Source organism: Etheostoma spectabile, chromosome 7 (genome assembly GCF_008692095.1).
Source record: "Etheostoma spectabile isolate EspeVRDwgs_2016 chromosome 7, UIUC_Espe_1.0, whole genome shotgun sequence".
In the NCBI taxonomy this organism is placed as follows: Eukaryota; Metazoa; Chordata; class Actinopteri; order Perciformes; family Percidae; genus Etheostoma; species Etheostoma spectabile.
In genome coordinates, this window is record NC_045739.1 from 22,997,501 (window position 1) to 23,051,845 (window position 54,345).

General features: G+C 38.9%; 2 protein-coding genes, 1 long non-coding RNA gene and 1 pseudogene across 3 annotated transcripts; 3 read left to right on the forward strand and 1 right to left on the reverse strand.

Annotated features, from left to right (window-relative positions):
* The first annotated feature begins 1,877 nt into the window (after positions 1-1,877).
* On the forward strand, positions 1,878-16,834 carry LOC116693188 (tumor necrosis factor receptor superfamily member 5-like; annotated as a pseudogene).
* On the forward strand, positions 9,802-53,643 carry LOC116693190 (tumor necrosis factor receptor superfamily member 14). Its single transcript, XM_032521983.1, has 8 exons — positions 9,802-9,911; positions 12,725-12,856; positions 13,967-14,060; positions 14,214-14,339; positions 15,050-15,205; positions 15,552-15,642; positions 38,042-38,103; positions 53,618-53,643. The coding sequence occupies exons 2-8, from the start codon at positions 12,818-12,820 to the stop codon at positions 53,626-53,628; spliced, it is 579 nt and encodes a 192-aa protein (XP_032377874.1). The 5' UTR covers positions 9,802-9,911; positions 12,725-12,817; the 3' UTR covers positions 53,629-53,643.
* LOC116693191 (uncharacterized) lies at positions 13,657-33,929 on the reverse strand. Its single transcript, XR_004332863.1, has 3 exons — positions 33,919-33,929; positions 21,809-21,814; positions 13,657-13,764 (listed from the first exon to the last, which is right to left on the reverse strand). It is a non-coding gene; the product is annotated as an uncharacterized LOC116693191 (long non-coding RNA).
* LOC116693189 (tumor necrosis factor receptor superfamily member 5) lies at positions 36,387-44,490 on the forward strand. Its single transcript, XM_032521982.1, has 6 exons — positions 36,387-36,453; positions 36,592-36,605; positions 43,282-43,423; positions 43,905-43,995; positions 44,097-44,257; positions 44,367-44,490. Exons 1-6 carry the CDS (start codon positions 36,402-36,404, stop codon positions 44,477-44,479), a joined length of 573 nt encoding a protein of 190 aa, XP_032377873.1. The 5' UTR covers positions 36,387-36,401; the 3' UTR covers positions 44,480-44,490.
* Positions 53,644-54,345: the final 702 nt, after the last annotated feature.

Here is a 54,345-nt window from a genome sequence, read left to right on the forward strand (position 1 = left end):
GTATTGTTTGACATGTGACTGTATTTTGCAATTCCTTCAATTAAAAAAAAAAAAAGAGGCATTAAGAACAAGAAGACAATTAAAACTGGAATTGTGTTTGACACATTTTTCATGTACCGGTGATACATTTGACTTTATTTGCACTACACTTTTCTTTTCTACTTTCATGTATTTTCTACGTGTTTATGTATATTTGTATACGGATATATATGTATGGATATATGTGTATATGTATTATGTATTTGTGTACATATGTGTATGTGTGTACATGTCATCACCAAAAAGAGTTTAATAGACTTGACAGCCTCCACCCAGAACAACGGGATCTGTTGGTCCATTTCTGTAACTGTCTGTGGTGACCACGGTCTGGGATCTGGTCTGAGTCTGCGGGTCGGACTGTCTCTCTGCTCTCTCCGCCCATTGAGTTGACTTGTGGTGTTGTTGTTTCCTACTAGATTATAAGTTATAAAGCTTTTTTGACAGGTTTAGTGACAGAGGTGCTGTTGATGGGAGGAGCACAAAGAGTTTTTAAAATGCTGACACGTTTCTTGATGGACACATCATATGATGATTCACATGATAACCTTGTGATTAATAACTGGCCATCACAACTCAACCGATGACTGCTGGAGTCTGTAGTTTCAACAGGAGGAGACTGACCGGTGTCAGGTAAAGAAGGCGCGTCGATCAGCTACTTCACTAGTTAAGACTGGTTGTTTAAGTCTGAATAGCAGCTCTTCATTGTATATATATATAACATTATATAGGCCTATATATATATTTTGCTCGGATGTCTCCTCTTTATGCACTTTATTTTGCTACTTCAACCTGTATTTTTTATATGGTTATTATTCACTGACGTGTTATTTTCTATAGTGGTCATATATGAATATTTTTTAAATGATAATTTTAAAATATAATGTTTAGGAGGTGTGAAATATTTTAATTTGAATTATCCAACATTGAGTAGCCTAGATTGTCACTGTAATATTCTTTACATGTTTTAAATGATGATATAAAAAAATAAATGTACCGGCCTGTGGCTGCTGACTGGGTTGAAAGGATTTGGCAGGTTGCCAGAGGGAAGAATCAAACCAGACAGGTGTTCCTTGTTAACAAGGCTCGAGGCAGACATGGGGAAGTAACGAAGTAGCCTACAAATACTTTGTAGATTTTTCAGATATTTTACTTTACCATATATTTTCAAAATAGGAAAGACATTCATTCATATCTTGCTAGTAAGAATCTTATTAACCTGGAGTCCCAGTCTCTGTCACAATAATCATATATTATGTGATGGTGCAGGCCTATTGGCAGACATGTTTTTAACTTTTTATAACTCCATAAACTTTTATAACTTTATAATGTTTCAAACCAAAAACAAATAAACGGTAAAAACGAAACAAACCATACTTGGTTTGTTTCTGAATCCAAAAACGCCTGAACCACATTAAAATCAAAGCTGCATGCAGCGTTGGACGGGTCCTCGCCTCCTCGCAGGTCAGGGGTACTGGCAGAGCCCTCTTTGTGGCAGGCCATTTGCGCGACAGTCAGACACTGTGAAGCCAAATATTGATTTTGCTGCAGCTATCTGTGTGTGTGCTTCTGTCTGCGTGTGACCCAACCTGCTCCTTCATTAAAAAGCTTCCATATGTAGCCTATCTATATTATTCTGCGTTTTTGTCAAATAAAAAGGATAGAACATGAGGTGTAAAGTCTGCTGAAGGCTCGAGCTGCATTAAAGCATGTCCCTGCTGTGTGTAGTGTAATCTCTGTATGGTTGTCTTCTTTTTGTTTCCAGGTGGTGTTCCTGTTTTGGATTTTAAGTCTCGCTTCCTCCTAAATCTGAGTGAGACGTCTTCAGCCCAGAAACTGGGATCCTGCTGTACACAATGATGTTAAGAATACGTTTGAGAACTGCACCATTATTGGTAAAATAATCTAATTCAGCAGCTTTTATTATGATTTATACATCATATTGCTTCTCTCCCAAATTTCCTTCTTTCTTTGAACCCCTTAGCTGTAAGCAGTCCAACAAAGTGCTGCCACGAGGGACTAAACACTTAGAGATGCATAAAGGCAATGTATGATGAAAATTGGCCAAGTAAATACCAAGAAATAGGTCACAGCAGTTTGTCTTTTGACTACACTTCTAAAATCTTTAATGTAACTCAGCTCGAATAGCTTCGGCGACTTTTTATAGTACAAAATTTGCTGTCAATCAAAAGGAGATGCAGCCTTTCGACAGACCCTCCAACCATCATGCAGTAGCTCGGCGTCCAGGCCAGCCCACTGCTCCATTCACCCCCCAGAGACGCTGAGCGTCCATAGGCGGGACACAATCGCAGCATTTATCCAATGGCCGTCTAGTTTCGAAACACTGAAAAAAACTTTTGAACTTGTTATTGATGAGTTTGTGTAACTCTAGCCACTTCCGACCGGAGGGATTTTTGCAGTTCCTAGAACATGATGTTCTCATAACCCATTTTTTCTTGTGTTCTGACTGGAACAACTTTGGGATTATGAAGTGTGGGAACTGAACAAAGTTATACTCTAAAATAGTTATCATTTAAATATGTGAAACCTTGAGAAATGAAGAAAAGCTTTGAGACGAGAAAAGCTAGACACAGGAGTGTCGAGCTAGCAGAGTACGATAAGATAAACTTGCAGCTGTGACTGTGTGAAAGAGGGATATTGTTCCTTTATTCAACTTTGGTGAACAATGTTAAACCCTAAACTTGCCTAATACCCCCACCTACAGCTCAACCAATAGTAAAGCAAAGAATTTGATATACCAACACCCATTTATGTAAAACAATGATATATTAACCCACATTTATGTAAAACAACTATATACTACACTGATTTATGTAAAACAACTTTGTGTTCACACCCATTCAATAAAACGGCAGAGCAAGGAAATGAGTGCTTTGGAAGACTGCTGAATGATTTTAGTACTCCTTCCCCTTTGCAAAGAAAAAAAAGCAAGTCTGTGAGTTATTTTTTACTTGAGGCTTTGAACCTAACAGAAGTTCCTCTGACTGCGTTCCTGTAACTCTTTTAGTTCCTACTTCAGGGCTAGGTCTTTTCCCTTTTCCGAATAGTGGCAAAGTTTGCCATCTGTAAGTGCCTTGCCGTCTGTGTTAGCAAAAAAATACTTGAATACTTCTAATAACTATGAGAATGGACAGAATGCTGAACTCTAAAAAGTTGAATAGTGGACTGATGCAGCGATGCAGGCGCTGCGGGTACCACCAAGGAGTTGCAGAGGGACCTGGAAGGATCCACAAGAAATATTTAAATTAATGACCCTCCTGCCAGTTCCTATGGCCACTTGGCCAGTGCTAATGCAGACGACAAAACCGGTTTTGGGGGACAGTAGTTAGTAGAACTGTTTAGAAGGGGACTGTTCCTATAACTGCAGTATGTGTTGTATGTTTTAACCAGTCTTCTCTCCACAGGTACTTGTGCTGAGTGTCTTCAGAGGACATTCCTCACATGTCGTAGATCAGAGTATCAGATTTGGGATAAATGCTGTCCTAAGTGTTCTGCTGGTAAGATCTGATTGGATGTCCTCTAGCACCATGGAGGGAGGCCAAACACCTGCCCCCACACTGCCATGACACAGAGCTACATTTACACAGGCAAAGTTTCCCTTTCTTTAGAAACATTATATTACATGAACATGTTGGTTTTCTTTTCAACAGGAAGTCGAGTTAGAAAAGATTGCACGGACTTTAGAAGTACTTTCTGTCTGGATTGCGATGAGGGAACATTCATGGATCGTCCTACAGGGCGTACAGCATGTTTTCCCTGTACACGCTGTGATTCAGGTAGACTTCTGTTTATATGTTCTAATATTAACTAAGCCTAGATTTAGTAGTTTTATGACTGCTGGTCCCACTGTTAATGCTGTGAAAGAACTGAGAAAACTAAAGACTGGGTTAACAGTGTCATTGTGAAGATGCAGAGAGTCATTTTGAAGAGTTTACTGCACTGCAGAATTACAGACTGCTCATAGAAACAAAGACCTCATGGTCTCTGGAGTACTGTGAGACCAGTGAAGAATGTTTTGTCATAAAAAAGCAATAGGAAGATCAGATAGTTCTTGACCAAATACCTCAATATCGTAATTGCAGCGATATTCTAAGGTTGACAGTTGGTGCTTTAACAAAATATCTTCACACTTAGATTTTAGATAAATAATCATCTGTAATGTGAATCAAACAACTAAATAAAAGTGGGTAAAGGCAAATAATAGAACAGTTACAACAGGCTGGTAAGTTTAGAAAATGACATCACTTTACTGTAATGCAGCCTTTAAAACCAGGAACACTTATGTCATATCACGATATTACGATATCCAAAATCTAAGACAATATCTAGTCTTATATCACGATAATGACATAATATCGATACATTGCCCAGCTCTAGTTTTCACATGAGTAAATAGCAGTCAACATGATCAAAAGTCTTTTTGCGGTTAAGATATTAGATCTTGGTATCAGCTTAGACTTTTATCCTCTGTTTTTATAAATGAGACTATTTTAGCATGCAGCTATATAGTAGGAGAGACAAAGTACATATATGTAACATATTTATGTGTTGACAGGTTCTGTTGTAAAGATAAAGACGGCATGTACGGCTACATCAGATACAGTCTGTGAACTACTGGAGGGATTCTACTGTACGGACTCTTCAAAATACGGCTGTGTGAAAGCAGAGAAACACAGCAGCTGTCAACCAGGACAATATATCAGGCAAAAAGGTTAGTTTATAGTGTTGACTTTGAGATTATAGTTATAGCTTTCTTTTAAATGAGAACACTAAAGTTCATGGGAAATAACCTTAGTGAACTTAAGAAGAGTGAGAAGAGAAGAGACTGGAATTAGTACTTTTTCCTGAAATATGAAAGCTTGTACATGTTGTATGTTGTACACAATACAATTATTGTATACAATAATAACAATGTATTTTTAACTGTCTGCTTCAAAAATGTCAATCAAATATTGTTTAAATCCACTGAAAGGAAATCAGACAGATCTGCTGAAATGTAAAGATATCATATACCACTTTGTTCTCTCCACATTATGTAAACTGAACTGTATCATCTGTAGGAACAGCTGTCAGGGACACTGAGTGCTCTGACTGCAGCGATGGAACATTTTCTGATGGGACATTATTTACATCGTGTCAGCCACACACACAGTAAGTGAAGCTTCAGATCAGACATGGACACACCTGAACTCTTAGAGCAGCAGTATGGTTCCTACACATGTTCCTGTCTAAATGTCCCTCTATCATTCCAGATGTGAGACATTGAATCTTCAGCTGATAAAACCAGGAAATGCTTCAACGGATGCTGAATGTGGAGAACCAGGTTCAATGTTCAGATCAGGAGCTGTGATTGGCCTCGTTGTGTTGCTTGTAATCTATTTAGTCATCGAACTCACTTTGTTTTATGTGATGTGTCTCAAGAAGAAGAAAGACACAGGTATGATTGGCATTTAGACAATTAAAACATTTGTGTTTTGAAACATAATTGTATAATTGTCAGATCATTATGTTGATTGAGGTGTTTTTCATTGGTAATGTTTTATTACAGGAAAATGGATTCCAAACAATATCCGACAGGTATGTTCTTTACTGTTATTACTCAGTCCATTTTACTATAGTACAGTAGAACCTAGAAATGATTTTATACGTAGTAATTAAATGATTTTACTCTTTTATCAGTGCTTCAATAAGAATAAACGACCACCTTAAAGAAGAAGAACAGCTGCAGGTAAGACAGTAGTGGATTCTTCATTTAAATGTTCATGTCTTTACCAATGTATAAAATGTTTCTGTTTAAACTCAGTGTATTTCTCTCCTCAGGGTGTGGCTTTGATAAATAAACACAGAGACAGCTAGCACCTCGTAAGTTGTACATAAATGAATCAGTCCAAGGTGAATTCTGGGCACTGTGCTGCAAAGTGACCCCCTGCTGGTCTGCAGCCTGCTTCACTATCTTACAGAGATGTTACTGGACAGAGACTAGTCGGTCTGGACTAACAGCTTGGAGTAAGTCACAGACTAAATCCTGGACTAAGTATGTGACGGCTCCAGGCTCTTCACTCATAACATCTGCTCAACATAACAACATAAGATCTTCTTATGCCTCGTCTCTACTGAAGCCACTCCAGACCAAGCTTCTGTCAGGACGGCTCTGCTCAACGCTCGCTCCCTTACCAACAACACATTTCTTCTCAAAGATGTGTATTTTAAGGACAATTTGGATTTTCGCATCCTTACTCAGTCCTGGTAGAGGAATACCACTGAATAAACCGGGTGGTAGTAGCTCAGTCCTGAGGTAGATGGGTTGGGAACTAGGGGGTTGCTTGTTCAAGTCCAAAATAAAGAATGTGGATTGGTAGCTGGATAGGTTCCGGTTCACCTTGGCACTACCAAGGTGCCGTTGAGCAAGGCTCTGAACCTCCAACTGTCCTGACTCTAACATCTCTCAATTAGTGTGTATGGCATGTATAGGTCCTGAGCATTGGTGTAATTCAGGCCAGTATTTAATCAACAGAGTGAAAATAGTGAATTTCCCCACACGGGATAAATAAAGGCATTAGAAAAAATAAAAGACAAAAAGATGGGATAATTTAATATTCTGCCACTAATTATGACACCAGTTCAGGTCATGTTGTTGGATGAAATCAAACCATTTTAAAACTGAGCACTCCTGACCTCTAGTGATTAAAGTCAGTGTAACATGCTGTCATACAACACACCTAATACACAAAATACATGTTTTAACTCACTCAGGGCATGAAGTACTGGCTCAAAATAAAAAAAATATGTGTCCAGATTAGTGTGAAGGGATGAAATATAAATATTTACTAGTTTGACTCCGTTATGAAGCAGTTACAGTGGGGTCACACATTCTGACGGCTGCTACTTGTCATATGTGGTGACCTCTGAGGTACTGGCTCTGTGATGACTCAAAATAAAAATATGTGTTCAGATTATTGAGAAGGAATGGAATAACTCCTTTTGACTCCTTTATTTATCATTTCAGACATTTGTCAATGGAGAGTGGCCAGACTCCCTGAACAAATGAAATGTACAGGGAACTGTTTTTTCTTATCTGTCTTATCTACATGTTCAGTCCACTTTCTCAGCGTGTTTATCTGATTCTGTATTTATATATAATATATAATATATTACCATTTTCATCCATCAGATGCACAATTGACCATTTATGTTTCACTATCCAGTCTTCCATGAAAATAGATTTTCAGCCACACTGGGACATTGTAGGGCAGACATTATGTTTATAAATGATTTCCAGTAGAATAGGACCTGTTGGTGAAAGGCAGATTGTTGTGGTTTGGGCTTTTTGTTTGGGTTTGTGTTCCCGTTTTCACCTCCCTGTGTTTATGTCTCGGTTTTCTCCCCAGTCTCGTGTTGTTGGTCCTGTCTTGTGTTCCCCTGTGTCTGTTTGTTCTGTTTCCTGTTTTATTTTGGTAGTATGGTTTCCTGTCTTGTGTAGCTTTACTTTTGCCTGTCTGATTGTCCAGCCCCGCCCTAATGTGATTCACCTGATGTCTCACCTGTTCCCCGTTACCTCATTACCTCTTGTATTTACCCCAGTGTTTCCTTTGTCTAGTACTTCATTGTGTGTGTGTGTGTGTGTCCCCGTGTGATTCCCCGTGTGTGTCCCCGCCCGTGTCCCCGCACCGCCCCGCCTTGCGAGTAGTCCCCTGTTGTTGCCTTGCCGGGACCTTTTTTGTGCCTTTGGATTCCCTGTGTTTTCCTCGTGGACTGTAATAAAGTGTTTTTGTTTAAGCTCCAGCCGCCTGCTCTGACTCTGCTTTTGGGTCCTCCTCCCTTCACCTCCCCTAACACAGATAGCTCAGCAGGCCGGTCAGATATTTCAAAATCATATTTGAACAGAAAGTCCACGCCTCCTACTTTACTGAACACTAGAGACGTTAATGGAAAAACAATAAAGATTTAAACTACTTCATTTTTAATACACCGTTCATGACTTTAAAATCTAATTATTTAATCCCACCTTCCTCATAGCGTTTGAGTTGATCTCCTGTTTTGATGTAATGATGTGTGTTTTCCCAAATAAAGCTGAGTGAGTGTGTTGGTGCTGGTGGAGGTGGGTGGAGGAAGTGGGTCTGTAAAGCGTTCCCAGAGATGATGTTTCTACTTTGAACAATGTTCTTGCTGGTTTTATTTCCACTTCATTAGCTATTTGTAGCGTCTATAGTTTAAAATGTGGCACATTGTAGTATGTCTTATTATTGGCAAATCCTTTTTTAGGCAATAATCTAAAGTAGCCTTCTTGTTTTAATGTTAAGAGTTTTTCTCAGGTTTTATTGTGAAAGCACTCATTCTGTAAGCTGAAATCTCCCTCTGGGCGTGAAGACAGCTCTTGCTTTACTTCCACTTTTTGTATTTCTTAGTTTCCAGATCCATAAGCCCCACATTGGTCCTTGTTCCTGAATCTGCACATGATGCATGCATACATCCCCTTCTCTGGCAAAATGGAGACAACAACCAAAAGAACAATGAAGAAGCCAAGAGGAAAAGTGAAAATGAAAGCATTTATTTTCAGGTCACTACATGTGAACTACTATGTGAACTTGAGTTCCCTTTCTGTTTTTTTTGTTACTTATTAACAGTCTGACCCTTGATACATGCTCAGCCCCCCCCCCCCCCACCTCCGACCACTATGGCTGCAGTAACTTATCTGACTGAGTGGTTGAGTCTGTTAATAAGATCACTATGTTGGTGTGAAGCGGAGCTGTGGAAGTCAACAGGAAGTCAAGTCATTGCATGCACAGACTGCGGTCTGTAGTTTCAGGACTGTGAAATGGTTGCTTTCTTCTCTTTTGCTCGTTACCCAATGTTAGCAAGTTTCTTACCTCAAAGTCTCTGTGATCAGTGTAAGTGACGTTGAACTTAAATTGAATATGCAATTAAAGTAATAAAGCAAAAGTAGGTAACCATAATATAAGTATATTTACCTATGACAATAAATAATATTGGGGGGGGGGGGTATCAGTCTGCTGCTGAAGGAGCTGCTCAGTGTAAGGGGTCGAGAGGTGTTGTCCATGATGGATGTCAGCTTAGCTAACATCCTTCTCTCCCCATCTTGCACTACATTTGTCTTACATCCTTATCTTTTGGGGTTCTTTTGTTGTTCGAATATTAAAGTTTTGAAATGCCATCAAGTTTTGCCTGTTCATTCATTCCTACTAATATAACTAATTTATGTATGTGTATATACATATGATCGGCTCCTTGCGCAAGTAAACTTAAAAGTCAACAATATGATAGTCTGTATTTATCTGGTAGACATATTTTTTAAGTGTCTCTTTTTATTTGTATGATTACCGTAATTGTTTAGTTAAAAAAAACATATTTCCAGTACAAAAAACACACACACACATATATATAAGTATTATATTCATAGCATGATAGTCGAAGCAAGCTTATTTTATTCCAGATGTGAGCTTTCATTTTGAAAAGTAGAAGCTCGGTGGCACCAGGCAAGACGGCATGACATGGGACGCTCCAGGCTGCAGCCATACACTCTTGAGCTCTTCCTGGTCTGAGTCTCCGGGTCGGACTGTCTCTGTGCTCTCTCCGCCTCTTGAGTTGATTTGTGGCGTTGTTGTTTCCTACTAGACAGGAAGTTATGAAGCTTTAACAGGTTGAGTATCAGGGGTGATGTTAATAGGAGGAGCACAAAGAGTTTTTGAAATGCTGAAATGTCTGGTGATGGATCTTAATGGACACATGGATTCCTGCACGTTATGAAGATCTTGTGATTAATAAATCTCCATCACAACTCAACCGATGACTGCTGGAGTCTGTAGTTTCAACAGGAGGAGGCTGACCGGGGTCAGGTAAAGAGAGCGCGTCGATCCGCTTCTTTACTAGTTATAGATGTTTGTTTAAGTCGGAATAGCTGCGCTTCAATGTATAATATATATATATATATATATATATTATATATATATATATATAAAATATGAATATGAATATATATATATAAAACTGAAATATTCTTTAATGTAGCTACTTTATTTAGCTATTTCAACCCGTATTTTTTATATGGTTATTATTCACTGACGTGTTATTTTCTATATATTATGAATATTTTAAAAATAATTTTAAAATAATGTTTAGGAGGTGTAACTGTATATGTGAATATTTCAACTTGAATTGTCCAACACTGAGTAGCCTAGGTTGTCGTATGGTAGATTACACAAATAAGGGTCAAGTCCTCGAGCGGGAGCGCGCATAAGCGAAACTAGACACGTCTACTGTAATGAAGGAAAAGTATTGTTTAATAACCCTATATGGCTGGGTCCTATCAGTGGGATTAATTGTGGTCAAATTGATTCAGGAATAGTTAGTACCAGGGGAGTGAACACATTTGAAACAGCGGATGAGCCCATTAAAGGAAGGAACCACGTGCCAGATTACTAAATTAATTAAGGGGTCCAGGGACATGGCATCTCCAGAAGAAATGTTATTTTAATACACAAATGAAGCGTTTTGGAGCATTTTGAGATCAGAATACAATGAGAAAACATTTTGTATTGATGATCAGTTTAGCTGTGTTGTACACCACAGCTTCTCAAACTGTGGCACAGGTAGATTGATACTGTAGATGGATTTTATTAATCCCAAATTAGGAAATTACTCTGGTACAAGCAGCAATGTACAAGGACACACCACACACACAGAAAAACAAGAAGTGTAGAATAAATTGTACAACCTACATACATAGTTCTATAACAAACTAACACATGTCTTAAATATGAACTAACCAGTGTGCAAGAAGCTGGTCAGGTGCTCCCTCTAGTGTTACACAGGGGCAACATCTGCCCCAGATCAGCTGGAGACCAGAGCCCTGTAGCCCTCCATGGTCATGACATCAAGCAGGTGTCCTCTCTTAAATATCTAGGAGTGTATATTGATAATGACCTGAGTTGGTGCTCACCATAGACTGTATATATATATTGAATATTAACGGTCTATGGTGCACACGTGTAACATGTGTCTGTGCCAGAACTCATCAGCGTCTCCACTTTTTCCTCAGACTTAGAGTGTTTAGGGTCTGTAAAAAATATCATGTTAATCTTAACCGGCATGGTTTTACCAGCTGGTTTGGGAATTTGACAGTAAGGCAAAAATGATGGGAACACCTGCACCTCTCAACCTGCTGGAGCTTTTTGATCAGGCAACAATCAGACCGGCTAAGACCGGTCTGTCTAACGCTCACGTTTTGTTTTCACAGTTTGAGCTGTTGAACTCAGGAAAGAGGTACAGGGTCCTCTGTGTAAATATAACAGGTGAAAGCACTCATGTGTCCCTCTCACAATTAAGCTCATCAGCCATGAACATAGGACTATGAATTTTTTAATGTGTATCTGTGACTGAATGTATGTATTGATATGAATGGAGGAATGAATGAATGAATGAATGAATGAATGCGCATGGAAGATAGAGTGGTTGTAAGGCATGTATGGGTAAACATAAGAATGTAGGAAGGATGGCTTTTATCTTATTTTATTATAGAAAATGGTCATTTGTACTCATTTTACTCAGTGTCCAAAACTAATTTCTCCTTAGGGAGATTAATAAAGATACTTTACCACTATTCCAGTTTTATTGGCAATATAGACACACAATAGTGAAAATGTAGTGTGCAAGATGCATACTGGAATGATAAAGTACCGTATTTTAACATATATACGTTACACTGGACTATGGTTGCATTTAATGAGAAATGTATTTCACAAATCCAAGTAATCCGTTAACGGTAACACATTAACAGTTGTTCAACTAGCTATACGATAGCACACAGAACAACAAGCTGAATATCACTAGGTGTGTTGTGGTTTGTGTTTTTTGTGTGGGTTTATGTTTTCCCGTTCTTTGACCTCCCTGTGTTTTTGTCTTAGTTTTCTCCCTTGTCTTGTGTGGCTGGTCCTGTCTTGTGTTCCCTGATAAGTGTTTGTTCTGTTTCCTGTTTTTAGTTGATAGTCTGGTTTCCTGTTCTGTCTCGTCTTGCCCATCTGGGGCAGATGGGCACAGTAACGCTGCACAGTAACACCTAGCCATCACCGGAAAAGTGCTTCTATTTTCCATCACTGGTGTCCGTCCAGAACAACGGGATCTGTAACATGAAATGTAACGTTAGCTACATCCACGTAACAGGCTTTACATCGTAGTCCTACATATATACATCCATACATCCCTCAGATGTATTAGATCATACCATGAATGTATTATTAGAACATATGGTAAATTACAATCATTAGCTATATCCATTACAGCTACAGAGTAACTCATTTGATTGGTTTTTAGCGCTCGTCCATGACATAAAGCTGAGGTGAGGTACAGACGAAAGGAAGGGTATCGTTAAAAAAAGTGGTGACTTTGGATATTATGACTGTAAGATGATTACAGAAATGACACTGATCTGTGTTTTTGTTTATTATTTTTTAAAGGAATGGCAGAGCATGCTGCTGAAAACAAAGCCAGTGTGGCAGGGTTTCCATTTTTATGATATATTTTAAGGGAGAAAAAGTAGTATTGGCTCCAAATATCAGCTCAAGATAATCGGGCAGCCCGTATCAGTAAAAAAAAAAAAATCTCTGCTGTGTGTAGTGTAATCTCTGTATGTTTGTCTTCTTTTTGTTTCCAGATGGTGTTCCTGTTTTGGATTTTAAGTCTCACTTCCTCTTAAATCTGAGTGAGACGTCTTCAGCCCGTAGAAACTGGGATCCTGCCGAATGCAATGATGTTAAGAAAATGTTTGACAGTTGCACCATTGCTGGTAAAATAATCTTCTTACAGCAAGCTTTTATTATGATTCATACATCATATTGCTCCTCTCCAACATTTCTTTCTTTCTTTCTTTCTTTCTTTCTTTTTAACCCCTTTGTTGCAGCTGTAAGCAGTCCAACAAAGTGCTGCCGCGAGGGACTAAACACTTAGAGATGCATAAAACACACTGGGATGTATGATGAACGTATGATAAAAGTTGTCTAGCAATTTCACCAAGCACTTAACCTGCAGTTTCTCCAGAGGCGTACAAGCTCTGACATACATAGCAATTATAAATTGCTTTGGATAAAAGCATCAGCTAAATGACATTTAATGTAAAAAGGGCTCCGGGGGAAAAACACAAGTAAAAAGCTAATATATAAATAAACAATAACACGAGTAGAGCTTTACAAGAAAGCTTGTTGAAAGTCAGTGGTTTTGGGAGCCCTCAGGTGGTCTGGGAGAAAGGAAAGGCGAAGGAGGTTTGTGTGTGAGTAGCTCTTTAAGTAGGGAGGGGTGTTACCATGGATACACTGATGGGTGTGTAGGGAGATTTCAAACTCAATCCTGTACGAGACAGGAAGCCATTGGACTGAATGAAAAATGGGTGTGATATGGCGTACTTTTGTATCTTCATTAGGATCCTCACTGCACTGGTTAGATATATATAATGCAGCCAATAAGCGATGTTGGATGAGGCTTGCGCTACCAAGGCGATGTAGAGGGACCTGCAGATCCACAGGAAACATAAAAAATCTTCAGGAAGATCTAGCACAAATGGGGCTAAGGTGAAGTGACTTGACTTGACTCTCTCTTACCCCACCTACCAGTTCCTATGGCTACCAGTAGTTAGTAGAACTGTTTAGAAGTGGACTCTTCCTATAACTACGTTCCTGTAACTACTTGGTCAGAAAGCGGCTAATAGGCGACTGTGTCCTGCAACAACAAAGCAAAGTCCCTCCAACTCTTACTTCATCTCTTTCCTTTTTCTCTTCCGTGCTGCCTTAACGTGCAGTCGGGAATTTAGAAAGATTTCTATTAGAGTTCATTTTAACAGCTCCTATCAATGAATTTGATTTGCAGTATGTGTTGTATGTTTTAACCAGTCTTCTCTCCACAGATACTTGTGCTGAGTGTCTTCAGAGGACATACCCTCACATGTCGTAGATCAGAGTATCAGATTGGGGATCAATGCTGTCCTAAGTGTTCTGCTGGTAAGATCTGATTGAATGTCCTCTAGCACCATGGAGGGAGGCCAAACACCTGCCCCCACACTGCCATGACACAGAGCTGCATTTACACAGGCAAAGAATCCCATTTATTAGAAACATTATATTACATGAACATGTTGGTTTTCTTTACAACAGGAAGTCGAGTTGAAAAAGACTGCACAGATTTCGGATTTACTTCCTGTCTGGATTGCGATGAGGGAACATTCATGGATCGTCCTACAGGGCGTAGACAATGTTTTCCCTGTGCACGCTGTGATGCAGGTAGACTTATCTTAATATTTTCTAATATTAACTAAGCCTAGATTTAGTAGTTTTATCACTGCTGGTCCCACTGTTAATGCTGTGAAAGAACTGAGAAAACTAAAGACTGGGTTAACAGTGTCATTGTGAAGATGCAGAGAGTCATTTTGAAGAGTTTACTGCCTCTACCTCTTTTCACTAGGGCTGGGTGATAGGAAGATCAGATATGATGATACTCTTGACCTAATACCTCAATATCAATATTGCAGCGATATTCTAGGGTCAATTGGTGCTTTAACAAAATATCTTCACACTTAGATTTTAGATAAATAATCATCAGTAATGTGGATATAATGACTAAGTGGGTAAAGGCAAATAATAGAACAGTTACAACAGTCTGGTAAGTTCAGCAAAGTACATCACTTTACTGTAATGCAGCCTTTAAAACCAGGAACACTTATGTCATATCACAATACTACGATATCCAAAATCAAAGACAATATCTAGTCTCATATCATGATATTGATATAATATCGATATATTGCCCAGCTCTAGTTTTGACGTGAGTTAATAGCAGTCAACATGATCAAGTGTTTTTGCAGTTAAGATATTAGATCTTGGTATCAGCTTAGACTTTTGTTCTCTGTTTTTATAAATGGGACTATTTCATCAAGTAGCTCTATAGTAGAAGAGACAAAGTAAATATATGTGACATATTTATGTGTTGACAGGTTCTGGTGTAAAGATAAAGACGGCATGTACGACTATATCAGATACAGTCTGTGAACCTCTGGAGGGATTCTACTGTACGGACTCTTCAAAAAACGGCTGTGTGGCAGCAGAGAAACACAGCAGCTGTCAACCAGGACAATATATCAGGCAACAAGGTTAGTTCATAGTGTTGACTTTGAGATTATAGTTATAGCTTTATTTTAAATGAGAACACCAAGTTCATGGGAAATAACCTTAATGAACTTAAGAAGAGTGAGAAGAGAAGAGACTGGAATTAGTCATTTTTCCTGAAATATGAAAGCTTGTACATGTTGTATTGTGTATAAAAATAATAATAATAATATAGTAGTAATAATGTATTTTTAACTGTGTGCTTCAAAAATGTCAATCAAATATTGTTTAAATCCACTGAAAGGAAATCAGACAGATCTGCTGAAAAGTAAATATCATATACCACTTTGTTGTCTTCACATTATGTAAACTGAACTGTATCATTTGTAGGAACAGCTCTCAGGGACACTGAGTGCTCTGCCTGCAGCGATGGAACATTTTCTGATGGGACATTATTTCCATCGTGTCAGCCACACACACAGTAAGTGAAGCTTCAGATCAGACATGGACACACCTGAACTCTTAGAGCAGCAGTATGGTTCCTACACATGTTCCTGTCTAAATGTCCCTCTATCATTCCAGATGTGAGGCATTGAATCTTCAGCTGATAAAACCAGGAAATGCTTCATCGGATGCTGAATGTGGAGAACAAGGTTCATGGTTAAGATCAGGAGCTGTGATTGGCATCGTTTCGGGGCTTGTGATCTGTTTATTCATCGAACTCACTTTGTTTTCCGTGCAGTGTCTTAAGAAGAAGAGAATCACAGGTGTGATTGGCATTTAGACAATTAAAACATTTATGTTTTTGATACATAGTATAATTGTCAGATCATTATGTTGATTTAGGTGTTTTTCATTGGTAATGTTTTATTACAGGAAGAAAAATAATTCCAGACAATCTCCAACAGGTATGTTCTTTACTGTTATTACTCAGTCCATGTTACTGTAGTACAGTAGAACGTAGGAATGATTTTATACGTAGTAATTAAATGATATCACTCTTTTATCAGTGCTTCAATAAGAATAAACATCCACGTAAAGAAGAAGAACAGCTGCAGGTAAGACAGTAGTGAATTCTTCATTTAAATGTTCATGTCTTACCAATGTATAAAATGTTTCTGTTTAAACTCAATGTATTTCTCTCCTCAGGGTGTGGATGTGATAAATAAACACAAAGACAGCTAGCACATTGTGCGTTGAACAGAAATGAGAACTGTGCTCCAAAGTGACCCCCTGCTGGTCTGCATTCTGCATCACTATCTTACAGAAATGTTACTGGACAGAGACTAGTCGGTCTGGACTTACAGCTTGGAGCAAGTCACAGACTAAATCCTGGACTAAGTATGTGACGGCTCCAGGCTCTTCACCCATAACGTCTGCTCCATCTCTCTCACCTGTACATTCTGCTGCTTGTACAGAGAGCTGCCGTTGTGTGGAACTCCTTAAAGGCCGACATTCTCCCCTCCCTGTCATTACAAGCCCCAGATCACACAGACATCATGTGTCTGAAGGCAGGTATCGTCAGAGAGAAAACACCTGGCCCCTGCAGCCTCTTGTCTCTACTGAAGCCACTCCAGACCAAGCTTCTGTCAGGACGGCTCTGCTCAACGCTCGCTCCCTTACCAACAAGACATTTCTTCTTCTTTTTACTGAAACCTGGCAGAGGAATACCGAGTATTCATCCATCAATGAAGTTTGTCCTGCAGACTGTAGCTTCATCAGGACACCGAGGCTGTCAGGCCGTGGTGGGGGTCTGGCAGGGATTTTTAGAAATAGCTTTAACTGGCGATTGGTTTGCACAGACTGTCCACTCAGTTGTACTTGATGTGACTCGGAAAAAAGAAAAATCCCACATTCTGCTCTTGAGTAAGGTCCAGAGGGACCGAAACGTTAGTAGCAAGAGCAGAATGTGGGATTTTTCCAAAGTGACTTTTTTCAAGTTTGTGATATTTTCTACTGCTTCTATACAGAATCATTGTTTTACGTGTAAATAGTTTATATGAATAAACTCAGTATGACTAAAATTGGTCAAAGCCTTTTTGCGGTATTTTGATTTACTGAACTCACGGCCCAGCTGGCCTTTTCCCATCTAATTATACTGAGTCTTTTTCCTGAGTTATAAAGTTGGACGTAGATTTAATTATTGATAATAATTATTTTCATCACCACTTGGCTTAAGAAAGTCGGCGTGTATGTTTACACGAAGTCATGAAGGCGAGGAAGCTTTATCTCTAAGCACATTTCAGCAAAAGGGTAATTCAAAGATCCCCGCTGACTTGAAAAGATATAAGATAATTTGTTTATTAGTCCCCAATGGGGAAATTACTGCACTACACTCTGTGTACACACTTTTTGTTAGTACTCACACACAGGCCTGGAATACACACACATGCTCAGGACCTATACATGCACTATACATGGAGAGATGTCAGAGTGAGTGGGCTGCCAGCTGAACCAGCGCCCTGAGCGGTCGGGGGGGTATGGTGCCTTGCTCAAGGGCACCTAGCAGTGCCCAGGAGGTGAACTGGCATCTCTCCAGCCACCAATCCACGCTCCCAACTTTTTGGGTCCATACGGGGAACCAGTGACTCTCCGGTTCCCAACCCAACTCCCTATGGACTGAGCTACTGCCACCCCAAACTTGGGTGTCAGTTTTTGGAACTGACCCATTTTCATCTGAGGAGGATAGATGTCATGCAGAACAAGACTTTGCAGAAAACTACCCAGACATCTCTCTTCTTTTTAATCATGTGGTAAACAATGACCATACACCTTTCCAAGATGCCTTGTTGTACCTCAAAAATATTACCCAAAGATATGTCTGAAAAAAGTAACTGAATTGCAATGGTGTTAGGGCTGGGCAATATGAAGAAAATCAGATATCGCGATATTCTTGTACTAATACCTCAATGACAATGGGTGCTTTAACAAAATATCTTTACAATAAGATTTAAGATAAATAATCTTCAGTAATGTAGATGTGACTAAGTGAGTAAAGGCAAAAAATGATAACCTTGCCCTTAAAAAAAAAAAAAAAACCTGGGCATACAGATTTAATTAAAAATCATATGTAGCTGCCACTGTACCTACAACTTGTCAGTTGAATAATTTGACAATAAACCTTTGCTTTAAACTTTGTTGTATTGAACTTTTGTAGGTGAAATAATACATCGCATTCAATGAAAGTATTGTAGCAGTATTGCCAAAAGGGCAGACTTTTTATGCTTAATTTAAACTATGGTAACTTAAATTCTGAAAAATAAACAAGTGCAAATTTGAGATTGTAACTTAGCTTTCACATCATGAAACATGGGTATGAAAACTAAAATAACCTTATAGAAGTAAATGCATGAAAGTGCCTTAACTGTAGACTCAACATATCTACAACATTCAAGGAGAAATAGAACACAAGTGACAAAACTACACTATTGAATCGCCTACTTAATGTACAATATTTCAAGAGTTTCCAAATGCAAACAATTTAAGAAAATATACAACATGAAATAGTACAAATCTGAGATTCTACTTTAGCTTTCACACTATTGAAATATGAGCAAAAAAGGTTTGCTTAAGCTGTGGAATTGACATGTTACACAACTGAATTGAAATTGAACACAAAGAACAGTGCAATTATTCATGATTGCACAGTATTACTCCCACAGTATGCTTCCCAATGCATCCAATGCATCAGAAAGTCCAGTTAGTTTTTGAATGTTGTCACCAAAATCATCAGCTCCACATTTTGGGCAAAAGGTAGAATTCTTCTGCCACTCTTCAATGCAGCTCCTACAGCCAACAAGGCTTTGGCAGCACGGTGAAACCATGGGCTCAACCACTGGACCTGCCCATTTAAATCAGAAAACTCTTTTAAAAACTACAGTATTTGATTGAAATGAATTGCTATATTTGGTCTATGTTCTTCATGGAAAGAGTTAATTTGTTGTACTTATATATGTGTAGATAGACTAAACTTTGTCTATGGTATCATCTGTTTAATTACTGTATCCACATTTGTGGTTTTAGAACACCTGACCTGGGATTTTCCATATTCATCTCATTTTCAATTGTCATTTGTTGCTAAATAAGACAATGCAAAGTGTATGTTTTTTTTTTAACAACTTCTGAACTATGGGTAATACAGTTTTCTAAAGAAAACAACATAAATAAAATGTTACTTTTGCAGACAATAAAGGCAAAGGCATCTCTAACAGTCAATGCTTGGGCCTCAGTCAGGGACAGTTTTGTTCTGCGGTTGGAATTTGCAAACTCCATCAGCTCCTTCATTGTAGTGGACACTTCTTGCGGTCCCTGTGCTGCCAGGACCACCTCTTCAGTTCTATCAAAGACGCCATCGAGGCCTGTACCTTCTTGTCGACTGCAAAATGTGCACAACATACAAAAAGCAAATTATATCCAATAAATGCAACAATTTTAACCCTGTCAATAGCTACTATGGTCATTATAGACCTTGTATTTAATAGCCAGATGCTGACCTGCTGTTACTTCCATTAATCTGGGATTCTAACTTGTTATTCAGAATTATTTTTGATTAACACATTAAACAAAATCAAATTACTTAAATAATATCGACCCTAAATCTCATGCAGTCCTAGAAACTTGACAGTCGAATTGCAACATCTACACCAAAATCAGTCAAGTAAATTGTTGTGTATGAGATTCTCTTTAAAGTCTTTCCCTGGAACAATTTGTGTGTATTGGCAAAACATCTTACAGTTACTCCTCACCTATGAATTTATGAGAACATACAAATATGCAACCATAATAATGTGCATTTTCCAAATTAGGTACCTCAGTCCCTCAGTTCATCAAGGTCTCTGCAGCAGCTCAGAGGGCCCTGTATTGAATTTCGATGTAGATCTTTTTTTGTGTGGAGATGTCTGGATGCTGACAGGTCCTTCCCTGGTGGGCCAGCGTAGACCGATGGATACGCTAGAGGCACGTTCCCCTCAAAGGTGTTTGTGCGAAACACTGTGAACGACAAGACTATAACCATGTACCTCCCAGGGCATAGCATCCTGCTGGGACCAACCAGCAGATTACCAGGGGCCTCTACAGCCTGCAGAGTGATGCTGACAGGTACGCTTGTTTCATTTAACCTGAACTACTTTATAGATCCCTGGAAGGAAATGTTTTTCTCACTTTCATTATTTCACAGGTCTGGTCAAAGGAAGTGTCTTTGCTATTATAGCCATATTAAAATAGGACTTTTAATAATTATTCAACCATGCTAACATATAGACCAAACAGTGTGCTATGGCACTGCTTCCTAACCTGGGGGGTCGCAAGGAATATAAGGTCTCACAAAATGATTATTGGTACAGAAGAATAAAAAATAAAAGAAATATTGCTACTCAATTAGAGATGTCTCTACTTCTGACATTTCAATGATATTTGTTTTTTTCTTGTGAAATACTGGAATTTTTTGACCTTTCAGGCCTTAGGATTTCAATTAAAAAAGGTTTAAAGGGGGTTAAGAGGAAAAATCTCTCTTTGGTTCCTCTGCAAACCTCATGGACTGTAAAGGGGCCCCCGGTGTGGGCTTGCTTTTTTTGGGGTTTCCCAAAAAAAGAGAACAAAAAAAAACGATTATCACATCAGCACTTTATCATTTTCCCCTGGGGCCAAAAGAAATTTTTGTCATCCATGAATGTTTCAATAATTGTTTGAAAGATTTTCCCCACCGTTGTCTCTCGGTGCGACCCTCCCCATCAAACACCGGTGCAGCAGCATTACTGACAAAGGAAATCAGCTGCTGAGGGGCCTGTATCAATTTTTTTTGGTTTTCAGAAATCTTTTTTTTTTTTATTAAGTTTTCTATTCAAGGGTTTTTTTTTAGCTTTTAATGTATTATGGCCTTAGAGGCTATACCCTTTTTTATTTTGGGTTTCCTAAAAAAAGAAATAGGATAATTGTTTAATATTATTTTGTAATATGGGAAAATTTTCCCCGGTGTGTGTGGTGTGGGGGTTGTGGTGTGTGTTTTTGGGTGTGTGTGTGTGGGGTGGTGTGGGGGGTTGTGGTATTCATTCTATACTGACGAAAAAAGGTTCCCTCTTTCATTCTACAGTTCTTGGGGGTTCAAGAAAGCGAACGCGCAGTTGGTTTGGGGGGTTCTTTGTACATTTCATTTGGGCTACCTGATTTCTAAGTGAACACCCCCCGAAAAACTACCTTTAAAGGGACAAATCGATTTGGTCACGCCACGACATGCGATAAAGTGAATAATAAGTACGGGGTTTTCTGCTAGGGCATTTTCAGATGTGTGGCCTAATGTTCAAACCCACATTTGGGGAGTTATAACCCGCTGGTAGTTGTTGTTTTTAATAATGTTGCCAAGTAAAATTTTTGACATACTTTTAAGAAATGTAATCCTCATGGTTTTTTTCAAAGTCCTACTATCCCAGTTTTTAATTTTACAAAAAAACCTCCCCAAAACTTTGCGACATTTAAATTTTTCTATGTCTGTTTTGAAGACTATATTCACAAAAAAGAGTAAAGGTTTTAAAAAACTTTTCCCCAAAAAAAGGTCTCTGTTTTCTCTCTTCGGGGGTGATGACTTTTTTGGGAAAAAGGGCCCCCCCTTTGGGAAACCCTTTTTTTTATGACAGGAGGGGGCTCAAACAGACTTTTGACTTCCGATTTTACACCATCAAAAAAACTTGAAAAGCTTTTTTTTTTTTCCCCCCCAAGCTAATATATATTTATAAGTTACTTTTTTCTGTCCTTATTGAACTCTATATCGCTTATTTTCGTTTTTGCCATAACTCACTCTCCTCATTTCCCCACGTTCCTCATGTTTTTAGGATCTAAAAAAAGGGTTTTTCCCCCATGTCAAAAAGCAATCGAGACCAACTGGGGCAAACCTGACTAACTTTTCTTACACTTTAAGGGCCTGGGCCCCTGGCAGACGGGAAAAAGGGCAGGAGGGGTAGACAGGGCCCAACATCTGGGGGCAGAGACAGAATATGATTTTTTGGAAATTTTAAACAGATTCCAAACCCCCGGGAAATAGGTTTAATTTAACCTTGTTTTGTGGGGAATTTTTTTCATAAAAATAAATCATAAATAATAAGTCCTAAAATACCAGCAAGTGTTTTTTTTATTTGTAAGTGGGTGGTGAATGTGATAGCCACTCCAATGGCGGGTTGGACCTTGTGCAGGGGAGGACGGGGGGGTTGATGCTAGGAGGAAGTATGGCGTACTGTGAAGGTTCACCATACTTGCTTCCAGTGAATATTTCCTCCCTGCAAGGTGAAAAGAAGAGATGGTGGTTTGTCTACATCACTTGGCCATTTGCGGGTATTTTCGGGCACTTTTTACTTTACTTTATTTTAACTTTCACATTTGATGGATTTCCTCATAGGGATCTTTAAGAGCATGTCTTCTTTCTCCTTCTAAATTCCACAACACAACGTCTACGAAATTCACAGACGGTTTCAGTCTGAGGGCCTGCCGGTGGCACAGTGGTGAGCACTGTAGCCGCACAGAGAAAGAACTTGTAGGTTTGGATCTGTGCAGAGATTGCTATTCTCTCTGTGTACGCGTGGGTTTACTCCGGGTCCTCTCCGGTTCCCTCCCACATTAAAAAGCAAAGTTTAGGTAATTATTGCATACATTTGGATGATATAATCATAACAATAAAAAATCCAAGAAAAATAATTTTTTGCTTTGTTTTGTCTTTTATTTTATTATTTTACTTTCAACAGGGGCAATTCAAAGTGCTTTACTCAGAATCAGTTTAAAAAATAAAAACAGAAAAAAACACAGAATAAAAATTACCGTGGGAGTATAAGAAATTAAAAATTAAAGGAATGAACATTCATTTAAAGAACAAAGAACGGCACATCAAAAAGAAAGGTCTTCATCCTTGATTAAAAAACTGAGAGTAGCAGATCTGCAGGTTTCTGGAGTTTGTTCCAGATCTGAGGAGCATAGAAACTGAACGTCTGTTCTTCTAGGCTGAATCTGAAGATGTTGATATACTGAGCTTATTAACTTTAAAAATTTAAATTCATTTCATATAAGAAGGGACAATGCAAATGAATAAAAAGGCATGATAATACAGTACATGGGTTTAAGATGCCATAATTGGCTAAAGGGCTATTTTTCTTCTGTAGTCCCATTGCATCGATGTTAAAAGGCTTTATAAAATACAAGCTATACAATAATTAACTTTAGACTGGAATGATGAGGTGTTTGGGTTCATTTCTTTAAGGTCTCTACCACAAAGGATCATTAGGGCTCGACCTGGAGGGGTTGTCTTCACATACTGCACAGATGTCCACTTGGACTGAGTAAACTGGGTGGTAGTAGCTCAGTCCTGAGGTAGATGGGTTGGGAACTAGAGGTTCAAGTCCAAAATACAGAATGTGGATTGGTAGCTGGATAGGTTCCCTTGAGCAAGGCGCTGAACCCCCAACTGCCCTGACTCTGACATCTCTCCATCAGTGTGTATAGCATGTACAGGTCCTGAGTGTTGGTGTAATTCAGGTCAGTATTTAATGTCACTACCAGAGTGAAAATAGTGAATTTCCCCACATGGGATAAATAAAGGCATTAGAAAAAATAAAGACAAAAAGATGGAATAATTTAATATTCTGCCACTAATTATGACACCAGTTCAGGTCATGTTGTTGGATGAAATCAAACCATTTTAAAACTGAGCACTCCTGACCTCTAGTGATTAAAGTCAGTGTAACATGCTGTCATACAACACACCTAATACATGTTTTAACTCACTCAGGGCATGAAGGACTGGCTCAAAATAAAAAATTATGTGTCCAGATTATTGTGAAGGGATGAAATAACCACCATTAAAATATTTACAAGTTTGACTCCATTATTAAGCAGTTACAGTGGGGTCACACATCCTGACGGCTGCTACTTGTCATATGTGGTGACCTCTGAGGTACTGGCTCTGTGATGACTCAAAATAAAAATATGTGTCCAGATTATTGTGAAGGGATGGAATAACTAATTTTGACTCCTTTATTTATCATCCTTTATTTATCATTTCAGACATTTGTCAGTGGAGAGTGGCCAGACTCCCTGTTCTAATGAACTGTTCCAGAGTCAGGTAGGACCAGGCTGTGGTGATAACAGTCTCATAGAATCAGCAACTTGTTGAACACAATGTCAAATGAATGTAGAGTGATTTACATCCTTAACCTGTTTTGTATCTCTGCCTCTAATTAGCAACTTGTCAAACACAACGCTCAACTGACTACAGAGGGATTTGTACCTGTAAATGCATATTGTGCGTCTAGTTTGGATCTCATATATCATCATTTGTAAATCAACTAAGTATTTTTTAAATTACATAAATGTGTAAATCTTCTATTTGTGTGGATACTTTTGTGAATGTGATGATCTCATACTCTCCAGTAGATGGCGGTAATTTCTTCTTCCCTCTTTTTCTTCTCATTGTAGTCTTCTTTTAGTTTCATTTGGTAGCTTATTCTTTTATTCTCTATTTAGAGCAAAGAGTTATTTCTTACAATGTTCTGCTTTCTCCTTGGTATTACCTAATGATCACAGAGACTTTAATGTAAGAACTTGCTAATATTGGGTAACAGGCAAAAGAGAAGGAAGCAACCATTTCACAGTGTGAAAACTACAGACCCCAGTCTGTGCATGCAATGCACCGTTAAAACCCAACACAATAGTCTGTGTAAATATAAAGAATTTAACTGTGTTAAATCTTTAGACACAAACCATTGTGAGTCAGGAACTCCAGTTCTCTTACTGGTTTAATTTAGGAATGCAGGAAATGAGTTGACTTCCTGTTGACCTCCACAGCTCCGTGTCGCACCAACATAGTGATCTTATTAACAGACTCAACCACTCAGTCAGATAAGTTACTGGTTACGGAGGTGGGGGGGGGGCTGAGCATGTATCAAGGGTCAGACTGTTAATAAGTAACCAAATAAACAGAAAGGGAACTCAAGTTCAGTTGTGTAATAAAGATGCGTGGGTACAACAAACAGAGAGTGACCTTTAACTAAAGCAAATTTAGATAAATAAAGGTTTAAAGTCAGACCAACTCAAACATAATAAGTTAGGTTAAATAGTAAAATGTTCTTGAAAGGTGTCCTTTGGAATTAGTTGTTCAATTAACTTTCAACTTTCATTTTCACTCTGTGTGTGTGTGTGTGTGTGTGTGTGTGGTGTGTGTGTGTGTGTGTGTGTGTGTGTGTGTGTGTGTGTCCTCAGCTGACTTGCATTTTTTTCTTATCTGTGTTGTCTAATGAAACATGTGCATGTTTGTGTATGTTCAGCCTATTTTCTCAGCGTGTCTATCTGATTCTGTGGTTCCACACACCAACGGATGTTCAGTAAAACCTTTTCCACTGAGCAGATCAGACACTCACCGTGTTCTTTCTGGACTTCTTGATTCCCATTCTTCATGAAATATGTTTTTAGACAAACAAAACAAAAGAAGTGTCTTGGCTGGGGCTAACAAGGGCCACAGAAAGTTATTAACAGTTAAACATAATACACAAACCACTGACTGGAGCTGCAGTATTAAAGTCCCGCCCACGTAGTGCCTGACCAATCACAAGTCAATCCTGATGTTACACCCCAGTTCAAATAACTAATAAAAACCAAACTTATCAGGACAATTAACTCTTGAACAAACATCAGAACTACTGTAGCCTACCTACAAGTACAGAAACCATATTGGTTATATATACAGTCTATGGTTATGACCTACACTGACCCCTGATATAAAGATGCAACAATAAGATCATCAATAAGATTTATGGTTTTTAAATGACGGTTTCTTCTCTGGGCTGGAGGATAGCCAACATCCGCATGTTTCCCTCACCTGAAATGAAAAAGATAAATACTGATCGGCTTCTTAATAAAGTCACAGAGCTCTGTGTGCAAAATATGCAAACAGAGTATATCATATAAGTGATAAAAGCCACACAAGTTGACTTACTGTCATGATGTCAGCATATCTCTGGTTATGACACTATAAAGACTCAATGATCCAGCTAGGTGAATACCAGAGAACACTAATGTATATTGTTACAAGTCCAGACAGGTACAGAGTCTCTGTTTTTCTTCCTCCCTCCTGTTTGGGGTTATTAAGCGTGACTGGTTTCCACCTACGCCTTCCAGTAATTCTACTCTGTTTCCTCAGGCTTGGAGCTGGTTTTTATGGTTCAGGACTACAAATAAAAGGATCACCTGGAGGACTCTTATCCTGACTGAGCCTGTTTCAGTGAGGAAACATGAGTCTGGGTGTCCTTTGCTCTTTAGACGCACAGTCAACGTTTGTCTAGAGACACTAGGAGTTTTAGTCAGTGTCTCCTCTGTACTTCTGTTTTTTTTCATCAGAAAAGCAACTTAAGTCTTTTCCTTTTTGTTTGTTAATGCTTGTTTTTAGTTTTTAGAGGAAAGGATTACTCAGGCCTATTTTATATTTCTTCGACAAGACCACCTTGTCCCCCCTCCCCCACATGTTGAGAACATTTTGGTTTACCATTTTGGTATGAGATGACCTGAAAATAAATGCTTTCACTTTTCCTCTAGGCTTCTTCAAATGCATTGTTCTTTCGGTAATTGTCTCCATTTGTCTCCCAAAAAAAGGGGATGTATGAATGCATCATGTGCAGATTTAGGAACAATGAACAATCTGTTCTCAAGAGCTGTCTTCATGTCCAGAGGGAGACTTCAGCTTACAGAATGAGTGCTTTCACAATAAAACCTGAGAAAAGCTTTAAAAACCGTTTAAAGTACTTTACATTAATGCCTAAAAAGAAGGATTTGCCAATAATAAAACATGTATAATTTGGCATATTTGAAACTGTAGAGGCTACAAATAGCTAATGAAGTGAAAATAAAACCAGTGAGAACATTGTTCAGTAGAAACATCATCTCTAGGAACGCTTTCTTTACTCGCTTGAGGCAAAAAGACACAAAGACACAAAGACCCACTGCCTCCACCCGCACCAACACACTCACTCAGCTTTATTTGGGAAAACACACATCATTACATCAAAACAGGAGATCAGCTCAAACGCTATGAGGAAGTTGGGGTCAAATCATAAGATTTTTTAAATTATGAATGGTGTATTAAAAATGAAGTGGTTAGAGTTGTGTTTCTCTTTACATATAAATATAAATATAAGGTGGTTTTAATCTTTACCGTCTCTAGTGTTCATTAAATTAGGAAGCATTTACTTTCTGTTCAAATGTGATTATGAAATATCTGAACGGCCTGCTAAACTATCTGCCTTTCACCAACAAGTCCTTTTATACTGGAAATCATTAATAAACATAATGTCTGCCTTCATAATGTGCCACTGTGGAATTTAGAGTTTTATAGAAAATCTATCTATCTAAATTCAGGACAGGATGGAGACACAAAAATGGTCAATTGTGCATCTGATGGATGAAAATGGTAATACATTATATATTATATTATATATAACTTGGAGAGATGGTGACACAAAACACAAAACATATTCAGTTAATCCAAAATAGATGGACATTTGAGTTTCCGGTTGATTTGAACGTGCTTTCCATTGACATTGTATATACAAGGAGTGTATTTTATGGGAATCGAACAAAATAAAGACAATTTCTGAGCAAGAGCAACTTGGGAGTTGTTTGCATGCAGTGTTGTGTGGTCACGTGTTGATCTGGCTGCCTCCTGGTCTTAACAGATGCTGTGTCGTATGAGTTGGTATTGAGTCATGCCCAGCAGCTCATTATATGATGTTATGGCGCGCTGTGTTAGACACCTGCGGTTTATGTATTTTCTCTCAAAGGCAGCCACGGGTTCGATTCCTAGCTTTCATTTTTTTTTTACTATTAAAAGGGCTAAATACTTTTCTACGTGACATGTGTTTCTTACAGGCTCTGAAGAGAATAGGTGTATTTAATAAAACGTATTCTAGACATATACAGGAAGAGCAACGCTGTGTTACTGTTGTCCTTAACAGTCACGTGCCAAACGCGACTGACAAGTTTCCTTAGACTAGACTCCATAGACAAATCAGAGAGGTAACGTACACGTCGTTATGTTTTACATTTTAATGACAACTTAACAAAAAGGCATTCACGCGGACAGCTACGTATTCTCCTCCCGTTTTCAACAGCTGTCGTCACTACGACAACAACAGACGCTTTAGGCTGACGGTCGCCAGTTAACATGGACTCTCGTTATACCGGTGTGGCGTTGTTGTTGTCTATGAAACAGGAAGATATGAAGCTTTTTAACAGGTGTAGTATCAGGGGTGATGTTAATCAGAGGAGCATTAAGAGTTTTTGACCCCAAATCTACACACTGCAACTCTCACGCTGCTGATGCTGAAATGTCTGGTGATGGATCTTGATGGACACATGGATTCCTGCACGTTATGAAGATCTTGTGATTAATAAATCACCGATGACTGCTGGAGTCTGTAGTTTCACAAGAGGATACTGACCGGTGTCAGGTAAAGAGAGCGCGTCACTTCACTAGTTAGAGACTGTTTAAGTCGGAATAGCAGCTCTTCACTGTATATATATAACAATATACTGTATAGGCCTATATACTGTATATAATATATACATACATATATAATATTATATATCCACATATATTATATATATATATTATATATATAATATATATATATATATAATATATAATATATTATAAACCTGATTCCAAAAAAGTTGGGACACTGTACAAATTGTGAATAAAACAGAATGCAAGGATGTGGAAGTTTCAAATTTCAATATATTTTTCATAATACAACATAGATGACAATCAATGTGAAACTAAGAAATGTATCATTTTAATTGAAAAATAAGTTGACTTCAAATTTCATGCATTTCAACACATCTCAAAAAAGTTGGGACAAGGCCATGTTTACCGCTGTGTGACATCCCCTCTTCTTTTTACAACAGTCTGCAAACGTCTGGGGACGGAGGAGACAAGTTGCTCAAGTTTAAAACAGGAATGTTGTCCCATTCTTGTCTAATACAGGCTTAGGGTCATGGTCATGTTGAAAGATCTGGACTGCAGGCGGCCAGTTCAGTCCCCGGATCCTTCTTCTACGCAGCCATGATGGTGTAATTGATGCAGTTTGTGGTCTGGCATTGTCATGTTGGAAAATGCGAGGTCTTCCCCGAAAGAGACGACATCTGGATGGGAGCATATGCTGTTCTAGAACTTGGATATACCTTTCAGCATTGATGGTGCCTTTCCAGATGTGTAAGCTGCCCCTGCCACACACACTCATGCAACCCCAGACCATCAGAGATACAGGCTTCTGAACTAAGCGCTGTAACAACTCTGGTTGTCCTTGTCCTCTTCAGTCCGGATGACAAGAAGTCCCAGTTTTTTTAAAACAAACTTCAAACTTTGATTTGTCTGACCACAGAACAGTTTTCCACTTTGCCACAGTCCATTTTAAATGAGCCTTGGCCCAGAGAAGACTCCTGTGATTCTGGATCCTGTTTAGATATGGCTTCTATTTGGACCTATAGAGTTTTAGCCAGCAACGGCGAATGGCACCGTGGTTATAATAATAATAATAATATATATATAATAATAATTTTGACTTAAATAGCGCCTTTCACAACCCAAGGACCTTAACAACGGGGGTGGGGGGTGGGGGGGTTAAGAGGTGGCCAGGAGATGTTCACCGACCATGTTTTCTGGAAGTATTCCTGACCCCATCTTGAGACTTCCATTACAGTAGCATTCCTGTATGTCATGTTTCCCAAACTTAGGGTCGGACCAAGATGGTCGCAGACCCGTTTTATTGGGTCGCCAATTGGCAGAGTAAATGCATATCAATCTGATGGGAATGACTCCACTGGTCTGTTCATCTCAGATGCTGTGGGGGGGGGGGGTTCTCTCTCTCTCTCTCTCTCTTCTCTTATCCTAGGAGGGGATGCGAACATGAATTGAGAAAGGGGTGAGACGCAGAAAGGAGAATAGAGACCTTTTCCATAGAGATGGTTTCCACTTATTATTCCACTTTTTTTGTATTATTCATAATTCCCATTCTCCCATCTCACTTATTATTTATTTATTTATTCATCATTCTCATTTCCATAACATAACTGTTCATATGTTCATATTGTAATATAATAACTTAATACTACTTATCCCAGTATCCTTTGCACTATGCTCCACATTTAAATAATTGTATTGATCTCTTCATTGCACTCATGCCTCTATATTGTTTTTGTTTAGAGTATGTATATTTGTGTGTATATTAGTGTGTAAATTTATGTTTTGGTTGTTTTGTGTGTGTAAGCACAGTGTGAGTAAGGATGCTCCAAAGAAAAAATATCTCCTATGTGTGCCCTCTGGTCCTCATACCTGGCAAATAAAGCTGATTCTGATTCTGATGTTGTGTGGCTGACAGTTACGTTTAGAAGTCAGGAGACTTCTCAACTAAATCTGATCAGATCACGGATCATCTCCAGTGTGTTGTTAAAAAAATCAGCAACAGATTGCATGTAGAGCGCTTTTTAACCACTACTCTGTCCATAATTAAAACAACTGGAGACTGTGTAACCTGTGCAATCGGCTGGAAACTGTCCACTTTTCGCAGCTTTTTGTCCCCGCCCCCCCCCCCCCCCCCCCCCGTGCTGCCGCCTGCTCTCGTCTACTTTACAGGCGAGGCGCAGTCACGAACGAGCCTAATGTTAACAAAGCACGAGACATATTTGAAAAACCACAAGGAACAGTAAATGAGACCATATTGGACCACTAAGGAACACAGGTGAGTCTCGATATTGTCTAAAAGACATTACTCCATCCCTTGTGATCAGCTGTTGTTGAACTTTTTTTTTAGTTGTTGTTTAACTAGTTACTGCTAATATGTTCTGGTTACCAGGCTACAGCAAGGGAAACTGAAAGTGTATTAGTCCTTTAGAAGTAGATTAGTCCTTTAGAAGTAATTAGTCCTTAGAAGTGTATTAGTCCTTTAGAAGTAGACTAGTCCTTTAGAAGTAGATTAGTCCTTTAGAAGTAGACTAGTCCTTTAGAAGTAGATTAGACCTTTAGAATAGATTAGTCCTTTAGAAGTAGACTAGTCCTTTAGAAGTAGACTAGTCCTTTAGAAGTAGATTAGTCCTTTAGAAGTAGATTATTCCTTTAGAAGTAGATTAGTCCTTTAGAAGTAGATTAGTTCTTTAGAAGTAGACTAGTCCTTTAGAAGTAGATTAGTCCTTTAGAAGTAGATTAGTCCTTAGAAGTAGACTAGTCCTTTAGAAGTAGACTAGTCCTTTAGAAGTAGATTAGTCCTTTAGAAGTAACTAGTCCTTTAGAAGTAGATTAGTCCTTTAGAAGTAGATTAGTCCTTTAGAAGTAGATTAGTCCTTTAGAAGCGGGTCTATCTCGTTACATTAAATGCAAAGATACACCTGGAACAACAAACAGAAGAATGAATCCGCTTCAGCTGCAGAAATCATGAATTATTAAAAATTACGTCGACATTTAGTCCGTATGGTAGGTTACACAAAATGGCCACGTACGTCCTCGAGCGGGAGCCAGAGACATGTCTACTGTAATGAAGGAAAAGTATTGCTTAATAAGCCTATATGGCTGGATCCTATCAGTTGGATTGTTGTCAAATTGATTCAGGAATATCCAATGCCAGGGGACTGTATTACGTGTGGAACTATTGAACCCGAACGCAGACAACACGGAGACAAAAATGACAGTTTAACAGCAGCGCTGTAAACTCTCAGGCATTGGCCGTGAGACACACGCATTTGACTGGTTTCACACGTTCAGAGATGGGAGGAGTTATATTTGAATGTGCACAAAGTTGTAAACATGAGCAAAAATCTGAAGAAACATCAGAGCTATACTATACTATATACACGATACTGCAACGTTGGGCCACTACAGTGCTTCTCTAACCTCTGTACATCTCTAAATGTAACTGTAAATAATTCATTCAGTGTTTCATAAATGAACAAATAGTCTTTATTTTCCCAAAAAAGTAATACAGTAAGTGGGGCACAGAGGACGAGGGTCAAACATTACTGAGCCTTGGCACAAAGGTTAAAGAATTAGAATTAATTCTAAAGGATTAGAATTTATGCAACTCAGTTGTTCTCATTCTTTAGAATTTCAGTGGTCTTAGTTGATCCCTCAACATTAATTTAACTTTGGGTCCCTGGTCCCTACACCAGGGACCCCTGGACCTGTTCACCGCAGACCCAAATCTTCTCAGCTGTTGCTGACATATGCTACTGTCTCTTCATGTGGCTCATTATGTTTGGCCCATTGTCTGGGTCAGTTTTTATATCATAAGAAGTTAATACAATGTGTAATCAAGTGATGACTGATTTACATTAATGTAAATGCTAAATGCCCTATTACCTGTTGATACTACGACAATGCTAAGGCTCTTAACCCTACAGTCCAGGGACATGGCATCTCCAGGTGATTTTAATACACAAATAAAGCCTTTTGGAGCGTTTTGAGATCAGAATAAATGTATTAAATATGAACTAACCAGTGTGCAAGAAGCTGGTCAGGTGCTCCCTCTAGTGTTACACAGGGGCAACATCTGCCCCAGATCAGCTGGAGACCAGAGCCCTGTAGCCCTCCATGGTCATGACATCAAGCAAGTGTCCTTTCTTAAATATCTAGGAGTGTATATAGATAATGACCTGAGTTGGTGCTCACCATAGACTTTATATATATTGAATATTAACGGTCTATGGTGCACACATGTAACAAGTGTCTGTGCTAGAACTCATCAGCGTCTCCACTTTTCCACAGACTGAGAGTGTTGGGGGTCTGTAAAAAATATCATGTTAATCATCTTTAGAGCAACAATAGAGTAAATTCTCCGGCATGGTATTACCAGCTGGTTTGGAAATTTGACAGTAAGGCAAAAATGATGGGAACACCTGCACCTTTCAACCTGCAGGAGCTTTTTGATCAGGCAACAATCAGGCCAGCTAAGACCATTCTGTCTGGTATCACTCACCTTTTGTTTTCACAGTTTGAGCTGTTGAACTCAGGAAAGAGGTACAGGGTCCTCTGTGTAAATATAACAGGTGTCCAGTGGGGCTGGAAAGTTTGGGAACCCCAGGTAAAAATTTGTATTACTGTGCCTAAAGAAGCCAAGAAAAGATGGAAAAATCTTCAAAAGGCATCAAATGACAGATTAGACAGTTGTATAATTGTCACAAAAAGTTAGATTTTATTTCCATCATTTACACTATCAAAATAACAGAAAAATTAAAAATGGCATCTGCAGAAGTTTGGGCCCCCTGCAGAGTTTATAGCATCCAGTGCCCCCTTTGGGGTGGCTGTGGCTCAGTGGTAGAGCGTTTGTCTGCCAATTGGAAGGTTGGTGGTTCAATCCCTGGCCCTACAGTCCCATGTCGAAGTGTCCTTGGGCAAGACACTGAACCCCGAATTGCCACCGGTGCTGCACCATTGGAGTATGAATATGTGTGTATGTGTATCTGATGAGCGGGTGGCACCTTGTATGGGAGCCTCGGCCACAGTGTGTGTGAATGGTTCCTGTATGATGTAAAAGCGCTTTGAGTAGTTGTTAAAACTAGAAAAGCGCTATATAAATACAGCACATTTACATTTGGAAAGCTGAGACCTGACAGTGTCATCTGTCACCCACATCATCATCTGGAAGGACCAGGTGATGTCAAGCTTAAGGTTTTAAATGCCCAGACTCATCTGACCTTGCTCCAACAATCAGCACCATGGCTTCTTCTGAGCAGTTGTCTAGAAAACTCAAACTGAAAATAGTTGACGCTCACAAAGCAGGACAAGGCTGTAAGAAGATAGCAAAGCGTTTTCAGATGCCAAAATCCCCTGTTTGGAATGTAATCAAGAAATGGCCGTCATCAGGAACAGTGGAAGTTAAAGCAAGACCCGGGAGACCAAGAAAAATATCAGACCAAACAGCTCGCAGGATTGTGAGAAAAGCAAGTCCAAACCCACGTTTGACTGCACGATCCATCCAGAAAGACCTGCCAGGCACTGGAGTTCCACTATAAAGAGATACTTGTATAAATATGGTCTTCATTCATTCATTCATTCAATGAAAAGCTGAAGTTAAAGAGACGATAGCTTCTACAAATGGATAATGAGCCTAATCACACCTCAAAATCCACGTGGATTACATCAAGAGGGCTAAACTGAAGGTTTTGCCATGGCCTTCACAATCTCCTGACCTCAACATAATTGAAAATCTGTAGATCGACCTTAAAAGAGCAGTGCGTGACAGACAGCCCAGAAGTCTCAAAAAACTGGAAGACTTTTGAAAGGAAGAATGGGTGAACATAGCTCAAACCAAGGGAATTTTAAAAACCTTGGGCTGGCTACAAAATTTTTTCCAAGTGGGTAAAAAGTCATTTGTAAACCCGCTATTTTCCACTCTTTTATAACCCCCTTGTTTACGTATTTTTTTTTTAATTGTTTTAAGCCCGTGCTTGTTGTTTTGTGTCCGTTTAACGCTTGCCGCAATTTTACCCCCATGGGCCAAAAAAAAATTCCCCCTTAGGGGGATTAATAAAGAAAAATTTGGGCTTTAAAAATTTAAAAAAACCTTTTTTAACTGACTCTTCTGTTTTTTTGAAAATTTTTCCCCCCCGTTTCTCCTCCCTCTTTGGGCTGTCTCCATCAGAAAAGAGCTGCAAAGTTTCAAGAACCCCTACTACACATGATCCAAAATGAACTAGACTAGGGAAAGAATCACGCCTTTAAATATCGCTTTAATAACGGAAAATTTTTCGTGGGGAAACCCAAATCGTGATCGGATTAAAAAATTATTAACTGGGGGCAGCCCCATCCCGCCGGGGGCCCGTGGGGGAGGAAAAGATGGGGAAGACCCTTTTGGGTTTTGCCTGTTTAGAAACGACCATATTAGTTTTTGGGGTTTTTGCGCCCTTTTAACCGGGGTTTGGGGCAGGGGGCTTATACACCGTCCCCTACACACCTAAAACCCCCTATTTTTTTTTTTTTTTTTATGTTTAAAACTGTTTTTAAACCCCTTTTGTTGGTGAAAACGTACACAAAAAAACCCTTATTTGGGGAATTTTTTTTAAATTTTCCCCCCCTGAAAAAAAACCTTCCCCCGCCCTTTCCCCATCTTCCAAAATTCCCTCTCCCACGTTTTTTGGAGTGTAAACCGCTAATGGTTGGGCTTCTTTTTGTTTTAGATTTGGGTTTCCCGTTTTTGGGTTTTACGTCTCGCTTCCCCCCTAATCTAGTGGGAAAAAAGGGGGAGATGAAATTCAGCCCAAAAAAACTGGGTTTTGCCGTGGGACATAATTTAAAAAAAACTTTGGGAATTTCCCCATTTTTGGTAAATAAACCATTACGCAAACCTTTTTGACTCATACTCATGTCTTTCTTTCTTTCTTTCCACCCCTTGGTTGCAGCTGTAAGCGGTCCCAAAAAAGTGCTGTCCTGAGGGACTAAACACTGAGATTCATAAACCACTGACGCATTCAAGTTGCACAAATATTATTCCTTTTCTTCCCCCCGTAACATACAATTAACACTGCAGTTACTGTAATGACAGCACAACTTCATGCATTTCTTTCACATCAATAGCATCAGATTTACTGTGTTCACTCAAAAGAATCACTGCACATGGGGAGCACTTTTAATGACCTTTTGAACATGTTAAAAGGCTAAAACCCCATTTAAAACTTCCCCATTAAAACCTGTTTGGTGCTAACGCTAGCAGAGGATACACGGTGTAGCAGCACCATTGGGTTTTGTTTTTCTCCTCTACTGACAACCTCCACATTTAACAACAAGCTACTGTTAATCGACCGGAATTCCCCTTTAACGTGCGTCAGAAATTTTGACAGATTCTATCAAGTTCATTTCAACAGCTCCTATCATGAATTTGAATTTGCAGTATGTTTGTATGTTTTAACCCGTCCCTTTTCCCCCACAGATACTTGTGCTGCGTGTCCTCAAGACACACCCTCACATTCGTAGATCAGAGATCTGAACGGGGCTCAATGTTTGTCCTATGTGTTCTGCTGGGAAGATCTGATTGAATTCCTCTACACCATGGAGGGGCCAAACACCTGCCCCCACACTGCCATGACCAGAGCTGCTTTACACAGCAAAGTATCCCTTTCTTTAGAAACATTTATTACATGAACAGGTTGGTTTTTCTTTTCAAAAGGAAGTCGATTAGAAAAATTGCACCGAGTTTAAAAGTACTTCCTGTCTGGATTTTATGAGGAACATTCATGGATCATCCTACAGGCTCACAGAATGTTTTCCCGTGCCGCTGTGATGCAGGTAACCTCTGATTATGTTTCACAATTATTGTAATAAGATATGAAACTGAAGATTTATTTTTGAGCATGTAGCTCTCTAGTAGATTAGACAAAATTAAAGTGAAGTATCTTCTTATGTAATCTCTCTATGTGTCGACAGGTTCTGGTTTAAAGGTGAAGACGCCATGTACGACTACCTCAAATACACTCTGTGAACCCCTGGAGGGATTCTACTGTACGGACTCTTCAAAAAACGGCTGTGGGGCAGCAGAGAAACACAGCAGCTGTCAACCAGGACAACATATCAGCCTAAAAGGTTAGTTTATTGAGTTTACTTCATGGTTATAGGTATGGCTTTATTTTAAATGAGAACACCAAAGTTAAGTGATAATGACCTGATGAACTTAAAGGCCCCATCTTGTAAAACAAGTGAGATGCCATGTCGTTTTTAATTATTAAGGTGGGGGTGTATAAATATGAGTAAAGCATTTTAAAAAAACACTCAATCCACAGAGAAATGCACACAGCCCGGATTCAGAAACTGTGTCTTTAAAAATCTGTATGGTTGTGATGTCACAGCTATTAGAGGAAAAGTCCCTCCTTTTCCGGTTTGTCAATTTAAAAGACAATTTTGCTTTCCTTTCCAACTTTGCCTCTCTATTGAAAGAGTGCTGTTACAGTCATTCCCCGGCTGAAATAAATATATGAGTATAATCAAACTGTATGATATTGAATAGGATATGATGTGATATCTTCCTCCAGTTGTTTGATGATCACCTATCACATGACTGACACGCTGTACTTAGATTCCTTTGTCAACATCATAACCGCCTCATGACAACATCAGCTGATGAAGGCCATGAGATGTGTTGTGTGACCTTTAAAGATAATACGTGTGACCATGAATTCTGCCCGTTTCTAGGAATATCTGTTTTGTGTTAATCCTTGTGAATGTTTTTTTGTCTTTCCCTTTTCTTCTGTTTTAATCTCCATGAGTGATGGTCTTTCCTGTGTTGCTGCTGTCTTCTTTATGTCTTCTTGTTTTGTGTTTTTAATATGCTTTTGTAAAATGTATTTTATGACTGACTTGACATCTTGGAACAACTGAGCAAGTCGTTCTCTTAACATTCTGGCCAAAGTTGAAAATTAGCCCACTGGCTAATATTTCCACAAATGTTAATGAATGTGCAAAATTATACACATAAATTAATGTGTGAAGTTATATTTTGGGAGTTGAAACAAAAAATGCATTTTTTTTTAAACTGTCTGCTTCAAAAATCTCAACAATCAAATACAGTTTTTTTTTAATTCACTGAAGAGAAAGACAGGTCTCAACAGATTAGATAAAAATATATAACACTTTGATTCCCTCACAATATGTATAAAGAAATATACAGTATATGATTTATATTTGTACAGGAACAGCATTACAGAACACTGAGTGCTCTGACTGCAGCGATGGAACATTTTCTGATGGGACATTATTTCCATCGTGTCAGCCACACACACAGTAAGTGAAGCTTCAGATCAGACATGGACACACCTGAACTCTTAGAGCAGCAGCATGGTTCCTACACATGTTCCTGTCTAAATGTCCTCTATCATTCCAGATGTGAGGCATTGAATCTTCAGCTGATAAAACCAGGAAATGCTTCAACGGATGCTGAATGTGGAGAACAAGGTTCAGGGTTCAGTTCAGGAACCGTGATTGGCCTCGTTTTTGGGCTAGTGGTCTGTTTAGTCCCACTTGCAATAGCTCTGTTTATTGTCAAAAAGAAGAAAGACACAGGTATGATTGGCATTTAGACGATTAGAACATTTATGTTTTGATACATAATAATTGTCAGATCATTATGTTGATTGAGGTGTGTTTTCATTGGTAATGTTTTATTACAGGAAGAAAAACGATTAAAGACAATCCCCAACAGGTATGTTCTTTACTGTTATTACTCAGTCTGTTTTACTATAGTACAGTAGAACCTAGAAATGATTTTATACGTTGTAATTAAATGATATCACTCTTTAATCAGTGCTTTAAAAGAATAAACATCCACCTAAAGAAGAAGAACAGCTGCAGGTAAGACAGTAGTAAATTCTTCATTTAAATGTTCATGTCTTTACCGATGTATAAAATGTTTCTGTTTAAACTCAGTGTATTTCTCTCCTCAGGTGTGGCTGTGGGAAAAACACAGAGACAGTCAACCTGACACTGCTGAGGAAAGGTCCAGGTTCAATGAAATCCAGTTGGATGCTGGCACGTTGTAAGTTGTACATAAATGAAGGTGAATTTTGGACTCTGTGCTCCAAAGGGAGCCCTGTCATTACAAGCCCCAGATCACACAGACATCATGTGTCTGAAGGCAGGTATCGTCAGAGAGGAAACACCTGGCCCCTGCAGCCTCTTGTCTCTACTGAAGCCACTCCAGACCAAGCTTCTGTCAGGACGGCTCTGCTCAACGCTCGCTCCCTTACCAACAAGACATTTCTTCTTCTTTTTACTGAAACCTGGCAGAGGAATACCGAGTATGCGTCCATCAATGAACTTTGTCCTGCAGACTGTATCTTCATCAGGACACCGAGGCTGTCAGGGCGTGATGATGGTCTGGCAGGGATTTTTAGAAATAGCTTTAACTGTTGGTTGGTTAGCACAGAGACTGGTCACTCAATTGTAATTAATGTGACTCGGAAAAAAGTAAAATCCCACATTCTGCTCTTGCTACTAACGTTTTGGTCCCTCTGGACTTTACTCTCCAGAGGGACCGAAACGTTAGTAAAAAGAGCAGAATGTGGGATTTTTCTTTTTTCCAGAGTGCTTTTTTCCAAGTTTGTGATATTTTCTACTGCTCCTATACAGAATTGTTGTTTTACGTGTAAATAGTTTATACGAATAAACTCAATATGACTAAAATTGGTCAAAGCCTTTTTGCTGTATTTTGATTTACCAAACTCACGGCCCACCTGGTCTTTTCCCGTCTAATTTTAATGAGTTTTTGTCCCGAGTTATAAAGTTGGACGTAGTTTTAATTATTAGCGATTTTCATCGGCTTTAAAAAGTCAGCGTGTATGTTACGCAAAGTCATGAAATCATGTTGCTTCTAAGGCTGAATCTGAATTAGTTGATATTACTGAGCTGTTTAACTTAATACAACATGTTTCTGGACCCACACAATTAATTCATTTTATATAAGAAGGGGACACTGCAAATGAGTAAAAAGGCATGATAATACAGTACATGGGTTAAAGATGCCATAATTGGCTAAAGGTCTATTTTTCTTCTGTAGTCCCATTGCATCGATGTTAAAAGGGCTTTATAAAACACAAGCTATGCAATAACTAACTTTAGACTGGAATGATGAGGTGTTTGGGTTTATCTATTTTGGGTTGGTCTAATACAACACTATTGTCAATGTTGATAGTCAATACATGGACTTATCCCACAGTATATGGAAATGAGCTTGGTTGCTTTGGGTGACGCAATATATTACAACTGCTAATTTGTATAATTGAAAATAAAGATGCAAGTATTTTGACAAATGACTGTTGCCAACATTTTAGGCCTCTGTCATCTTGTCTGCTTTCTGTGTCAGAGGAAGATGTTCCGATTTGTCTAGTACTGGAACCCAGAAGCAGACCAGGAAAGGTAAGTTGTAATAACAAGGTGAGTATTTATTTGTAGTATGAATATGGAAGCGAGTAAGGCAGTGGGTGAAATAGGGAAGCTGGAGGGTTTGTACAGATCTGAGAATGCAACTGTGAAGGTAGGCGTGAGTTTCTATGCCTCCAGACAAAACCCTATATTTAGTACATATAAATAATATGAGCCAACTTATAATTTGGGGGTTTAGGATGCAAATGAGTGTTTGTCCCGTGATTTATAAAGCAGTATATACAACTAATATAAACAGATAATATAAACTCTATTGCAAATGGCTGTAGTGCAACTTAACATTAAACCACAATAGACCAACAAACATGACAACTATTTCAAAAGATCTTAAATTAGTAAGGATACTTGCGTTGGGCCTTGAGCACAGGGTGCAAAATGGGGCCTGTCAAGGCCAACTGGAGGAAAACTCGGTTGTTAAACTGGGCGGAACTAATGAGCCCGACCAGGTTTCGACCGGGGCTTTAAAAAGAAGACATTGGAAGTAAAGAGGAACACAAGTTGACAAACGGCAAACAGAAAGAGTGGAGCATTGTTTGCCTCACGCTTGAGAAAGTTATTTCAAGCTACACAGTCAAATCCTAGTGGAGAAGTGGTATCACCTCCTGGATAGCCAAACAATCCTTGGTCCAATACAGTGAGAAAGCTACTGCTATCAGGCATTCTTTGCAAATAGGATTGGAGAGATAACAGCATAAGCATTCAGGACTGGTGGTGGATTCCTGGTCCGCAAAACATTGCTCATGTCATCACCAGAGTTGAGGGCTCAGAGTGGCAAATGGACCATAGTCGTTGATCACTGCATAATCTGCAGGAAAACAAAGCAAAGAAATGCCAACAAACAATGAGTGATCTTCCATCTGAAGAGACTGAACCTGCTGCTCCTTTCAAGTTTACAGTAATATTTTATTCTTTTTACAGTTTGGTTTGAAGTGTCATATATATATATATATATTTTTAATGTGTTGTTTTTTGTTATTTGAACATGAACAAAGACCAAAAAACTAGACACTACTTTTTTGTAAAAGGTCACAAACAAAACTTTGGAAACCACTGGTTTAATTTGCAGTGACCAGTCAATAGACAGATCCCCAGTGAAGGGTGAAAGACCTGTGGCTCCTCATTTCAAGCTCCTCGTGGAAGCCTCCTATTTTCTCACACCTTGGCTCCTCTGTGACATCAACACCCTCGGTTGATTTCCTGCTCATGGGCCTCATTCAGTTTATTTGATTATTTATTATCCTTTGTTTGAACTTTGTACAGAAGTGAGGTGTGAAATGCATTTAGCGAGGTATCAAAAGTATCAAAGTCCAGCGTTGTTGCTCACTAAAGAAAATCAACAGCTCAAGCTGCACTGAAGCAGGTCGCTGCAACACAAATCTAGCAGTGTTAACAGGTTTCTCATCTAATCATTTCATCTCTAGTCTTCTTTTTGTTTCCAGATGGTGTTCCTGTATCGGATTCTACGTCTCGCTTCCTCCCAAATCTGAGTGAGATGTTTTCAGCCCATAGAAACTGGGATCCTGCCGTATACAATGATGTTAAGAAAACATCTGAGAGTTGCCCTATTGCTGGTAAAATAATCTTATTACAGCAAGCTGTTATTATAATTCAATCGTCATATTGCTCCTCTCAAACATTTCTTTCTTTGTAACCCTTTTCACTTTACAATCATCTTCGTCAAGCTGTGTTTATGTAAAATAAACACAACTTGACGAAGAAAACAAGGTGCAGTCAGCTTTCTATCAGAGTTCATTTCAACCGTTTCTATCATGTATTTAATTTGAAGAATGTTCACATTTGAAACTTCCCAAACTTTCTTACTTCACAGATACTTGTGATAAGTATCTTCAGAGGACAAACTCTCACATGTCCGACAGAGTATCAGATTGGGAATCAATGCTGCCAGATGTGTCCTGCTGGTAAGATCTGATTGAATGTTAAAGGAATATATCTTCCTATACTTAACAGAATTAACCACTAGGTGCAGACCAGTAGAGTCAGTCTTCACAAGTGAAATGTATCGGTGAAGGTCTTGCATCTGACTGAAGTTTTATAGTGTATATATAGTATTTTAACAGTGAAAGAACATTTCTTTCAAAATAAGAAGTAAAGAGAGTGACACTGTAGTAGGCAGTATTACATGTCACTTTGCATACCAACATGTGCTTTAAACTCAAGAATATATATTTTATTTAAATAGAAACATATTCTATTAATTGGAATTAAATTGTTGGTTTTCTTTTCAACAGGTAGTCGAGTTGAAAAAGATTGCACAGAGTTCAAACAGACGTCCTGTGTGCCTTGCACGGATGGAACATTTATGACCCATCCTACTCATTTAAGGAGTTGTTTAATCTGTTCAAGCTGCTATGCAGGTAGAATTCTGTTATTATTTTTTAATCATGACTAAACCTAGATTTAAAGGTAGTAAGTAGGCTTCTAAAAACTGGTGATTGGTTTGACGATGTCATTGTGAAGATGCAGAAAATCATAAATAGTTTCTTGCATTGCAGAATTACAGACTGTACATAGAAACAAAGACCTCATGAGTTATAAAATACTGCAAGATCACTTAAAGGTGCACTATGAGTTCCTGCATGGTCACTTTTGTTGACGCTCCAAGTACATTTAAAACAGAGCAAGCTCACCCCTCCTCCCATAAGTTTGTAACTGTCATGACTAACTGACTAACTGTCACCACCACCAACCCCCAACCATCTCTTTGGTGATTGGCTGGAACCTGGTTTGTTGTATTTTGGTGCACAGCCTGTGCCCCTAGTGTTTGTTTGACGTTAACGACCCCTGTGTTGTCTCCCGAGACAGGGTTTTTTCACGGTGTATTCAAGGGGTGGCTAGCGGATCAAGGAGAGATGCCAATGATTTGAGACAAAAATGAAATCAAACTGAAACCATGCAGGAACTCATAGTGCACCTTTAAGACTATTTTGTGTCATAAAACCCTTTCTCCACGTAGGTAAAGACAATCTACATTGTGGCAAGTTTTATCTTTTGCAGTTAAGATATTAGCTGTTAATAACAACTTAGATTTTGGTGTACTCTGTATTTTCCTCCGTTTTTCTCAGTGGCCCTTTTTTAACATGTACGTATCTCTAATAGATTAGACAAAATAAAAGTTGAATATGTATTTACTCTCTATATGTGTTGACAGAGTTTGGTTTAAAGCTGAAGACGCCATGTACGACTACCTCAGATACAGTCTGTGAACCACTGGAGGGATTCTACTGCACGTACCCTATAGAGGACAACTGTGTAGTAGCAGAGAAACACAGCAGCTGTCAACCAGGACAATATATTAGCCAAAAAGGTTAGTTTTCTTGTGCTAACTTTGAGATAAAAGGTATAAAGTTTTAAATGAGAACACCAAAATTCGAACTTTCATTTTTGGAAGCTACAAATTAACTAAACTGTTACTATAACATACAAGAACATCCTCACTTATAGCAGCACAAATGTTACGACGTATGTATCTTTAAATATCTGAGCGCCCAGGGACAATGCATAGCAATGGCTATATAACAGTAGTATATTGAACACTAGTTTATTTAGAAATCGGGTATGATTTCTCCGTTCCAGTTATTACAAATCCCATTTTGTGCTGTTTTAGAACTCACAATACCTCGAAGAATGCTATGAGTCCTTTTTCCTGAAATGTAAAGAAGCGTTTGGATGTACTTTACTGTCTGCTTTAGAAACCTTAACAATCAAAAAGTTTTTTTAAATCCACTGAAAGTCTGATGAAATGTATTGATGTCATACTGTATAATGATATGTATTTGTTTTTGTAGGAACAGCTGTCAGGGACACTGAGTGCTCTGACTGCAGCGATGGAACATTTTCTGATGGGACATTATTTCCATCGTGTCAGCCACACACACAGTAAGTGAAGCTTCAGATCAGACATGGACACACCTGAACTCTTAGAGCAGCAGCATGGTTTCTACACATGTTCCTGTCTAAATGTCCCTCTATCATTCCAGATGTGAGGCATTGAATCTTCAGCTGATAAAACCAGGAAATGCTTCATCGGATGCTGAATGTGGAGAACCAGGTTCAAGAGCTAGGATTGGCATCACTGTGGTGCTTGTGATCTGTTTAGTCATCATAATAGCTCTGTGTTTCAAGAAGAAGAAAGACACAGGTATGATTGGCATTAAGACAATTAAAACATTTCTGTTTTTGATACATAATATAATTGTCAGATCATTATGTTGATTGAGGTGTTTTTCATTGGTAATGTTTTATTACAGGAAGAAAAAGGAATGCAGAAAATCCCCAACAGGTATGTTCTTTACTGTTATTACTCAGTCTGTGTTACTATAGTACAGTAGAATATAGAAATGATTTTATACGTAGTAATTAAATGATATCACTCTTTTATCAGTGCTTCAGAAATAATAAGCATTCAACTGAAGAAGAAGAACAGCTGCAGGTAAGATAGTAGTGAATTCTTCATTCAAATGTTCATGTCTTTACCGATGTATAAAATGTTTGAACTCATTTTATGTCTCTCCTCAGGGCGTGGCAGTGGTAAATGAACCCAGAGACGGTTTGTTGGACACTGCAGAGGAAAGATCAAAACGCTTCATTCAGTCACTGGAAAAGAAATCTGTGTAGACCTCTGCTTTCACACAGTAGTCTTGCAATAACCACATTATCTAAAATCCATAACTCGTCTTACTTCACCACCTGTAAAACAATATCTGCAGCACATTGTTTGAATGCTAGCACACACTTTTCAAAACTGTGAAATTTTTTTTTGAAAACTCAATGGTGGAACATTCTGAAGTAAACATATTGAAATATGTAGAAAATGGTATAACCTTTGGTGTAAATTTAAAGCTAAAATCTCAGTTTTTACTGTTTTAACGTCATACAGGATCATACTGTGCATTCTGGGAGAAAATAACATTGCAGCACTACCTGCAAATGTTACAGACTACAGGTATTTACTGTTAATACCAATGCATCTTGGGAAAATGAAGGAAAAGGCAGGAATGACACTGCAGCCAGTTCATTACTGTGTACTCAAATAATACAGTAAGACACGGCGTTTACAGTAAAATACCTTAACATTTAAAACCGTATGCTTTAGTTTACTAGCAAAGCTGCAGTGAAAAGTGTTACAGTCTAGAACATTTACAATAAAACTAAGTCAATTTGATTTTTCTGTGGCTTTTTCACAAATGTTTTAAGAAATTAAACAAACAGATTTTCATTATAGATCACCGCTGAAAACCCAAAAGAAAAATAATTCAGTTTGAGTTGTTTTGGTCAAAGGAGTTTACGTTGGGACATGTATGAAGTGTTTTGGTGGTGGGAGTGACTTTTGGAGGAGCGATTCATTGTCTGTCCTGTCACATTTTTGTTAATGCCAACTGTATGAAGAGGTTTTGTTTTTTTTAGTGGCTTCAGTGTTGACATTCTTTTTAGCAATTGAAAAAAAACTAAGGCTGAATGCATTTGTATGCATACTTTGGATTGGTCAGTTTGAACATTATATTTAGGTAAATGAAACAGGAGAAGCAATACTGCTCTCAGTTTACCCCGTTTTTTAGTCTTAAAATACATACAGTAGGTATTTATTCTTCATTACTTGAAAGTTTTTGTTTGTATTGAGAACATCATTGGTTTTTGTTTTTTATTGTTTTCTTTTTTTAAGCAAACTGTAAAAGGAAATAAAAGTTAGAATTTTAGAGTTGGTCACTGAGTGTTTCCATTACTATTACTAAAACAAATACTCCTTAAAGATAAGTAGGCGATGTTTTTTTAAAGAAAGTGAAGTACCAATAGTTGAAAGGCTTACATAACTTGTCTGCACACTAAAAAGAAAGTTATTTATGCAGGAGAGCATTATATTAAAGTTAGAAGGAAAAAAATGTGACACAATTGTTTTTAAACCTTTGTTGTTTTTTACAGAAAGGCCCATTTTCATCTCTCTACAGATCTTGCAGAACATGTGCAAAAGAAAACAGAAAAAGAAACAATAACAAAAACTTTAATGTCACAGTTTTAACACTGTTACAGCTACTGGCTCCAGTTGGAACGAAGGACAAAAAAAGCTGCATGGGTCAAACTAGTTCAGTTATAGTCCTTTCAGACTGATGTTACGCATCACTGGTTCCATCTGTCTGCTGTGTAACTGAATGGATTGAGTTTTGGATTTCATCCGTGATGGCTTCTCTTGCTAATCTGGGTAGGTCGCTGCTCTGCTTTACTAACCGTGAAAGGATGAACAACAGTTAGTATATTTACTCAATGAATACTATACAGGTAGTTTCATTTTATGAATACTATTAGGCTACCTTGTAAGGTAGACGTAGATTGGGTTAATTTGTGTATTCGTAAAAAAAAAAAAAAAAGTAGTCCATTGCTAAGCCTAACTGTCCCATGTTGTCCCATTTTTACAATACTACTCACTCAGGGGTTAAACATGCCATTAACTATTGTTGATGTTGATAGTCAATACATGGACTTATTCCACGGTATGTGGAAATGACGCAATACATTACAACTGAGAATTTGTATAATTGAAAATAAAGATGTATTCATTTTGACTGAATGTTACCAACATTTCAGACCTCTGTCATCTCGTCTGCTTTCTGTGTCGGAGGAAGATGTCACGATTTGTCTAGTACTGGAACCCAGAAGCAGACCAGGACAAGGTAAGTTAGAATAACAAGGTGAGTATTTATGAGTATGAATATGGAAGCAGGTAAGTCCAGATGGTTGGCAGTGGGTGAAATAGGGAAGCTGGAGGGATTTTTACAGATCTGAGAACGCAACTGTGGCGTGAGTTTCTATCCAAGTGATAGACTGTAAGCAGAGGAACTGGAGGCAGGTTAGTGACAGGCAAAAATACTTTCGAACACTAGAGGTAAGATACAAGAGCTCAACATACTGGTTAGGATAACAATCCGGCAGGGAATGGTCTGGTCACGGCTTAGATGGTGCAGAGGTGATAATCAGGAACGGGGGTGCAGATTGCAGATAACAGCAGGTGTGTGTAGTAGGAGAATCAGCAGGGATGTGTTCAGGAAACTCAGGATAAACAGACATCAGGTTAGAAAAAAAAGCAAAACAGGCAAAACAGACTCAAGATGCTGGAGCAATGGCAGAAGAGGCGGGGCTCAGGCATATCATTAAATTAAAACTACATATACATGTGAATCATAGGATTTATTATTATTGCCATAACAAAAAACTAAAGTTATAATTGTTCTTTACCAAATAATTCAAGTTTGTAGCTGATTTGACAATAACCAGTGTATATTCTAAAGCTTTTCATCTTCATTAAACTTAACTTATACATGAGACTCGTACTAAACATGAAAAATCTCCCTGAAAAAAACACTCCCGTGTTTTAATTTAATTAGGGCCTCCTTCACTCCCTTCATCTGCTCCAATTCAACTTTCAGGTCTTCGGTAATGAAGTACTGAAGGTCCAGATCTTTGAGGGCTTTTCGCAGCCTGTAACTGATTTTTCCCAGTTGGGTTTCAGATGCTCTGTTTCCCTGGGTGGGAAGGGGACACGTTCAGCCAGAGCCTCATCCAGCTGGGCTGGGCTTCAAACAACAATGTTAAAAACAACAGACAAAGCCAGAAATCTTGGTGTAGTCATGGACTCAGACCTGAACTTTAACAGCCACATTAAGACAATTACAAAGTCAGCTTACTATCACCTTAAGAACATATCAAGGGTTAAAGGACTCATGTGTCAACAGGATTTGGAAAAACTGGTCCATGCTTTCATCTTCAGTAGACTTGACTACTGTAACGGGGTCTTTACAGGTCTCCCTAAAAAATCAATCAGACAGCTGCAGCTGATTCAGAACGCTGCTGCTCGAGTCCTCACTAAGACCAAGAGACTGGATCACATCACTCCAGTCCTCACTAAGACCAAGAGACTGGATCACATCACTCCAGTCCTCACTAAGACCAAGAGACTGGATCACATCACTCCAGTCCTCACTAAGACCAAGAGACTGGATCACATCACTCCAGTCCTCACTAAGACCAAGAGACTGGATCACATCACTCCAGTCCTCACTAAGACCAAGAGACTGGATCACATCACTCCAGTCCTCACTAAGACCAAGAGACTGGATCACATCACTCCCGTCCTCACTAAGACCAAGAGACTGGATCACATCACTCCAGTCCTCACTAAGACCAAGAGACTGGATCACATCACTCCAGTCCTCACTAAGACCAAGAGACTGGATCACATCACTCCAGTCCTCACTAAGACCAAGAGACTGGATCATATCACTCCAGTCCTCACTAAGACCAAGAGACTGGATCACATCACTCCAGTCCTCACTAAGACCAAGAGACTGGATCACATCACTCCAGTCCTCACTAAGACCAAGAGACTGGATCATATCACTCCAGTCCTCACTAAGACCAAGAGACTGGATCACATCACTCCAGTTCTGAAGTCTTTACACTGGCTTCCTGTGTCTCAAAGAATTGATTTCAAAGTACTCTTGCTAGTTTATAAATCACTCAATGGTTTAGGGCCAAAATACATTTCTGATCTTCTACTACACTATGACCCCCCCAAACCTCTCAGGTCATCTGGGACAGGTCTGCTTTCTGTCCCCAGAGTCAGAACTAAACAGGGTGAAGCAGCTTTCAGTTTCTATGCTCCTCATATCTGGAATAAACTCCCAGAAACCTGCAGATCTGCTGCTACTCTCAGTTCTTTTAAATCAAGGCTGAAGACCTTTCTTTTTGATGTTGCCTTTCTTTAAATGAATGCTCATTTCTTTAATGTTTAATTTCTTATGCTGCACTGTAACTTTTATTCTTGGGTTTTATGTGTCCTAATGTTTCTATTTTGTTTTTAACTTTTTATTCATGTGTTTTATTGGTTTTTAATGCTTATGAGTTTTAACTGTTTGTACTTGTGTTTTATCTGCTTAACTGATTTTGTGTAAAGCACTTTGAATTGCCCTGTTGCTGAAATGTGCTCTACAAATAAAGCTGCCTTGCCTTGCCTTGCCTTGGGCTCTATGGGAAGCCTGGGATCTTTCCAGTACCTCCTTTGCCTCTTCCTCCTGTTTTCGAAGAGTTTCCTCCATCTTGCTCAATTTATCCTGCAGCTCCTGAGCTTGAGCCCTCTCCATCTCCAGATAACTCTCCAATCTCACAGCATCTGACTCTCTTTACAAAGCTCAATCTTCTGAGTCTCCACTTCCTTCCTTTCCTCCACTTCCTTCCTTTCCTTTCCTTTCCTCCCTTCATCTGCTCCAATTCGACTTTCAGGTCTTGAGTGATGAAGGTCTGCAGGTCCAGATCTTTTAGGGCTTTTCGCAGCCTGTTGCTGTTTTTTCCCAGCTGGGATTTCAGATGCTCTGTTTCCCTGGGTTGGGGGGGACACGTTCAGCCAGCTGAGCTTTTAAGTCACCTATCTCCCTCTGCATCAGCTCTTTCTCATGGCCCCGACTGCTGCCCTCTCTCTGTTGTTGGAGCTGATCGAGGAGACAGGCCAGCAAGTCCTCTTGGATGATCAGGTGAACTCTTCCCTCAGAATCCCATTGGGTGAGCGTCTCCTCGCTGTCCTTCAGCTCACACTGTACTTGTCCTTCAAGGGAACTGAGATAGAAAGTAAGTTGCGGTTCAGTCTCTTTGGAGTTGAAGTCCATGTTTTCCAGTGTTTTTCCTCCTGTTGCAATGTGAACCTATGGACTGTCACAAATTACTCTCTGATACATACTGCTGTCTGAGGGAATTTGTGTCAGAACTATAGTTGGTCCTAGTATTCAAGTGTCGTTATGACAACAACAACATGTATTCTTATGTTTTCAATGCAAATGATTATTGATTCTATTCCATTCTAGCTGTGATTCTATTGTTGCTATGGGACACCAGTTTGTTTATGTTTGAATATACGGTCTGATTTGTAATGACTTCTGATGATTCCTAAAATATGGCAAAGAAAGTACACTTTACGAAAAATGGACGGGAAAAAGATGGATGTCTTTGCAAGAGCAGTACACAAGTATGCACCAGTTGGGACGCCATTTTCTCTTACTCCAATAACCATGTCCACTCAGCAGTTGCTGGGTGGACACCTATTATTTAAGATGTGCATTTACACAATAATTATGAAAGAAATGGTGTGCACATCCCACCTTCTGGCAGGTGCAGGACAAATAAAAAGAAGGCTACTGAAGTGAAAAACTGCTCCCATAATTTAATACAAAAAGGTAACGTTTCGACCCTACTGAATCTTCTTTAGCCAAAAGGCCAAGAAACCTTGCTTTTTGTAGTAAAACGCAGGAATACGGCGGATTGAAGAAGAAATTGGCTTCCCTGACACGTGGCAGTAATGTGATGGATAATGACACACCTTGGTGATTCCTGTGTTTGGACAGCCACTGTCTAAACGTTCGTATTTGACACGTTTGGAGTGAGAACGGGTTGGAATGAAAGACTTGGTCCGACAAAGTAGGTCATCGAATCGATCTGTACGTGATACACTGTTTACATGTGGGGGTTTCCGTGTACCGTCTTCCAATGCCACCCTGCCAAGACCTTTTCCACCCCCTTTGCCACCCCATGTTTAATTTTCTAGAGCCGTCACTGGATCTATGATATCAAAGTCCAGCTTGCTAAAAAAACAATCAAAAGCTCAAGCTGCGTTCTCTGCAACACAAATCTAGCTGAGTTAAGAGTTTTCTCATCTACTCTCTGCGTGGGTTTACGTCTCGCTTCCTCCCAAATCTGACAGCCCGTGGGAACTGTGATCCTGCCGTTTACAATGGTGTCTGGAAAACCTTTGACAGTTGCACCTTTGCTGGTAAAATAATCATGCAACATTTATTTCTTTGCAACTCCTTTTGCTTTATCATTATCTTTGTCAATGTAGCTGTGGTAAAGGAAAGATAGAGCTGTATTCAATAAGTTAAAAGTGTAAAATAGGTGGAAAGTTCCTTTCCATTTCTTTTTCATTTAAGGTTAAATTATGGAAACTAGAATTGACTGGCAGACCTTTATGTCCGTTGTAGTGGACTTTTTCTTCATTTTGTAATATAATTTGTACATTTAACAATGTCCAGACAAAGTACTGCCAGATTTCTGTCAGAAGTCATTCCAACAGCTTCTATCCATGTGCAATACGTAGGCTATTGGGGTTGGCCAATATGTTAGTTGTGCAATATCTCATTGTGCAAGGGCTCTGCTACGCTTATTGCGGAGAATGCAGCCGACAGGGATGTTCAATTAAAAACTGCAGCTGAAGGAAGAGTTAATGTGCTTACTATATAGGTAGTGTACCTGCATATGAGAGCATGTTTTGTGTTGCATGAGAGTATGTACTGAGAGATGCTTATTTTCTGTATTTTGTGTTGTCTTTGTAAAGCTGCGGAGTGGACAAAGTCCAAAAAGAATTTCCCTTCAGGGACGATAAATTATATCTCATATCTTATCTTATCTTATTTGATTTGCAGAATGTTCTGTATGTTTTAACCAGGTTTCACTGAGACAAACGTATTACTCTCCACAGATACTTGTGCTGAGTGTCTTCAGAGGACATACCCTCACCTGTCGTCGATCAGAGTATCAGATTGGGGATCAGTGCTGTCCTGCGTGTTCTGCTGGTAAATCTGATTAACTGTTAAAGAAATATATATGATATAGAGTCTTTTGTTTTACTGCCAGGTGGCAACAATACTGACCAGAATACACCACTTGGATATATACACCAGTGGAGTCAGTAAACTAGCATCTGACTGAAATTTTTATTCCAACAGTAAAAGAGAAAGCAGAAATTGATATACCGTATATTTATAATCCTTTTTTTAACAATATCAATTAATAAGAATGACACGACTTAAAGAAACATATTGCATGAAATTCAATTATTTTTCTTTCCACCAGGAAGTCGAGTTAAAAAACACTGCACAGAGTTCAGAAGTACTGCCTGTCTGGATTGTGATGAAGGAACATTTATGAATCGTCCTACAGGGCGTACAGCATGTCTTCCTTGTGTACGCTGTGATTCAGGTAGACTTATGTTAATGTTTCCTAATTAGTAGTTCAAATGTATGACTAATCATAGATTTAAATTCTGTTAGTCCTGCTAATGCCGTGTAACAGGGGCCATTCTAGGATCAGACCTTTGGAGGGTTCAGTCCCAAACACAGATTGGGACGCAGTCTTAACCCCCCCCTCGGTAAATCAGATACTCTGAGCCAGTTACTGAACAATGTCAGCCAACTACCTAGTCCATCAGGACTACAAGCGTTAAACTTCACAACCCCACTCCTACTCTCCCACTCAGATATTAAATAGAGAGTCAGCCAAAGGCGGGAGTCTGGCACAACCTCCTCTGATTGGCCAACACTGTTTCTGTTGACTCTTATCTTGACTGGGTGACAGGTGCATGCATTGAGGACAACGACACACAGGATGTTAAACCTCTTTCAAGCCCACTGTGTTTCCTGTGCAAAAAAAGAACAATACGTGCGTCGGCGTACAAAGTCAATTGCACTGGGTGCAAGATAGGGCCCCTCATGTGTTATGAAATATTGTGAGACCAATGAAGACAGTTAAGGTATTAGCTGTTTTTTAGATTTTGGTGTAGACAAAAAAATGTTTTGTATCATGTACCCTCTATATGTGTTGACAGGTTCTGGTTTAAAGGTGAAGACGCCATGTACGGTACCTCAGATACAGTCTGTGAACCACTGGAGGGATTCTACTGTACACACGCTGTAGAGGACAACTGTGTGAAAGCACAGAACCACAGCAGCTGTCCACCAGGACAATATGTTAGCCAAAACGGTTAGTTAATGTGTTAATTTTGAGATTATAGGTAGGGATCACATTTAAATGGAACAGGCAGGGAGTACCACAACATGTATCATTACTATAGTTAAAGTTTAAATTTAAAGTTTCAGACTTTTATTCCATGTTTTCATGCCTAAATTTGGTATATTATTAGGAATTGGTTATGATCTCCATATTATTCATGTTGTATGAAAGAAAAGCAGAAGGTCTGATGAAATGTAATGATGTCAAACTGTAAATGATAGTATTTGTTTGTAGGAACAGCTCTCAGGGACACTGAGGCTTGACGGCAGCGAGCGAACATTTTTGAGGGACATATTTCCTCGTGTAAGCCAAACAACAGTAAGTGAAGCTTCAGACAGACATGGACACACCTGAACTTTTAAAGGGGCAGCAGCATGGTTCCTACACATGTTCCCGTCTAAATGTCCCCTACATTCAGATGTGAGGCATTGAATTTCAGCTGATAAAACCAGGGAAGCTTCAACGGATGCTGAATGGTGGTGAGTAGTTAGTTCCTGGAATATCTATTGTTGCATGTTATCTCAGCAAAAAGAGAGGCTGTAAAAACACAGGTATGATTGACATTTAGACAAAATAATTATAGTAGAAACATAAAATAATTATGCTTTTATTACACAATATTGTCTGTCATATCATTAAGCTGTTGATTAAGATTTTTTTTTATTAATGCATTATACAGGAAGAAAATGAAATGAAGACAATCCCCAACCGGTACGTTTTATACTCTCTTTACTGTTATTAGTCAGTCCCTGCTACTGTGTGTGCAGCAGAGAGTAGGGCTGATTTTACTAGTAGTAATTAAATTATGTCTTTCATTCATCAGTACTTTCCAAATCATGAACATCTGCATTAAGAAGCACACCAGCTGCAGGTGAGACAGTAGTGAATTCTTCATTGAAATGTTCATGTTTTTACAAATGTACAATATGTTTCTGCCTAAACTCCATGTATGTCTCTCCTCAGGGCGTGGCTAAATGAACCCAGAGACGGTTTGTTCGACGCTGCAGAGGAAAGTTCACAACTCTTCACTCAGCTGTGGAAAAGAAATCTGTGTAGACCTCTGCTTTACACAATAGTCTTGCAATAACCAAATTTCCAAATCCAGGAGCTCTTTTCACATTCTACTCACCGCCTGCCAAAACAACACACACACACGCAACACACACACCACACACACACACACACACACCACACACACACACACACACAATATACTATATATATATATATTTATGTATTAATGTATGTGTGTGCAATTTTTGTAAATTGAAAAAGTGTCTAGTAAAAAATATCAGTGGCTGGTAAAATTGGGCATCCACCTGCCACTGTTAATTTCCAAGCTTTTATGATTCATACATCATATTGCCCTTCTCCAACATTTATTTCTTTCTTTCCAACCCCTTGGTT

Excerpts from the sequence above, each read along its gene's own strand:
- LOC116693190 (XM_032521983.1), top strand. The coding sequence starts at position 12,818 with ATGATGTTAAGAAAATGTTTGACAGTTGCACCATTGCTG. Across the intron at positions 12,857-13,966 it reads TGACAGTTGCACCATTGCTG|ATACTTGTGCTGAGTGTCTT; the intron begins GTAAAATAATCT and ends TTCTCTCCACAG. Across the intron at positions 14,061-14,213 it reads CTGTCCTAAGTGTTCTGCTG|GAAGTCGAGTTGAAAAAGAC; the intron begins GTAAGATCTGAT and ends TCTTTACAACAG.
- LOC116693189 (XM_032521982.1), top strand. The coding sequence starts at position 36,402 with ATGGATCATCCTACAGGCTCACAGAATGTTTTCCCGTGCCGCTGTGAT. Across the intron at positions 43,424-43,904 it reads ACAATATATTAGCCAAAAAG|GAACAGCTGTCAGGGACACT; the intron begins GTTAGTTTTCTT and ends TTGTTTTTGTAG. Across the intron at positions 43,996-44,096 it reads TCGTGTCAGCCACACACACA|ATGTGAGGCATTGAATCTTC; the intron begins GTAAGTGAAGCT and ends CTATCATTCCAG.